The sequence below is a fragment of the Vitis riparia genome, chromosome 19 (genome assembly GCF_004353265.1).
Source record: "Vitis riparia cultivar Riparia Gloire de Montpellier isolate 1030 chromosome 19, EGFV_Vit.rip_1.0, whole genome shotgun sequence".
NCBI classification, from domain to species: domain Eukaryota; kingdom Viridiplantae; phylum Streptophyta; class Magnoliopsida; order Vitales; family Vitaceae; genus Vitis; species Vitis riparia.
The window spans coordinates 10,878,700-10,942,048 of NC_048449.1; the positions used below are offsets into that span (position 1 = coordinate 10,878,700).

The 63,349-nt window shown below is 31.2% G+C and overlaps 5 protein-coding genes and 1 non-coding gene across 14 annotated transcripts in view; 3 read left to right on the top strand and 3 right to left on the bottom strand.

Moving 5' to 3' along the window:
* The window catches only part of LOC117909646 (uridine kinase-like protein 3), a 17,291-nt gene extending 15,048 nt beyond the window's left edge, over nt 1–2,243 (bottom strand). Inside the window, exons 1-2 of the mRNA XM_034823738.1 lie at nt 2,193–2,243; nt 836–999 (exon numbers count right to left, since the gene is read on the bottom strand). Of these exons, the coding sequence (XP_034679629.1) occupies nt 836–989 (154 nt within the window). The 5' untranslated portion in view covers nt 990–999; nt 2,193–2,243. The remainder of the gene's footprint in view (nt 1–835; nt 1,000–2,192) is intronic.
* A 12,664-nt stretch (nt 2,244–14,907) lies between these two features.
* Nucleotides 14,908–16,972, top strand: LOC117909270 (pentatricopeptide repeat-containing protein At5g66520-like). Its single transcript, XM_034823228.1, has one exon. The coding sequence runs from the start codon at nt 14,962–14,964 to the stop codon at nt 16,555–16,557; it is 1,596 nt and encodes a 531-aa protein (XP_034679119.1). The 5' UTR covers nt 14,908–14,961; the 3' UTR covers nt 16,558–16,972.
* Nucleotides 16,779–25,919, bottom strand: LOC117909271 (actin-related protein 8). Its single transcript, XM_034823229.1, has 12 exons — nt 25,422–25,919; nt 24,819–24,904; nt 24,458–24,528; nt 24,232–24,299; nt 23,865–23,926; nt 23,340–23,437; nt 21,442–21,523; nt 20,688–20,830; nt 19,090–19,238; nt 18,157–18,290; nt 17,827–17,945; nt 16,779–17,155 (listed from the first exon to the last, which is right to left on the bottom strand). Exons 1-12 carry the CDS (start codon nt 25,739–25,741, stop codon nt 17,066–17,068), a joined length of 1,422 nt encoding a protein of 473 aa, XP_034679120.1. The 5' UTR covers nt 25,742–25,919; the 3' UTR covers nt 16,779–17,065.
* Nucleotides 25,920–37,174: 11,255 nt separating this feature from the next.
* Nucleotides 37,175–45,153, top strand: LOC117909153 (uncharacterized WD repeat-containing protein C2A9.03-like). 9 transcript variants are annotated; one of them, XM_034823050.1, is made up of 10 exons: nt 37,175–37,440; nt 38,352–38,494; nt 38,709–38,876; nt 38,969–39,055; nt 39,906–40,040; nt 40,206–40,316; nt 40,796–40,887; nt 40,972–41,077; nt 44,214–44,300; nt 44,413–45,153. In XM_034823050.1, exons 2-10 carry the CDS (start codon nt 38,366–38,368, stop codon nt 44,824–44,826), a joined length of 1,329 nt encoding a protein of 442 aa, XP_034678941.1. In that variant the 5' UTR covers nt 37,175–37,440; nt 38,352–38,365; the 3' UTR covers nt 44,827–45,153. The 9 variants fall into 9 exon arrangements, with proteins under 9 accessions (XP_034678941.1, XP_034678943.1, XP_034678948.1 ...); XM_034823052.1 differs by having other exon boundaries at nt 38,352–38,479; XM_034823054.1 differs by having other exon boundaries at nt 37,176–37,440; nt 38,714–38,876.
* LOC117908188 (photosystem I reaction center subunit V, chloroplastic) lies at nt 44,903–48,328 on the top strand. Its single transcript, XM_034821838.1, has 2 exons — nt 44,903–44,966; nt 47,504–48,328. Exons 1-2 carry the CDS (start codon nt 44,903–44,905, stop codon nt 48,160–48,162), a joined length of 723 nt encoding a protein of 240 aa, XP_034677729.1. The 3' UTR covers nt 48,163–48,328.
* On the bottom strand, nt 47,313–47,384 carry TRNAW-CCA. Its single transcript has one exon. It is a non-coding gene; the product is annotated as a tRNA-Trp (tRNA).
* Nucleotides 48,329–63,349: the final 15,021 nt, after the last annotated feature.

Here is a 63,349-nt window from a genome sequence, read left to right on the forward strand (position 1 = left end):
AATCAATGGAATTTGTGGTAAAAGAATTGAAAGTTCATAAACTAATGAAGCATATGAACATTATTCAAGTGGAACGATGGAATGGTTCAAACAGCCAACCACAAAAAGACCAATGACGCTGGTGATAAAATACCCCACAACAACACTGATCAAAAAAAATAAAATAAAATAAAATGCCCCATAACAAGCCATTGACATGCCCCTAGACTCAAAAGTCATCAAGTACAGTAAGCTTAATGAAGCACCACGATGAGTCCTATCTTTTCAACCTTGTTATGTTCCTTGACAGGTAAAGCTTCCCCAGATAAATAGTCAGACTCCATTCAGGCCAAATCATAAATTAGAAAGGAAGCCAAACCTTTATTTCCAAAATACTCTAATTAATAATTGTTATTTTAACCAAAAAAAAAAAAACACCCTTTTCTAGACACCAGTCATACATTCTCACATCACTAAATGTAATCATCATGCATCTTACTAGGAGCAAAAGGACTAAATAGCATTTCAAGAAAAATATGTCAAGAATGAATTAAATTTACATTTTAAAATCCATTTCAAATTATTGCAACATATTTCTGCAGCTAAGTTAAGATGCCTTAAACTTATTAGCTGCAACATATTATTGCAAATTATATTTTAAATTCTTGAATTAAAATTACATTTTAAAATCCATTTCAAATTATTGCAACATATTTCTGCAGCCAAGTTTAGATGCATTAAATAGGGAATGAAATAAATCCTATTCCCTTTTATTGTCATCACCACAACAAAGAAAAAAAAAATGTAACAACAACAAGAAGAAAAAAGGTAAATAAAATTTTGTGTCAGCACTTACCAATGACAAAGGGTTGTTTATGTACACTTTCAGCGGCTGAGGTTGATGGTTGCTCCACCTCTGTATTTCGTGGTTCCAAACCGTCTAGGTGAAATCCAGAATAATGAACTCCTGATGAAGCCTCTATTAAATCCACAACTGATTTAGAACCCATTGGTGGAGACCTGCAAAATAAAAATAAAGACTAAGGGCCAACCTGGTCATAGGGAGCAAACATGAACAATCTTACACACAAATGGTGTGCCACTTCCCAGAGAAATACAGTTCTAGCAGTTTATCTGCAAAATTAATACACAAATAGGAAAGCATAGATTTAACAAACAGATGGCAGGCAACATTAATCCTGAGAACAAAGTCCAATTTTTTCCTCCTTTTCCCAAATTGTTGAAGTAAAATGAGATTTCCACTTACAGTGAATGGGTACCAAACTCAAAAAGTATTGCTGAGTACTAAGTTTTTTAAGTTGTCAGAAGAATGAATTATTTTGGAAGCAATCCTTTAATAAGGAGCAATATTTTTTTTACTCTCATTAATGGTTCATAATCATTACACCATGTACTGTGATCAAACGTTACCATTTTCAAGTCTGATGCAATAAGATTGATTAAATTGATCGGGACGAACCAATTGATCACACTTACTCTGGAATTAAGTGAGTTCAAAAAATGGGAGCTGGTGTTAATTTTTCACAGATTAATTAAGTTAGTTTAAATGAGGGATGAGAAAAAAGTATACGTCTTTGCTCCTAAGCTCGTCCTCATTATAATTGGTTATAGCATGATTAATTTAGCTTCCATAATATCATGGCAAATTCCCTTGTAAAGCCAATTTTTCTGAAATAGATGATCCTATGCCAATAAGTAGCATATACAAACCAAGCCCCAATCACGCCACATGCCAAATGCGCCATACGGCGTGCAGTTTCCAACTCTGTACTCACAACAACTCCGTCTTCCAAACAACATCAAACCCAGCCTCACAAGATTAAATATTTGCTCAATACCACTATGCGAAATCCAAAGCAATTGTGCCATCATTTTAGCATTTACACGTCCACACAAACATTCACAATGCGAAATATTCCCAAAAAAAAAATGGCGCCTTCATCACACCTATCCACAATCAATCAAATCAAACACAAATTTTCCACAAATAAACATCTGATCAAAACAAAACGTATCAGATGCTCAGATCGAACGAAGGTTATGCAAAGGAAAATAGACATCAAATTTTCAAAAAAAAAAAAACACAATAAATAAATAAAAATGAGATTTCAGTTTCAGTTGAGGCAGATAAGGAATAAAGAAATGCGAGGAAGATTGAAGGGAGACGAAGAAATGCAGAACGTTGAATGTACCTGGCGGAGTCGAATCGAAGATTTGCAGAATTGTAGAGAGATAATCGGTTTATTACATGAATGGAAGTCTGATACGGGCCTATGTAGTCTTATATAGTAGCCGTGCATAGGAGAGAGAATCTAAATGTGTGGGTGCGTTTACGGGAATGCCCCCAAACTCTAGGTGAAATTACTGTGGAGCCCTTTTCTGATATGGACTCGCGCTCTCCTATTAGTGGTGAGGTGAAAGGCAAGCAACATGATGTGTTTACACGTTGGCACCGAATTGGATGTGGGCCCCAGTTTATGCACCGTGCCCAGGACGGGAAACATTGGGTACAATTTGGCCACACAGTGTTTCCCGTACACCTCAATTTCTTACCCTTTGGGTAAAATCTTTCCTTCAAATCAATATAAACTATTCCAAGGGATTGGCTGTTTTTATTTTGGTGCAATTTTAGAAACAGACAGCGTATCCCAACCTTATGCCACGTAGAAAAATAAATTTATTAAAATATTATTTATTCATATTTATGTCACATTTATTATGCTTTAATTAGATGGAAATCGGGTGCGAACCAATTAGACATTAAGACCTAGCATTTTCCAAATATGAAGTGGGGAAAAGAAGGAGAGGAGATGCAGTGAATGGAAGATCATGCACGTGAAGATTGCAGAGCGCGGTGAATTAAATTATTTGATAGGAGATTAGAGTGGACACGCCACTGCATGAATTGTATGTACTCGGAGAAGATATTTGTGGCGCGTATATTCTACGTATCCGGCTCACATGCTCGGAATTTGATTGATTTTGGGTTGGTGTCACAGGGTCCCATCATGATTTCCCATTGGTTGGAAGAAGCTGATTGGGCACTGAACACTCTTTTGGAGCATTCATTCTTAAAGCGACACCTCATTTCATATCTAGAATCTCCAAAATTAGGTACAAAAGGTGTGGGAAGAAAAATTACTGGAAATCAACCTACGAACATGATGGCCTCCAATTCCTTACCATTTAATCTTATTACCTTTTTTTCCTAAAAAAAAAATATGCGTTGATTGAGATTTTTAATGAAATTAAGAGGGAAGGTTTAATTTCGGATATGCTATTACATCTTTGGGTTTAATTGATAATTAGGTTAAACTTTTATGAAAACTGATTATTCAAAATAGAATTATAACTTGATTTGGTGGGAGGTTACGGTTCAACCCCCTCTCTGTGATTCAACGAAAAAAGTAAATTATAGAAAATTAGGAAAATTCGTTATTTAACGAGTTAAAAATAATATTTAGTTTTTAATTATATATATATTGATTGAGTTTAAATCCAACATGCTTAAAGTTTTATAAAAATTGGTTGTTTAAAATGGTATCAAAATTTGATTTGATGAAAGGTTTCGGTTCTGGCTCCCTTTTTCGTAATTCATTCGAAGAAGTGAATATTAGATGAAAAATTGATTGTTCAACGAATTAGAAATAGTTTTTAGTTTTTAATGCTTTAAATATAAGGATCAAAATAAAAGCCTTATTTATATACTATTCTCATGCTTAGTAATTCTTAATTCCAAATGTTAAAATGACAACTTATTAAAATTCAAACTTTTAGTTAATAATTTTTATTTGTTTAAACACAAACACTATAATAAGGAAAAATATAAGTGAGTTTTCAAATTTAATTAAAAAAAAAACTTCACATTACCCTTCTCCTGATGACTAGGCTTTTGCATAAATGATATGGTTTGAAAAAAAATTATTTTCTTTAAAATATCTCTAAAATTATCACAATTGGTAATAACTCTTTTAAAAAGATAAATTCATTGTAAGAATAATTCATCATGGTGACACTAAAATGCCTTTTGGAAAGATAAATTTCATATTAAAAAAATCAATTTACTTTTTATATTCAACTATTTTTATATAAATTTATTATTTTTACGTTAAATTTCCTTTTTAAGATATCTTTTGAAATACTACAATCTTTTTTTTAAAAAATAATAATAATTTAAGGATTAATTTTATTCACCTTACTAAGGTTTTTGCTAAATACTTAACCCTTATTAATTTCAAATTTTATTGAGTATCGTAAGAGTAAGCTAACCTCACTTTTCTCTCTTCTCGTGGTCAAGTTGACATTAGCTTTCCTCAATAGCCAATAGCCTTGAAAACAAGAAATGCCGATGATAAACGATGTTTTAAAAAAGATGAATTTCATATGAAATAATAAGCTTATTTTTTGAAAAGACGAATTCATTTTTTTTTAATTGAACTTGTTTTTAAAAATTAAATTTATTACCTTTACATTGAATTTGTCTTTTGAAAACAAGAATTTAAGGTTTGTTCGAGAATTATTTTTTAAAGTGATTTTATGCTCTTTTGAATAAAAAATACAAAAAAAAAATATCATTAATAATCAAAAATTGTTTTTTATAACATTTTTTTAGTCATTATTTTCACTTATTTTTAGAGCTATTTTAAGAAATAATTAAAAATAAAAACTAGATATAAAAATTATTTTTAAAAATAGGTTAAAAACATTTTAGATTTTCAAACAGATATTTATTTTACAAAAATAAAAAGTTTTCAAAAGCAATTTTGAAAATTTATTTTTAAAAATAACAGTTACCAAACAAGTACTTAGTATCGTTTAAACTCGTTTTTTCAAAATATAAATTCAATACTCCTATTATCAAGTCATTGGTCTCTAGTTTCCCCCGAAAGGTAGTTTCGTTATTTGAAGAATCTCACAAGGGTATGAGAGTAGAATAGATTTTTTCTTTTTCGTGAAAGACACCTAATATTGTAGAAAGAAAGGGATCGCAATGAGTGGGGCATGAGATGTTGAGGCTTGTGGTAATTACTGTGCCCCCAAAATTCCACGTGTTTTTGCATGATAAAAAATAGTGGCTTCCTCCCCATCCGCCATCGTCCGCATCGTCCGCCATCACCCGCCCAATGGAGAGCCATAACCATTTTGTCCAGGAATCAAATCTCTGTCATCTTCTATTAGCGATAACGCTAGCGACTTCATGATCTACTCATAAAAACCAAAAAGTCATGTCAAATTTGAAAAAAACCACAAGCCAAATATACTGTACAGTTTTTTATGGCTTCCAGTTTGATGTGTATTTTTGTGAGTGACGTGTCACTTGAGGCAGATATTCTACCAAAATGATATTTTATCAAATGTAGGGCCCTTGGATGGATTTGCCGCTCGAATCAAGTAGGTGAACGGAGGGGATGGACGAGAGGAAATTTAAACGTCCCTGAGGTGGTGGGGTGGGTACTGGGCAGTTGTAGGGTCTACTTTTGTCTTCCCGGTTGTGCTCGTACGTTATGTTTCTTGTGTTCACATTCGCGTCCAGATCAGGCTGTCTGAGCTTATCTCTCATCCGATATGATTTCTTCTGCTAATTAGTCAATGCATAAATAGTAGATTTTGACTTTTTAGGTTAGCCCACTCATCCAGGGGACTCTAATCTCAATTCAATCAAAATGTGAGGGAAATTTGGAAAATAGCATATTGGTAATACCTACGCAAATTTACATATCCATGTTTAATATACATGATCAAACATGGGACAAATGAACCAAATATCTTACAAAGGCATGAGACTTGAAGATATATATTTTAGACCATTCAATTCAGGTCGAGAAAATGTATTTTGATGGTAATGGAAATAAGTGTCCGGATTACCTTTTGAAATACCTAAAATCTAAATTGATTGTTTCATTTATGAATTTTCTATCCCATATCGTGAATGAAATTACAAAATTTGGTTTTAACTTTCGTTTTTCACGCAGAAAAATAGATGAAATTCAAGAAAGAAAACTTTCATATATAAGCAAGTTCTTTTTGAGATAGAGAACGAGAGAAAGTCTTTTTTTTTTTTTTAATGATTATATAGTGACAGTTTCAAAATAATTTTAACTCTTAAAAATTGTTATTCCATTTTCCATTTTGTTGGATCGAGTCGGGTTGGCCCACTTAGGCATCCAAACTCAACTCCAACATATTATAATGAACCTAAATTTAAACTAAAAGAATGAATAGGATTGATCACTAAAGAATGAAAAAATGCTAAGATGGAAATTTGATCTTAATTATCAGATAAGTTCTTTCGAATCAAAATATAAACATATAAATAAATAAGATTGGGATATGACTCCATTAAATCAGAATACAAACATACAAATAAATAAGACACATGTGCAAAGTCATGAAACTTGAAAATACATATTTTGCACCTTTTGTATAAACTTTAAGTTAGGATGAATGAAAAGAGGGTTTGTTGTCTTCAAAATTCCTACAAATAATTGATTTTAAAATATTTTTAGCAACTTTTATTTGGATAAAATGCTTACTAATTATTTTATACAAGATAAACCTTATAAGCTTCAATCCATTGGATGCTTGTGATATTTGGATGAAGATGATGTCTCCGTCAAAGGTGTGCTCCTTAATCTAGCGGCATCAAAGTGACGTTTCCATTGATGATAAGTAGGATAATTTTTAAAAATCTTATCTCTATGTTAGCTTCTCGGAGAATGTTAGGAAAAGAAAATAAAGAAACAAAAATGAAAAAAAAATAATTTTAGCGGGGATTTCATACAATAAAATAGAGAAGCTTCTTATGCCGAGGGTGCAAAAATTCTCTTGAAGAATAATGATAAGACCATAGAAAATTCACATTAGAGATATTCTTCAAATCCTTAAAATATGATTGCATATACAAAGTCTTGAGAAAGGATTAAAGGAATTGGTGTTTCTCAACTCAAGTCAAGAGGAGGGGATCATGATGTGATTTGTGAATCTTGTGGATAAATCATAAATGTAGGTAGGAAGGATAAGAGTCATCTTTGAAACGTGTCCCCCCTTAACTTTAGTAATGTAGTTCTCGCTACAAAACAGTTCAAGGCATAGGGTCTCTACTTATCTTATGGACATGTAGGATAAGTTAAGAGTCGTCTTTGTAACTACCCCTAATATGGTGAACTTTAGTACCCAAATGTAGTCGTCTTTGTACCAAATGTGCATATTTAAAGGATGAAAGAAAAAAAAAAGTTGAATAATAATAAATTATTCATTTAGTTTATACATTTTTTATTTTTTATTTATATTTGATTATATTTTTATATTTTGGTTTCATATTAGATCACAAATTTCATATTTTAGTACTATTATCACTTTTTTTTTTGTATTTTATATCTTGATCATATTTTTTTTATTCCTAAGTCACATTTTTCATACTTAAATTGATTATATTTTTTGTCTGGTAGTATCTTGATCATATTTTTTTATACTTTAATACTTTGGTCATATTTTTTGTATATCAGTTATATTTTTTTGTATTTAAATTATATTTTTCATATTTTATATCTTAATTATATTTTTTGTATCCCAATTACATTCTTCATATTTAGAGCATATTTTTTTATTCCCTAATACCTTGATAACATTTTTCATATTTTGCTCATATTTTTCATACCCAGATTATTCTTTTCATATTTAAGTATCTAAGTCATTTTTATTTTTATTCTTTGATAACATTTTTTTTTTTATCTTATTCATATTTTTTATATCAAAGTTATTTTTTTATACCTTAGTATCTAAATCTAGGTCATATTAGTCGGACCTTAGTACTCAAATTACCTTTTTTAAATACCTTAATAATTAGGTCATATATTTTGTATCGAGATCATTTTGTTTATACCTAGGTCACATAATTTGTACTTTAGTACTGAGGACACCTTTTTTTGAACCTAATTCATATTCTACATACCTATGTTACATTATTCATATTTTCATATCTAGGTCGGTTTTTTTTATATTTAGGTCATCTTTTTGGATATATTACGACCTAGGTCACATTCTTTGTATTTGGATCATTTTTTTTTTGTATCTTAATATTAGCCTACATTCTTTATTAACATATTTTCATTATTTGTGTTTAGCTTATATTTTTGGTGTATATATATATATATATATATATATATATATATATATATATATATATATATATTTAAATCTTTACTTTTATAACCTTTTTAAATTAATCACTTCCTTTTTATAACTTTTTTTAAAATAAGTGACTTAAAACGAAATTAAGTGGTTTCCGTTTTTGAGACAAATTTTATAGCATCCAATGCTATATTAAAATTTTGCATTAATGATTTGGGTTGAGGTAACGTTCTTCTATGATGATTTTTGAAATTAAGTGGTTTCATTAAAAGTCAACCCGTGAGTTTTAGGAATTTTGTTCTTAATGTTAATATGCATATAAATTCTTCAAATAATCTAAAATTAAGAAAATCTTGAAAATAAAGTCATACGATATTTTTGTTAGTAGATTCTTCTTTCAAACATAGCCAATCGATGATGAAAGACAATTAAATGACAAAGATTATTTAACAAATAGAGGTATCGAACAAATCAAGATATTACAAAAATTCTCCTTTAATATAATGCAAAATTTAAGAGTTTATTTGATCATGCGATTTAAAAACAGTTTTATACTTTTCAAAATAGAAAACTGTTTTTAAAAAATTTTCTAACACTATTTGACCATTGTTCTTTAGAAACAATTTTTAAAAACAAAATAAATTAGAAAATAATTTTTAGAGAATAAGTAGGAGTTGTTTTCACATGTTTTTAAAAATAAAAGGAAATTATGGGCCCGTTTGACTATGTTTTATGAAACTTGTTTTTAAAAACTGTTTTTAAGTTAAAGAATAAAAAATAGTTTTTAAAAACAAGTTTTAGAAAATATGACCAAATATACCCTAATATTTTATGATAAATAAAACTCCATCATTAAAGGATTACAAGTCGCTTACCAATGATGTTTTATTGTAGGTTATGTTTGGTGATAAATAAAAAAGATAAAAAAAATTGAAAGAAGAATGAAAGAAAATAAAGAGAAAAAGAAGAAAAAAAAAATAGATTTAAAGTTGATAAATTACTTTAATTTATTTTTGTTTATTTTAACTCATTTATATAAGATTAAATAATTTAAAAATGCATAAATGTTTAACTAATTTTAATTATATACATATATTGTATTTTTTTATGGTAAAGTCAAATAGAAGAAAATAAATTTTTTTAATTTCTTTTTTCTTTAATACTTTCTTAGATCCAAACAAGGAACTAAAAACCTAAAGGGCCCATAAATGAATTATATATAAATGATTGAAATAAGATAATAAGAACCATCAACATAAAAGAAAGTGTTAGTGATTGTTAGTGAAAACCATTCCAAATAGATAATAGCAACTATAGCACTTTAATCATTGGCCAAAGGAACCTAGAACTTCAAATTAAGAAACTCCAAATGCATCCTAATCTTATAATATAATTTAGAGGGATGTTTGATAAAACTTAATTCGTATTACTTAATAACTTAAATTAACTTTAAGTTAAATTACACTTAAGGTATTGACTTAAAAATCATTACTTAATTCTTACTTACTTTAAGTATTAAGATTATTTAATAAAATTAATTTAAAATTTATTCTAAATTATCAAATTAACATATTTATCCTCACAAATTATAATTAGGGTAAAAAAAAGAGGTCAAATAACAATGGATGTTATTGAGTAACAAAAAAAATCCTAAAAGTAATTAGGACAAATAGGAATAGAAATGTAAACTTAAAAATAATTTAATTGTTTTTATTTATTATTTAAAGTTGTTTTTTATTTTAAATTATACCATTAAATTATTTTACGAAACATACTTTATTTATTTAATGACTTAAATTAAGTTGTTAAATCACTTTAAATTATTAAATTGGTTTACCAAACACCCACTTAATTTAAAACTTTTTAAAATTATATTTTTGAGTTTCCATTTGGATACACTTCTTTCTTTTATGATTAATTTAAATTTTTCATATTAAAATTTCTATTTAAAAAAAAAATAAAAATGTATCTTGATAAAGTCTAAATTTTCTATTTATATTTTTAGATTCCTATATTTCAAGTTGCAACTTTGTATGTATAAATGCACACTTGTTCAATGAAATAAACATAATATTCTATAATAATATTTCAACCGTCTTATGGTACTAGAGCACTAAAAGCTCCATGAGCTAGTTGCCATTGCCCACTTAAGCTACTACTTCCTCATCAAACACTTTTCAAAAAATAAAAAACCAAAAACTTGTTTTGATAAGTTGTTTTTAAATTTTTTTTTTTTTTTTTGATCTTTTAAAAACATTGTAAATTTCGATTTATATAATATAAACTAAATGTAATTCAAGTCTTATTAAATTTAAGTAATTTGTAATTATAAAAAATTTAAAAATAAATATTTTTTTAATAAAATATGAGTGCTATTATTATAATAAAATCATAAATTATATTTTTTTTTATAAATATTGTAAAAATTCGGATATTAACATCCTCATAAAAGTATAATTGAATTTAAAAATTATTAAATTTATTAATAAATTTAACAAAAAGTCTCGCTTGGTTTGAAATTCATTTCTATAGTGAAAAAAAAAATGGTTGTATGCAAAAGAAAAATGATATATAGTTATTTTAAATCAATCTTTGTCCATTAATTTGTAGTATTTATTAGGTCATTATTTGAGTTTTAAATTAATTATAAAAATTGTTAGACTCTTTGATGAATTCAATGCATTAGATTTTGTTTAATTTAAATTTTATTTACTCGTGGAAAAAATTTACAAAATCACGATTATGCAAAAAAAAAAAATCACACACACACACAAAATCATCCTAAATGAATTTGGGTATATGATTTTTAATATTAATTTTACTGATTTTGAGTTCCATGACTTTTTAATGCTAATTGAATTTATTTTTGAGTTTCAAATCATTTTGAAAAAAATAATAAATCTTTTTTTGGTAAATGTTGCTTGATCTAAAATTTATTTGCTTTATCAAAAAAATCTTAAGAAGTTAAAAGAAATTCATAAAAATACATATAATTCAAAGGAACATCATATTTAAAGATTTTTGTACTGGTATTAGGTGATGAAGAGCAAATGAAAGAAGAATGATATCATGTTCTATTTTTATATTTTTTCTTATTTTCCTATATTTTCCTTTTGATTTTAAAAATCAATCAAAACAATTTCCACTTATTCTCTAAAAATTATTATTTATTTTACTTTGTTTTTAAAAATCATTTTTAAAGAATAACAACCAAACAATGCGATAAAGTTTTTATAAAGAAAAAAGTTTCTAAAATCAGAACATTATTTTTAAATCACATGGCCAAATAAGTTTTTATTATTTATAAAAAAATGTCAAAAGGATGTTTTTAAAATGAAAATAATAAATTATTTTAAACTATATGTAATCTAAGAGTAGTTTTATTAATGAAAATAGAAAAAAATATATTTTAAACTATGTGTACATATATTATTGTCAATTTATTTCTTTTTCCATTCTCATTTCCATTACAATGACATTAAAGTAATAACAAATAATCATTCAAATCTTATATTCCAAGATACATCAAAATATAAGAATTGGAATAACGAAATTCATTCATATTTAAGAAAAAATAGGAATGAAAACAAAATTTTCATTTTCATTCTCATTCCCATGTACCATTCGTGGCTTAAATGTTGTTACCGAACTCCCTCTCAACTATTTGTCTTGGCGAGCCTAGTTCAACTCACCATTTTTCGGGCTCAATCCTCTTGGCTATCTTGAGGGTTCCTTCATCATTTGTTGTCACATATGGTGTTTTTTCTATGAACCCCGCTTACACTCTAGATTTGACAAAATCAACTCATCCTCCATGCTATTCTTGTTTCTATATCAGAATGATTTCCTCAACAAAGTCCAATCAAGAGGCATGGAGCATAGGCCAAAATGCATGTATGCTAAGAAATCACACTCTCATGATGTGATTTATTTGAAGGAACAACCATCCTTAGTCATCTGCAACATTAAATCAGTTGCTAAGTTTCCCGTCTCCATCAAAATGATTGCAAATGAGCTTACGGTCCTTGGTTCCTCGTCCCGTGATCTTGATTTACTAAAATGTGATATATGTGATATTGATTTGACATATAAAAGAATCATTGTTGCCCTGCATGATATGGGTGATTGGAGATAGTTTAGCTTTGACAGAAATCACATGAGAATGTGATTTTATGTTTATATTGAGTCATAAAAATTTTTATGCACTTAAAGTTTTAAAAAATTCATCTCTTATTGAACTTAAATTAGACTATCGATCGTTTCTTAAAATAAGATGATTTTATGTTTTTAATAAAACTCTTACCTTAATTCTTTCTAAACTTGTTTTAAAAGATTATTTGAAATTAAACATGTGCTATCAGAATTTCTCGACCTTGATTTGGAGTTACAATACAACCAATCGAGGTTGGGGGGAGGGGAGGAACTGATTAGGTTATTTGAGTTGAACATGTATTACAAGAGGTGCTAACATACATTCTCATGTTATTACCTAATTACTATCCATTATCAATTGTCTCTACCCAATACTTCTAAAAGACCAATACTCAACCGATACCACACAACCCATTTCGAGGTCACTCACTCCAGGAACAATATATCAAACCTAAACAATTTCACTTTACAATAATAAAACATCCTCTTACACGCTTTTTTTAAACATTCTCGTGTCACCTAAGTCATTAAGTGTCCTCACTAGCACCAAGTCATAAAGTGACAAGTTAAATGTACTTCTTCGAAGTAGGAAATGGGGTCTTATGTCTTATCTCCTATTAAAAAAACACTATTAGTTGCAAATGACTTTTTATAATTAAATATAATCTTGATGGGTTTTCACCATGCCCTAGTCTCAACTATCATGACATGTTTAGTCCTAACATTAAGCCCATAATGGTACATCTAGTTTTATCTCTTACTCTCACCTTTGATTTGATGATTAGATAACTTGAAACTAACAATGACTTCCTATAGACACCCTTTTGAAGTAAAATAAAAAAAAATAAAAATATATATTTAATCTAAACACAATCCATTTAATAATTATATTTGAATGACTCAGCACAAAGACAATCCATTTATCACATAGTTGATAAGACACCACTTGTAACTTATTTAATAAATGGGTTGAATTGGATTTTGTATGGATTGACACTTATCTCATTAAACATGATTCTAAACATGTCTTATATGGATTGACATGAATCATCCACTAAACAAAATTTATTCATGTGTTTAACAAGAGTATAATCCATATGACCTCTTCAAGATTTTCAATTTATCATATTTAAAATACTTTTTATTTGTTTTAATTTTTGAGATATTGATTAATTTAATTATCTAAGTTTTTATTATGATATTATTTATAAGATAGTAAAATACAAATTAATATTTTACTGCTTATTTGGATACACTTCCTAGCTTTTATTTTTAAAAATAGAAAATAGTGGTAAGTTGTATATAAACTAAAACTCTTATATAAAAAATATATATTAATATTATATCTTTAAAAAATATTTTAAAAATATTTAATTGGAGTTAGGTTTGGATGTCTAAGTGGGTTGACTCAACCCGATCCAACAAAATGATAAATGGAAGGATAATTTCTAAGAGTTAAAACTGCTTATAATATATTTATGATAAAAGATGAAAGAACACGCTTCTACAATAAAGTTTTCTCTCTTGAATTCTATTTATTTTTTTCAATGAAAAAGAAGGTTAAGACATTTGTATTGTGAAAATAGAGTGGTTATCAAAATTTTGTAGTTCATTCACGACTTTGGGCAATGAATTTATCAGTGAAACAATCAGTCTAGATTTTGGACATTTTAGAAGGTAATTCGAAACCTTATTTTCATCATATTTATAATTGGATATAATTAAAATTTTTAATATCTTAATTTTTTTAAACATTTCTAAAAGTCCTTTTTTCTCTAATGTAAGTTCCAAAAAGTCATTGCAATTTATATGAAAGTTACTTGTATAAAAGTTATTATCGTTTTCTGTTTTTAAAAATATAAAATAAGAAATATCTTTAAATAATATTTTTATTTGATATTTTAATTGTAAATTATTTTTAGTATTGATAATTTTTTAAATATAAAATGTTATTTTAATTAGTCTATTTGTTTTAATTTTTAAGTATATGATATTTATGATTTAAAATTTGCATATATAAAAGAACTAAATTCATGTTAAAAATGTTATAAATGGATTAGATGATAAATAAATCATTTTAACACTATTAAAAAAATTACGGTTAATGGGGCGAGTGGTGAAATATAAATAGAACATATACAACCCTTAAGCTATGTTCTCAAAAAGTTTGAAGAAAAATGTGAAGGAAAGAAAATAGAGAGGAAAAGTAGAAAAAAAAAAGGAAAATTAAAAATGGACTTAAAGTTAATAAATTATGTTTATACGTTACTTTGATTTGTTTTTATTTTTTTACTTATTTAACTCTTCAATATAAAGATTAAATAATTTAAAAATATACTAATTTCTTAATAATTTTAATTACATTTGACTTATTTTTGCATTTTCCATGGTAAAACTAAACATAAAAAATTCATTTTCTTTAAAATTTTTTTTTTTTTTTTTTTTTTTGTCTAATGTTTTTTGGAAACCAAACATAACCTAAAGTGATTAACGAGTCGAGTAGTTAAACCTCTATATAATGTTACACTTGATTAAATAAGTTATATGATTTGATTCCATTATCAAACAAGTATGGGCCAACCATCATCTTGTATACCATGTTCTGGTTGGATTTTGTTTGTGTGGCTGTGAGGGAAAGATGAAACACTAGATCAATCAGCCAAATGTGAAGCTTGTTTCATGGCTGCTTCTTTCAGCCCTTCATCATCCCCCCTCAACTCACAGCTCTTGTTAAAGAGAACACCTGCTCGTATGCCGGCCACTGTCATCTTGCTTCAGATGTGCCACAACTTCCAAGAAGTCAGACAAATACATGCCCAATTCATCGTCTCAGGTCTCCTTGCCCGCCCTCCTAATGCCGGGAGGCTCCTGGACTCCTACGTTTCAATGTCCCAAATCTACCATGCCTTGCTGGTATTCAACAGGATCCCTTCCCCTGATGTTTTTGCCTACAATGCCATGATCAGAGGCCTAACGTTGGGTAACTGCCCCTATGATTCCCTCCTGCTGTATAATAAGTTGTTGTTAGGCGGCCTAATCCCAGACAACTACACTTACACCTTTGTCCTCAAAGCCTGCTCTCATTTGAAAGCCATCTTTGAGGGTAAACAAGTGCATTGCCAGGTAATTAAGGCTGGGGTAGTTCCGGATACTCACATTCATACCTCATTAATACATATGTATGCGAAGTCCGATAGTCTGGCTTGTGCAGAAGGCGTTCTCGCAGAATGCTCTCAAGAGAATGTGCTTGCAATTAACTCAATGATTTCAGGGTACATGAGTCAAGGTCATGTAGAAAAAGCTAGAGCAATGTTTGATAAGATGGGGGCGAAAGATGCTGCAACTTGGAGTGGGATGATCACAGGGTACACAAAGAACGGTATGCATGAAGAGGCATTGGTTATGTTTCGAGAAATGATGATGGTTTCGAATTCTGGAGTTCAACCAAATGAATCAGCACTTGTGAGCTCACTCTCTGCAACTGCCTGTTTAGGCGCATTGGATCAGGGAAGATGGATACATGCATATATTCGTAGAATTGGGGCTAAGATCAGCATCACTCTGGGTACAGGTCTTGTTGACATGTATGCCAAGTGTGGCAGCATCCATTGTAGCTACAAACTCTTCAGAGAAATGCAGCAAAGAGACGTGGTTACATGGGGTGTGATGATGTCTGGTTTTGCCATGCATGGGCAAGCCAGAAAATGTTTCCAACTGTTTGATGAGATGGTCGCAGGTGGAACTCGTCCCAATGAGGTCATTTTTGTGGCCATTTTATCTGCTTGCTCCCATGCTGGATACCTTGAATTGGGACATCATTATTTCAATCAAATGGTAACTGATTTTGGGATTAGACCATCGGTTGAGCATTACGGATGCATGGTGGACCTCCTTAGCCGTGCCGGTTGGCTGGCAGAGGCAGAGCAGCTCATCATATCCATGCCAGAAGAGCCCACAGCAGTCATATGGGGTGCATTACTTAGTGCTTGCAGGATCCATAAGGACTTGAGGAGAGGCAGACGTGCATTCAGGCACCTAATGCAGCTAGAGCCATTGCGTGGCGACCGGTATAAGCTTGCAGGGCAAATGTTTTCTAGTGCAGGAGAAAAAGAAGAGGCAGATAACATAACAAGATTCATCAAGGAAAATGAATTGGAGACGACTCGTGGGTCAAGCTTCATTGAAATAAATGGTGTGGTTCATGAATTTGTGGTAGGGGATACTGATCATCATAAGGCTAGAGAGATGTATAGAATGTGGCGGGGAATCAATTAAATATACCACTGATGAAGTCAGATTAGAGATATTAAGGCGACATGTTGGGGAAAACAAAACACAAAGGGTATTGGAGAAACAGACGTAGGCAATATCCAAAGAACAACACATCCATCTTGAGTTGAGAACAGGTCTGATGTTACATGGACAAGGATCTGGTCAAGAAAAAGTAAGAGAAGCATGCTTTAAAGTTAAAGAGAACAAAATTGAAACCGAGAAAATTAACAATTAACTCTATATCTATATATGATTAAGTCTCAGTAAGGTACAGAACTTGTGCTTGTCATAATACAATCAATTTCTTGACAGCTAACAGCATGTATGCTTATGGTGCTGATAATAAATGAAATTACAGGAAATGCTGCAAGAGAATTTTATTCAAGGATGATTACACTTGAATGATCAAGAATAAATAGATAGCAAACAACTTGCACAAAATCAAACTATGGTTTTGCCTCCACATGAAACCTTTGCTGCTCCCATAAAGATAAGAATCAGACTATGACGACTAGTTAAATATCGTCACCATGAGGTTGCGTCTCACCTTTGGTCGGAACTGCTTCTTTGTCATACACCAACTCCCAGGGAAGGTGCTCAACTATATTGTAATGCAAAAGTAAACTTATAATCACCAAGAGATGAAAATGCATTGAAAATAAAAAAACTACCATCTATCGTCCATCCAGCAGCCTAAAACTTAGGACCATAATCAATAAGGACTGAGTCCGCCAATGCAGTATCAGATCATATGCTTAAGAATCAACTTTGAGGTTCAGCAAAGATATTGAAATTCATCTCTTCTTTTTAAAGATCTTAGAAGTTAGAAGTAAAGTACATGTTTGGATATGCTTCTTATTTTCTGTTTTTAAAATTAGAAAACAGTAATAACTTTTATTAATAATGCAAGAACTCTTAAAAGAGTTTTATTACAAAAGCAAGGATTTTAAAATCTGTTTTAAAAAATTGAGGTATTAAAAAATTTTAACTACCAAAAATTTTAAAATTTCTAAAAGTTATTTTTAAAGATATAATGCAATCAATACTTTTTGTATAAAATGTTCTACTTTTATATAGAAGTTTCTAATTTTAAAAACAAAAAATAGGAAATGCATCCAAATGGACATGAAGTTACCACCATAACTCGACCCAAGTTCAAACTAAGAGAGGCCAGTGAGGAGTGTTTCTTGGAACAATATTTTCAAATTTTGTTGATGATTAATCATGAAATAATGTCGAAACATGTTCATTAATGTAGTGCAGTAAGCTTACATTGCTGATAATCTTTGCCCCAAACCATGCAGATTTTTGACCATAAGGAGGAGGGAGGACTCTAATGCCATTGGCTACAGATGGGGAAACAAGTCCATGCAGTTCCTTTTCTAACCTTTCTGAAACACATCATTGCAAAATTATATTCAGGAGCATATACTTAACACATCATTGCAAACTTGTATTCAGGAGCATATACTTAACAGTCAAATACATCGCATTTTAGTTTATTAATTATGTAATTCTGGAAAACAAAATCAACATGTTGCTTTTCATCTATGCCTATAACACAAAAATGGAAAATTTTCATCTGAAAAAATTGACTTCTACCTGCTAGTCCTGGTAAACATGCACTTCCTCCTGCTAAGACTACAGTCTTGAACCAAGATTCATCAGCTGTTATCGCAGCAGATTGGCAATGGTCCATGCAATGTGCTACTGCCTGGTGCAAACCCATCATTGTGCTGTATCACAGGGAGAACAGAATTTCAATCCATCACTCAGGGAACTCATAAATCTAAATCCAATAGAATAACATACTAACAGTCCTGCTTGGTGGACCATAAAGAAAAATTAGCAAGGCAAGCACACAGCTCACAGAAGGAGTCAGACCATCATCATATGAATCACATGAACCTACACTAAGATTAAATGCTTGAAATCACTTGATTCTAAATGTCAGTTCATAGTGTATTTTTTTTCTTTTGTTTTTTTCCTTCTTTTTATTTGTTTTTTTCTTCCAAAGATTTCCCTGTCCACCTTTGATCTGACCATACTGAAATATGCATTACTAGCATTATGTTTAAAATATTTAAGAAATTTTAGCACCTTTCACATGCCAATAAGTTGCATTTGAAAATAAATCAGCATCCACATCCAGAATTTTTTATTGAAGGAAAAAACCAACCATATTTTGGCTTTCAAATTCCAATAACCTTTTGCATTAAAGAACTTTTTCCAGGTAACTAGTTTATAGCACTTGTCTATTGTTAATAATAGATTGTTCATTTTCTAATCAGTGTCTTGGAAGCATTGTTCAACACAGATTTATTTACTGTGATCCCCACTCCCAGGCTTAGGATCAAACAGAGTTAGATGTTTGCCTAGGTCATTTTGGGAGCCAAACTTGCTTTAGAATACTCAAGAGACAGCTTCTGCAGCAGCAATTTTTCTTAGGTTTCATACAATATCCAAAAACATTATTTTTAAGCCAATACAGCACCACATCTTAAATAGAGAAAGACTGCAGGGACAAGGACTTACACTCCTGCCATTCTTGGCTGGAATAGTATCTCTCCTGTTTGAAAGCGCTCTTTCGAAAGAGTAAACCAACCTTCTGATGCAACTTGAAATGATGCCCGTGTATCTTTAGATAGCTCAGCTTCGTAGTCAGCAGCAACATAACACAGATTCTGTAAATCCATTCAGCAAAGAAAATTTCAGACAACTTGTAAAAAATATGCCTTGACAAAAGCCTAGCTTGGAAAGGCATTACAAAAGACAAATTTGAAGTCTCAGGAAGGGAAGGGAAGGAATATAACAATTAATCAGCTGGCTTATTATACAACTGAAAACAACAGAGAAGAAAGGAAAATTCTCTGCACTGTTTTTCCCTCCCAAAAAAGCCATCTGATTCAATGTCCTTTACGATATTTGATCAAGGATTGTGAGAGTTCGTGCCAGTGAATCCAGGCTTCATGCCTGATTGAGTAACAGATATAGAACTCCAGTTGGTGCGCCTGCTTTTAGGCGCTTTTAATATATCTACTCATTTGCCTAGCAAAAAAGAGATAGAACTCCGAATAAATATTGTAAGTCAGTGCCTGTACAAGAAGGTCTTCATGCCTAAATCTTAAAAAAGACCATATGGTCAATTTCTAGAAGGTATGCTAATGAAGCATACGATTTGTGTTCCCTTAATGACATGAGAAAATCCAAATTTATAGATAATTCATCAGTATTGATTCCTTTCGATAAAAAATCCAGAATTGATAACATTCGAGATTATGCACGAAATATCCTTTTTTGGCCCTCTCTTTAGCCCCATGTCTCCAAGTCACTTCTTTTTTTGTCCAAGTTGCTTCTCTTTTTGTCTAACTCACTTCCTTCTTTCTTTGTGAGTTTGGCGATATGTTGTATGGTTGTTTTAACTTTTAGTAACAAAGGTCCTATCATCTAAGAAGCATATGTGTTTTAACTTTTCCATGCCTGCCTATTGTGATAAGCTCACTTACTCTGTTATTTATTCTTTTCCCCTTTATGCTTTGATATGACTACAAGAGGAACATAATTTCCTTGCTGCGATGAGGAAAACCAACCTGCATTCTCAGCAAGATTCTTATTCTTCTGAAGATGGTTCGAAGATCCACTGAATTCACTCCACATGCAAACCTACAAGTGATATTTTATTTGTTGGATATTGGGACCTAATACTTGTGCTTGTGGAAATTAGATCAGACAAAAGATAAGGTGCAAGAAGGTTCACATTGAGCTAGTTCATAGACTGTTATAGCTTGTTCGTTAGGGGTCAATCCCAACTTCCAACATAAATCCAACATCCTAAAGCACTTCAAGATACACCATCGACAAAAAGAAAAAATAAGACTCTTAAAGCTAATACAATGTAGCAGGCCCAGATAAGCTGAACATAACACCCACTATATTGAATCTTATGTTTCTTAGGCACTCATAATTTTTCTTTAACTTTGAAGAAGCATGCCTATTGTGAAAATAATCGAAAATTGGCTCCCTATATTTGCAGGATGTAAAATGACATCTTATGCCACTACCTGAGTTTCCTATCAAAGAGAAGCAAAAGAAAGAACAGTAACAATATACACTCAAAGGGACAGTATGAATACCTCTTTCAGTGAGCGAACAGTGTAAAGTGACTCAAAGTTCATATTTTGCTGCTGCATCCGCTCCCTGAGAAATCCAGTGAGTTTCAATCCTCCCATTCCCACAACTTCCACACCCACCTTGCGCATCACTTTTCCATGTAAAACTATAATACAAAACAGGAAACATATTGAGATGAATTCCCAAGTGACTTCGTATGATTACAAGCATATGGAGAGCACACAAAGACAAAAGGGTGATGTACTATAGTGAATCAGTCAAGAATAATTGGCTGAGCAAATACTACATGCATAGCCCAGGCAAACAGATCGTGAGAGAAAAGAATTCCCAAGGGACTTTGCATAATTACAAGGAATTGGAAAGCACAGAAGAAGAAAGGGTGATGTACTGATAGTGAATCAATTAAGAATAATTTGCCAAGCAAATACTACATGCATAGCCCATGCAACAGGGGGTGAGAGAATAATTAGATGACATCAACAAAAACAAATCAGGAGGTGTAAAAAAATATCACATAATTGATGACAAAGGGAGCTATCCAAAGAGGAGGAGAGGTCTGAGGTTCAGTTCCCAGTATTAACCAGGAGACCACAGTGGAAGGGCCCCATCAAGCATTAAGTATGAATTTGAGAAATTGACAGACTCGAAACAAATTTGTTGGAGCTTGAGGCCCACTATTCCAGCATGCTGCAACAAGGTTTTTCATATCAATTTTACAATTATGATAAGTATAGGACAAAGACCAGAATATCTTACTTGGAACAATAGATGTGCAGTGGAAACCAATATTAACAACAATTCCTGAAGTTTGCTTTGCTGCATACAAAGCTAAGGTTGCCTGCACTTATGTCATAAGGAGAATGCATTAGGTGATTGGCATGTAACAAAAACAAGAGAAGATGGGCACCCCAAACCAACCCACAAACAAATAAAGAAAGAATTAAAAAAATTAGAAAACAGGGCAAAGAAAGAAAGATGAAACCATATCCATGTGAAAGCACCCAAACCTTGATATGCTGTTCAGATGAACTTTATGAAACCTCTAGTGTATTGTGTAACAAATGAATATGATCATACTAGGTTCAACAATAAAAATCACCTTCATCAGAATCATATTCATGCCCTAATGGAGGTAAATATCAGCTTTTAGAATAAATCAAAAGATCAATTTACAAAAGGACCCCCTATCTTGGCAAAATGACCCATAATATTACATCCCAACTTAAGACAGATAACATGAGAAAGCAATTGTACTCTTCCATTTATCAGGTCTGATATCCAGAAAATCCCCAATGTGAGCTCCCGTTGTTATTAGAAAGCACAGTTTTATGTCATTGGTGACTGGTGTTCTAAACAAGCCCAAGTAAACTAGGAGAGCAAAATCCTCCAAGTAATAAACAAGATATTTAGTGACCATTAGGATACACTACTGGTTTTCTTCTTTTAAAATCAGAAAATAGTAGTAATTTTTATAAAAAATACAAGAACTCTAAGAGGCTTACACTGAAAAAGAAATGACTTTAAAAATTGTTTAAAACAATTGAGGTTCAAAAAATTTTTACAATATCAAATTTTAAAATTTTTGAAAGTGACTTTTAAAGACATAAGGTAAATCTATACTTTTTGGACAAGATGTTCTAGTTTTGTATAATAAGTTTCTGATTTTAAAAACAAAAAACAGAAAGTACATCCTAATGGACACTTGGATTATTGTTGTAGTCATATAGAAAGCTGATGGATGGGAAGAGCCACCAAATACTTGTACTAGTTCTATACTAACCTTCCAGGAAAAAGGCGACAGGGCAGAGAAGTCATTAACAGTGTAAATGAGTATGCACATTAAATTAAGAGTAGGCATATTGAAGGTTAGATTCATGGACTGATGCTCTTGGGTTTAGTAGTGGATATGCTTTGCTTGGGCTAGGTTTAGTTTATGATAGGAGGAGGTTTCTTACCTCCCCCTTGCCATCAGTTGAGAATCCTTTTTGGTTTGGCTAAGGGTATAATCTTTTTGGTTAGGCCACAGCTATGATTTTGCTTTGGCTGGTTTAATTTAGGTTATGTTTGGGTTCCTTCCTTTCCTTGCCTTCCCTGTAAAGTGATAACTTCATATGGTCATATGAGATAATTTCTTAATGGATTTATTTTCCATAGTTCAACAGCTTGATATGGATGAAGATGATCAATTATGGAGTAGGGAACATCAATGCTTATGTACCAACTATCTCCCAAAAAAGGAAAAAGGAAATACCAACTTGTCTAATTATGAAGCAGGCATATAGTAGATATGAAAAGAAAAAATACATACAAATGGGCAATATTGAATTTTATGATTTGGAACTTCTTTCATCTAAATGATCCAAGACAACTTGTTAGAGAAGAAGTTTATCGGTAGTTCAAATTTATGATATATATTGTACATGAATAATGATAAGAAAAAGTGAACCACCAAATATACTTACAAGCTATATGAATGACTAACAAAAAATACAATATTGCTAAACTTGATGGGAAAGGGAGCAAGTTTCATCACCAACAACAAAAATGGAATATGGATCTTGAAAATCATCAAACCATAAAACCCTTCATTTGTTTTCTTTTGCTTTTTCTCCTTGAGAAGTGGAATTATTCAAATAATCAAGAAAAAAATCCACCTGGTTGATGGCACAAACAGCAGGAACGTTCATATCAAACAAGACTGAATGAATGGTTTCCTTTAGCTGCCTTCGAGATGCTTTAGCAGATTCATTATCTAGAATAGTAAAGAAAGAAAACCAGTTAGATGGATGAGAATTAAACATATTGGAAAAACCCTGTATGTCAAACCCCAAACTTTAATCACTGTTTGTGTAACAGTTAGTCAGTCTGATATCACCAGATCTCAAAGCATTACTGGGAGTAAAATAATATTTTACTTAGGAAGTGAATACTATTGGCTACCTCAGTATTAAATATCATTTGTTATTTTCTCAGCATAAAATGAATAATTGAATGCACAGTTAATTTTAGAGTGTCCAGAGACACTTAAAATTTGAAGTCAAGAAAGTGAATAACCAATCAAGCATATCCTCTCTACTGTGACTGGGTTATGACAGTAGTTGAAAGAAGTCAAGACACGAACACAGATGAATAAAAATACATGATATTGCCTTGGTGTAAATTAGTTAAATAGCAGTTACCGTCATAATGGCAGATTGGAACAGATAAGACAATTGGTTGTGCAGATGGCTTCACGTGCATTCTGTAAAGAGATATGATCAATATCATAAAAGGGCAAAATTTTGAACATCAAGACCAAGATGTGCTAATAGATTGACGGTCATGACAAGTGTTACATTATAACTGTAACAGGTACATTCAGTATGCTATAGAAGCAAGTTTCTCATCTACCTGTTAAGTGCCGTTGGTGAATCTTAGAGTGTGTACGATATGTAATCATACAACATGAAATATTTTTTAACAATGAAACTAATAATTAAATTGCCCAGATCAACAAATAACAAATCATGGGAGGCAGCATTACAAACAAGAAATAAAAATACTGACCTGCTATAAATCGTTGCCAAAAAATGTCTAAGCCTGGAGTATATTGGCGTTTCAATGTTTCCAAATTCCTGTACAGCAAGCAAAGACAGAGTAAGAACACAATTTTTTCAAACTACAAGTATATAAGATCAGGAAAAACAACTAAAATTCCAATGGATCTCCCAAATTTGAGAAAACTGTTTCTGAGAACTTCTAAACTGTGAGTTATAACTGGAAGGAAACTCACTAAAAATGTTGCCGACATCCCAGTGGTAGTATCATATTTGCTCCATCCATACTTGCAATAGCCAGACCCACCTTTTCATAAGTGTCAAAACAGAAAAATCAAGACTATTTCACAATAATACCTTTTGAACCAAGAACCCAAGAAATTTTGTCAAAGAACTGAGAAGATTGAAAACAGAAAAATCAGTTATTTATGTGTTATAGAGTTGCTTATGATTCAATGTTCTCTGCTTCTAATCCAAAACAATAACTGACCAAAATCCTACTGAATGGCATGGTAAGAATTCTTTTTGCAATTGGCATTCACATAAACATACCAGAGCTATGATAAAGTGAGAGTATCTAAGGTTACAGAAAAACACCATCAATAATAATAGCGCCCGGGGCTTTTGCTCGTTGGCCAAAAATATGCATGAAAGGTAACTCGGGCATCTGATCATTGAATGTCCTGCAAGACAGTCGGTATTAAGAATTAAAAACATATATATAAAGCTCAATGAACATAATGCACTTCCCCAATACAAGCATTCACAACCAGGACAAATCAAAATTAAAATTAAAAAAAAAAAAACAAAAATCCTTATTAAACCCAGTTCATCTTGCAATTCAACAACTTATGAGCACTTGGGCTTCTGAATTCCAGTCCAAACACTTTCTCTGACTGTGGAGTCGGTTTTTTTTCAGGGTTGAAGTTAATGAAATTCAGATTCTCTTAAGAACCAATTGCAGGCTCAGGGACCGAATAGGCCATATTTTCTCCAGCAACCGACCATAGGGAAACAAGAAGTTCAAAAAAAAAAAAAAAACTCCATTTGGTTTTCACAAAATTGAAATTCAGGGAATTTAGATTCTCCCCTAAAAAAATAATCAAACCAAACAGAAATCGATTCAAATTAAATCATCTCATTCCCTTTCCAAAAATTTCTGAGCCACCAAACAGAAAGCGACCAAAATTGGGGACTCACAGAAGAGGGTAGCCCATCTGCAAATGGGTCTCGGCGAAAACAAGTGAATCCCAAGAACCGGGTTGGTTCTGTTCCTTCTGGAGCAAGTAAAGCCAGAGTTGATTATCGGAAACGAGAAATTTCCAATACTTGCAAACAAGGCTCAACTTCGCAACTTCCCTGGGCTCGAGAAACTGGAGAATATGCATGAAGACATCGGAAGGTATGTGAGTGAATGCGCCGGTCGACGACTGAACCACCACGCGCCGATCAGACGATTCAGAGGTCGCCTTTGAACTTCTCGAAACCGATTCCCAAACCTTTCTCAGCAGCGCAGCCATGGATAGTCAAGCTGATTAGCACAGTCCCGCGTCGGCGTTGAAAACAAACGTTTTCTTATTTCTAATTTTTATTTTTGGAACAATTCGAAGATGTGTCGTACATGATGATTTTTTCAAGGCAAAACCAGTAATTTTTGGAAGCTTAGAATGCGGAGTGAGAGAATGGAGGAGAAGGTGAGGTGGCGCCATGTACAGTGTACACGTCGCAAAATCAGAGAACCAGTGGCAAACGTGTAAATGGAGGGTGGAATGGCGTATGATGTTTGTCTGATTTTGACCTTTTACTTTTACATCGTTACCGTACGCAGGATTAAAATGTGGGCCTCGAAACTCCCATCATATATCGGAGGTCAACATGGTCAAAGCTAAAAAATATGAGCGATTTTTCTTCTGCTGTTGTGAGCGATTTGCTGTTGCCCATTGATAGAAACTGTGCACCAAATTTATAAAATTAAACATTATCATATAAACAAAATATTAAAATAATATTTTAAGGAACAAATTAATTATAATTATTTTATAATTAAATGAAAACATTTCATTTAATTTATTAGTAAAAATATAAAAATTGTCATGATATTTTTTTTTCATAATGTTTTTAATATCATTAATATATTAATTAAATATTAAAAAATTATACATTTATCATATTTTTTATATTATTTAATATAATTAAATTAAATATATTTTAGAATTATACATATTATAATCAAATATCATAATATTATTATTGAATCATATTTGATATAATTTAATAATTAATATACACTTATTAAATTTATTTTTTTTTTTATTTACGTATACAATACACATATTAATATAGACTTTTAGTTATATCTTTTTAATTTTAAAATTTTCTAATTTAATTTAATTTTTATATTTTATAATTGAATAAGTTGAATTTTAGGTAAAAATAAATATTTTCTATAATTTAAATTTATTTTTATATTAAAAATAATATGATATTTTAGTAACGTTGTTGAAAGTAATTAATAAATCTTTCATTAAAATTTAATTGTGAGTGTTTAATTAAGTTAGCAATTCCGGACAAAATTCCTAAGTGTCCCCTAACTCGGCTTTCCAATTCCGATTCGGATTACTTGACTTTGAAAACTATTACTTTGCTAAGAGGCCAAGGTATGTAGTCGAGTGTGTGGTGATTGAATGTGAATCAACCCGGTTTTTAATCTTTAAATGTGTTAGAAAGTTGGGAGAAATGGTTTCTGGTGCAAGACTTTCATTCCCCTATTTTTGGATCGATCCAGGTACAGGGGTGGATCGATCCAACTAATTCTTTTTTTATCAAATCTCAACCATTAAATTAAGGGTTTCTTTTTACACTTTAAAAAGCAATTTTATCTCATTTTGTTTTGTGTGACTGCAGAAAACGTGGAGAGAGCAGCCACACTCCTTGTGTTCTTCATTTTCTCATTTTGTTTTCCTAATTTAGGGTTTTTGATTGCAAAGAAAATCCACTTCTCTTAATGTTTTCCAAATTAATTTTTGATGGATTTTCTTAAGTAATAAATGGGTTGATTCATTCCTTCATTCACATCTCAATCTCTCATTCTATTTGGGTTTGGGTACATACCCATTTTCTTCTTGTGTGGATTCAAGAAGAGGCTAGGACTGAGCTTGGTGCAGACTCCAAGTGTGCTCTGAAATAAGAAGGTGAGAAGCTGAAAATGAAGGTACTAGTCAAGTAGTCCGGGAAAGATTGGTTGGCTTGAGATAGGTAAAACCTTGTACTCAGTTTTTATTCTTCATAGTGGAGTTTTTCAATCGGTGATAGGCCGTGGTTTTTTATCTCTTCGGAGGTTTTCCACGTTAAAAATCCGGTGTTCATTGTCTCTTTTTCTCACTCTACACTTTGATTTATTTTCTGTTTTTGATATCATTGATTACTTGGGCATACTTGTTGAATGGAAGAAATATAAGTGATTTAAGTGTGATAATCCATTGAATGTCTTTAATAATTCTTCTATTCACTTTGTTTAATGATATCATGAAGTCAATTGTTATGAGTTGAGGAGATGATTGTTCTTTAGATTTATTTTTTAGGAGTGTTGAAGCATTTGCATGTGTTTTGCATTGAAAATTTGTTGGAAGAAAAGTTTCTTGACATTGAGATAGTCTAAAGTTAGGTAATCTTTGTTGGAAGAATTGTTTTACAACACCTATTCAACCCCCCCCCCCCCCCCCCCCCTCTAAGTGTAATCCATTATTGAGATTCATATTTTCATTAATATTAACCACAACATTTTTAAAATGTAATTTTCATATATTTCAAAGAGAATAATAATTGATTTTTTTGCACATATTTTAGAATTTTCATATAATATATATTGTTATTATATGAAATAAAAAAATCATGTTGAAATCATTTAACAAAATAATTTTAATATTTTCATTTTAAATCGTATTTTAAAAAAATAATTTAAAATTATATATTGAAATAAACTTTTCAAATCAAGATTTTACTTTGTATGTGGGTTTAATTTATTTATTTTTATCATTTTAAAAGATAAATCACTGAGACATAAAAGCCTAAATGAAAAAATAAAAAAGTAGGGTGTATTGTAGTTGATACAATATAGTTGTGGGCCTCTCATTGTGGTTATGTCCCCCATCCATTGTCGTATGCATTGATGACTCAACCGTATGGGAAGGAGCCATAAATTGAGAATTAAAAAATAAAATAAAAACAAAAATATTTCAAAATGTTTTTTTAATTTAAAAAAAAATCAAATCTTTTTAAAATTTTATGAGTTTCCTTGATTGTTTTTTTTTTCCTCTTCTTTTTAATAAAATATTATGTCTAGATTGAGTCCAAACCCTTTTTTCTTTTTAATAAAATATTATGTCTAGATGGAGTCCAAACCCTAATATACATGTGCCTTTTGGAATAGTTATTTTTAGAACTCACCTTTTAAGCCTTAAGTCATTATTGCCTCTATATAATCCAAAACTTTTGGGCCATGTTTGCTTAGTCCGATATATTATGGGATAAGATAAAAAAGAAGATATCATATCTTATTTAATGTTTGGTTTATATATATATAATGTTTTCATATTTGTATTTATAAATTTAATAATACTATATTTTTAAGGAACAACTCAAGAAGATATAAAGGAATCCACAATATATCTTCGTAAGTTAGAACAATTGAAATTATGTAACATTTCATATATAAAAGAATATGAACAAAAATTTAGGAAATGCAATTCTTGCTAAAGTAGATAAAACCCTTGAACATTTAAATAATATATATTAAAAATACAAGGACATGTAGGACTTAGATTATGAAATGAATTTTCAACCTCCAAATATAAAAACTCTCTTATATAAGTGTTAGAATAGAATTTGTAAAAAATTGGTTAGAAAAAGAATGTGTAAGTACAAGAGAAAGAAGCCAAATAAAGAAATAAGATATAAATCAACAACTTTGTAAAAAATTACATATAGGAGAAAATCTAGACATAGGATGTAGAGAATATAAGTTCAGAAAACCAAAGATCTGTAATAAATTTTTAAGAAGAAAGTCAAAAACATTTTCTAAAAAACAACCTAATCAAATAAGATATAAAAAATTTGGAAAGTTTTGGATTAAAAAAAAAAACTAAAAAAAGAAAAAGACAGTGTAAATGTTATTTGTGTGATTAGAAATGTCATATAAGACCTGAATGTCTTGAACTTAAAAAACCATTAAATGAACGAAGTAGAAAAACCCAAGCAAAAAATTAACCTAATAAATGAGTATCGGGTCGATAGTGAAGAACTCATTAGCAAATTAGATTTTGAAAGATAAAATTTAAGTGTATATAGTATAGTGAAACCGAAAGAGAAGAAATTTGTATGATCATTGAAAAAAAGGAAAATCAACCTAAGAAAACTTCTTTAAATTTAGAAAAACTTGCACAACCTTTAGAAAGTAAAATAAAACTTCATAATCTGGGGAAAGATTTACAAATAATAATTAAATGAAAGATCTCGGAAGAAGAGGAAGACAATTCAAACTCTAAAGAAATAAAAGAACTAGTAAGTCCTATAAAAAAAACTATACAAATAATAGAACACGTAAATACTGCAAATAAAGTTAAATCCATCATTTTCCCAATAATAATTAAATTAAAAATCATTGAAATAAAAGTAGATGCAATGTTAGATATTGGAGCCAATAAAGACCTTTTATTCGAAACTTTATTACCTTAGGAAGACTAGCAAAAACTAGTTCAACCAGTAGAATTAGACTAATATGATCAACAAAAACTACTATTAACTTAGTATATTTTAAATATATCAATCATAATTAACAACATAACCTTAGTGTTATCTCAAACTTATCTTGTACTTACTATAAGTTTATATCATTTTATTTTAGGTTTAAATTTTGTACATTCTTTACAAGGAGAGATAACAATACAAAATAACCAAGTTAGCTTTCATCCTAAGACCACAACAATTGTTTTTACAAAAACGCATCAAATAAAAATCAGAATGTAACATTTCATCATATTAATAAAGTAGAAGCACAAAAGGATATTATAATTAATGATTATTCAGAATAACTAAGGAATGAAAATAAGTAAAAAAAAAAAAAAAAACCTTATATTAGAAGCAGAAAAATTAGGAATTATAGGAGAAAACCCACAAAAATATTGAAATAGAAATAAAACAACTTGTAAAATACCAATTAAAAACCCAGATTTAACAATAAAAACGACAAATATAGCATGTAACCTTATAGATATAAAGGAATTCAAAATTTAAATAGAAGAACTATTACAGAATAACCTCATTAGACCAAGCTTTAGTTCCCATAGATTTTCAGCCTTTTTAGTAAGACCCCATAATGAAGAAAAAAAAGAGGAAAAACTAGGATGATTATTAATTATAAAATATTAAATGATAATACATATGATGATGCCTATAAAATTCCAAATAAAGATTCGTTAATCAATTCTTCTATTCAAGGATGTAAATACTTTTCTTAGGTAGATTGTAAAAGTGGATTTTGGAAAATTAGATTAGAAGAAGATAGCAAACCATGAACAACATTTTCATGTCCCTGTGGATTATATGAATAGAATGTAATGTCATTTGGACTAAAAAAAATGCTCATCGGATATTTCAACGAATGATAGATAATATTTTTTTGGTAAATATTCTTTTGTTCTTGTATATGTTGATAATATTCTTGTTTTTTCGTATACTTTTCAAGAACATATGAAGCATTTAGAATTCATTTTTGAAAAACTAATTAATCATAGATTAATAGTAAGTAAAAAGAAAGTTAAATTATTTAAAACCCAAATAGAATTTTTAGGATTAGAATTGGAGGATAAACAAATAAAATTGCAAGATCACATAGTAAAAAAAAAAAAAAAAAAAATCCAGATAAAGTCAAAGACTTAAAAACCCTTCAATGTTTTTTAGGATTATTAAACTATGCTAGACCATATATTAAAAACTTTAGTGGATTAGCTAGACCCCTTTATAGTAAAACAAAAAACACAAGACATAAATATTTTAACCAAGAAGATATTAAACTTGTACAAAAAATAAAGGAACTTGTAAAGCATCTCCCAACTTTACATTTACCCTTAGAAAGTGAATAAAAAATAATTTACATTGATACTAACCAAACAAGATGGGGGATATTCTTTTAGTAGTCGCTAACATTGGAGAAGAAAAACTTTGTAGATGCTGTAGTGGAACTTTTAATGATTATCAAAAGAATCTTAGTTCTACAGACTTAGAAATTGAAGCAATAATCTTAATCTTAGAAAAATTTCAATTAGTTTTAAACCAAGAATAATTTACTTTAAGAACCAATTGTGAGAATATTAAAAAATTATTTGAAAATAAAAATTCTTCAAAATTGTCCACAAAAATATGGATAAAGTTTCAAAACTCTTTAATTGGTTTCAAACCTAAATTTGAACATATTAAAGGAAAAGATAATATATTAGTAGATTAGTTAAGTAGACAAATAATTAATAATGTTAATAATTCTAATGATTGATTTTATTATACAGGAACATGGCTAAAAGAAATCCCACTAAAGCTAGAACCTTTCAATTTGAAACCATATGTTTGAACAAAGTGTTAAATCCAAATTTGAGGTTTAACTCTTTATATTCTCTAAACATTTTTGAAGAGCATAAGGTTATTGTAGATAATCTTTGGTCTCTAAAACCACATAATTTTCCAAACCAAAATTTATAATATGCTTATGAAAAAACGGTGTCAACTTTAGCCCAACATTTACAAAACCAACTGATTGCTTTAGAAACCTAAAAATTTCAAAATCTCAAAATCCAAGAAAATTAAAAAAGACTGATAAAAGATTTAAAAACCAATACAATTTCAACTAGTCAAACCAATTGTTTAAATATTCAACTTGAAATGCTTAGTTTAATTAGGAAATCATCTTTTCTATCTAAACAATATGAAAATTTTCTTATTAAAAACCTAATTAGAGTTGATAACTACTCTTTAGTCAAAACTTTTTTTTTGCAAACCCAATATAACAAAGTGTTTAACAATCAAGAACTTTTGTACAAGCATTTTAGAACAAAAAAATGTCGAGATAAAAACAAGGTATATGGCATATCATGAGCCTGAATTTTTCTTTGTTATATATTTAGCTTATGTGAATATGTCTATTGTAAATAAAGAAATTTTTTATCTAGTACCATAGTTTATGGATCAGGGAATTTTAAAAAATGTTTTCATGAACCATGTATTTCAAATCCCTGAAAATTTTTCAAAAAAAATAAAAGATATTTTAACCTATATTTTCAAAACCAAAAAACAAATCGACATTTCTTTTGAAACCATTCCACCTTTATTTCAAACCAATGGATCAATAGTGTCAGCCTATCACCATGTTTATATAAAACATAATAAAGAACCACTCATTCCTCAATAAGAACCAGAATGGGAAATGACCCATTCACATTAATTTTCAAAAAATTTTACTCGCTTTAGAGCCTTTCAAATTTATGATCTTAGACCAACCCGAAATAAACTATTTCATCTCATTGGAGAAACAAAAACCATGTCTATATGGAGAAACTAACCTTTAGAACACATTATTGTTCTAAAACCTTTCATTACTCCTGAAGAACAAGATTTTATAACCGAATTTAGTGTAAAGTTACCGGAACCATCTTCTTACCTTAGTGATGACACATCATTTTGGGAAAACCTTGATGACGAAAGTTATTATAATATGCAAAATGCAATAAAATGTTGATTTCAGCAATGACGACATTGAAGCAGTAAATGCGTTTCCAACTACAAGAATTTAATGCAGTAATAGAAGTCCAAAATCAATAAAGCCATGTATACTGCATGTGATAAAAAAGAACAAAGAGACGAGGAAAAAGCCACTAGACGGATGGTAAAGAAGAAAGAAAAATCAAATATAGTAAATCTTACCATCTTTACATTTATTGTTAACCAAACCTTTGAAGACTTTGTAAATATTTTTGTCTGCCATCTACCAATTGCCAACAACCCCAATTAAATTTAGTTTGTTGTAGTGTAAAATTTTTGCCTATAAATGAGTTGTAAACTGAGAGAGAAAACAAGCTAACAATCAAAGACCAATCAGTAGAGAGATCAAGAGAAATACAGTCAATTGTATCTTCAACTTGTAAATTTCAATATTCAGCAATAAAAAGTAAGAAATTTATGTTAAATTTTTGTTCTCATTTTATTTGCAATTTAATTTATTTGTGTCTTTTTTCTCACCCTTATGGGGTAAAAGGGGTAAATAGATAAAGTAGTGAAATGAGAATTATTTGAATCATAGTTCTCTTTTTACTAGTTAATATCTACAATATATATAGAGTATATATATAATGTTTTAGTCAATTTTTTTTTTTTCTTTTAAATGGGTGATTGAAAAAGTTTTTGGTGTAAAATCAAACTTTGTTTGGTCAGAAATGGGTATTACCTTGACACAAAGTAATGTTTTAAAATCTTGAGTTTATTATTTGAATTTTTTAGATATCCAATTTTCAAAAAGTGTATTAATATGTAATAAATGCTTTCACATTGTAAATTGAAAAGTTTTACTTTAAATATAATATAATACAATGTAATAAATTCTTTCACATTGTATATTGAAAGTTTTATTTTAATATAATTGTATAATAAATACGTTCACACTAGTTTTGGTTTTAAATTTTGATTCTCATCGTTTACACCCTAATTATGAACGAGAAATTTCAAAGTTTCTACCATTTGCTTTGACTATAAATAGTTGATGGGAAAAGTTGGTATCAAAGTAAAAAATTCTGAAAATTCATTTAAACGGGTCATTTCTCATTCTAGTTCTTGTTGAGGAATGAGTGATTTTTTGTTGTGTTTTATATAAACATGGTGATAAGTTAACACTATTGATCCATTGGTTTGAAATAAAGGTGGAATAGTTTAAAAAGAAATATATATATAATTAAAAATCAATAATATTTATTTTTTTATCTTTTATATTATCAAATTAAATAATGTATAAGTATAAATATACTAATATTTTAAATATTAGTAAATACAATAATTAAATATAAATATATTGAAATTGAAGTAAAATTAAATTGTTTAGTTTTAACTAATTTTATAATTTAAAAAAATATTATATTATTTTGTTTAATATTATAAAATTTTCAATTTGTCATACTCAACATGAAAGTGCATGCAGCCTGGTGGTTCTTTGTGGCCTTACTTGAGATTCATGTCTTGGGTTTGAGTCCTATGGGTGGATTTTATTTTATTGATTCCTTGAAATCAATCTCACATCGGGTTGGAATAAGAATGAGGAGGCCTTTATATACATAACTCCTCTATCTTAGCACATGGATTCAAGAACGGCCTGCAAATGACATAAAGGAATGGGCTTTTGAATTGAGCCCTTTAAAAGAGGGGGTAAAAGGCCTGAATCAGGGTTTAGTGGGCGGATTGGGCTTTTGAATTGGGCCCTTTAAAAGAGGGGGGTAAAAGGCTTGAATGGGTTTGGTGGGCTTGTGAGTGAAAAAATATAAGGGTAATTTGACCATATGGTTTGCCTTCGACCGCCATTTGTCAAATGGTCTACTGTTTTTAAAATCATATATATATATATATCTTATAATATACATATCCTATAAAAAAAAAGCTAATAAATAAATAAATAAGGCTTAAAAAAATTAAATTAGGGTGAGAATGAATTTAGGACAAATTTTGGGATCTACAGGCCTTTATTCAATAAGAAACACTTTCTGTAAGTTCCCACTTAAGATGTGGCATATAGATGTTATTGTATCTACCCAAATCAAGAGTAAAGCTTGGAGGGTGCTATACAGACTTGATACACCTTCTCTTCCTTCAATCAAGTTCCATAGAGGTATCGAAGGATTTTGATTTTGTAAATGGAATTAAGGGCCGTTGTGGTGAGATAAGCATTGTGTAAACACTAAACCCACTTCAATTGAATGGGGAGGAGGGAGCATGTTGTCACTATTATTGGTACAGTTTATGAAGGCCTCCTATTAGTTGGGTTTCATCAATTAGTGAGGTTCAACAAAAGGCCTCTAGGTAAAGGGCTTAAGTCTATATAGGAAGAATGAGAAGAATTACTAAGATTAGTTTATCCTTGGCCTCTCTAAAGTTCTTGTGTGTATCTCCTAAAGTCTCCTCCTCAGGGTCAAAAGTTCGTTTATTCATGATGAAGAAGTTGGATTATTTTAGATTTTGGGCCCTTTATCTATTTTTTTCTTAGTTCCTCTATCTTACTTTGGGAACATTTTGGCTCATTCCCTCAGTCAAAGTTGGTATAATAGTAATAATAATAAGATAGAATAAGTGAGAAGATAAGTTATCTTTCATTTTTTTTTTATATCTTTTATATATGACGTTTAATAAAATTCCTTGAGAGAGATAAAATATGTATATCTCGTCTATTATAATCATTATTTTCATTTTTTCAATCTATTTTTCATGTTACTCAATTTATAGAATAAAAATACTCTATTATTTATTTTGATAAAAAATGTAATATTTTTTATTTATAAAATTGTAAATATTTAATCATTAATATTATTAATTAAGAAATAAAAAATTATTTATTAAAAATAAATCATGGAGAGATCCGTACATAATATTAAACAAAAAAGAGATGTTTTCTTTTGGGAAAAATGAGTTTTGACTTACTAATTTGAAAAAATATAGAAAAAATAACTTAAACTTTTATAAATCATATTTATCTTATTATATTTACAAAATTTTAAAATATACGCACTTTTTCATAATTTAAATAATTATTTCCTAAAATAACATTTTTACATGTTAATAACACCTATTAATAATTTTTTTACCATGAGAATTGAAATTAATAAAATAAGATTAAAAATGATAAAAACAAATAAAACTAAAATTATAAAAATTAAATATTAACTTTCACTTAATTAAAACACTCTAATATAAAATATAAATTTTGAAAAAGAGCTAGAAATACAATCAGAGTAAATATTTTATTTTTAAATTTTTAAGTATTTTTTTGTTTTTAATTGTACTTCATTTTTATGTATTTTAGTTTTAATTATATTTTTAATTTTTAAAATTTTTTATTTTATTGTTGATGTTAACTAGTAAGATTTTTATTCAATTTTATTAAATAAAACGAGAAGATGAGAAGATTTACATAATATACGATATAAAATTATTATTAATAAAGGGATTAAAAAAATTTTATTTATGACTTGAGAATCATGGAAAAATTTTTCACAATAATTTGTATCTTATATTATATAATAAAAAATTTGTAATATATTATTTTTAAAACACTTTTATCAAACTAAAATGATAAATTAATTTTAGATAATTTTATTTAATATTATCAAGTAAAAAGGATTTCAGGAAATAAATATTTGAATTATGAAAAAGTGTATGTATATTTTAAAATATTTTTAAATGGGTATATGATTTATAAAAGTTGAGGTTTTTTTTTTATATTTTTTTAAATTAGAGAATCAAAACTTACTTTTCCCTTTTTTTCTTTTTTACTATCTAATACTAAAAAATAATGCATTTTCATTCAATAAATTAAACATTATTATAATATAATATATGGTATTGGAGATACTATTTAAATAAAAAAATTATATCCATATATTTTATTTATTTATTTTATGTCATGATTCATGAATCCCCACTATTTGTGCAATGATTTTTTGTGGTGACAGTGATTGTTTCTGTGTTTGCTTTAAGAACTATTTTTTAACGCAAAAGTATTACGTAAAGATAGGATGATGTGTAATTGAATCAATCAACCATCTTAGTCGAATGGAGGCGGCTAGAAGCATAGAAGGTTCCATCACGATAGTCAAGATAGGATGGAGATTTTGAAATACCATATAACAAAACTTGAGGCACAACGCCCACGGCTGGGCCAAGGAGAACCAATTTGATGGTTTCTCATGAATAATAAAGGAAAGGCTGTCCCCATCCGTCACATTTCTTAACAAAATCAGTGGATAAACATCACCTTTCTTCCCAAAAGCTCAACCCCTGCCATTTTTTTTTTTCTTTTTTTCTCCCTTTTTCTTCTGCCCCATTTTTTTTTTTTCTAATTTTATTTCTAGATAGATTATTAAGATGAAAATTGGTTTGAGATGTTAAGAATTGCAGACCCAAGAAGCTCTTTATCAAACAGGTAGTTCAGTTCCTGCAATTTCATGTTCATCTCTATGTATTGTGTGTTTATGGCTGATTTTCTTCTTTATTGGGTTAACCCATTTGAATTTATACGCCAATATTGTATGGATCCCTATCTGCTGCAGTTTCTTGTGGCCCGGTATGACCTTCCCCTTCTTTGATTTATTATTGTAAGTCTTAGGTTTTTGTTTGTTTTGGTGTGTTTCTATGAAGTTAGGCCTTGGGTTTGTTCAATTTTTGTGCATCTTTCGTTCCTTGAAAATTAATGAAGGGAACCGATGGAATTATTACATGCAACACTGTCCTGGGCTGGTTTGGTGCATGCCTAGGTAGCCCCTTTTTCATGTCATGCTGGCTTCTATGAGTAGAGCTTGAACCCGGCCTCATTTTGTGCTTATACCAAAGGACAGTAGCATGTTTGGGTTGACAATGTTGCCTCAGAAATTTGGAGCTACATGTTATGTTGCAGTTTAAACTCCTGCAAGGGTGGCATATAGATATGGAAATTGGCTTTTGAAGAAGTCCTGGTTTTGTAAGGTGTAAGCTTAGTGTCAGTATCTGGGATTTAGGGATGGGAGGAATTGGTTCTGATGCGTATATCGTAAAGATGCCTGGTGTTTCAACTTTGAAGAATTAAATTATTATTATTTCCTCTAGCTACCTGTTTCAGGCAAATTGGTTTGGCTATATTGGTGGCTCTTGCAAAGCTTGCCAGCGTCAATATTATGAATTATGGTTTTTTTATCAATGCAACTATGTCTGAGAATGATACCAAAACCCGTACTAAGTATATATAATAGTAATTGAATTGTCTTCCTGGCATTTCAGAGGTTGGGTTGCCTGGCAATCTTATTCCTTCAGTTAATATTCAAGTTATATATTTGGATTAATATTAGCTAAGGCTTGCAGTTCTCTGGCAGAACATGTCCCATCACCAAGGAGATTACATGGCAGATGAATACAAAATGGAAGATGTAGATGATTTGGATGAAGAGTTCCATGATAGAGAGATGGGCGGCCCAGAGTCTGAGGTTGATGTATATGACTACCTGGTTTGCGCTTTAACATAAGAGACTTGCACATGCAAATTTCAACAGTTCTTATGGTTTCTTTTTTTTTATAATTTTGACTAATACAACACTTGGCCTTTATTTGTTTAATTCCTTTAGTTCTTTATGTGGCCATTGCAGGTTTTCGAGCAAACTTCAAACTTATTTTTATCTGGACTTACGTATATCTGAGAATGATTATTTGGATTTGATGCAGAATAGTAAAACGGCAGATACATCCTCTGCTCAAGCCAGGAGAGGAAAAGACATACAAGGAATTCCTTGGGATAGGCTTACCATCACTAGAGAGAAGTACAGGCAAACTAGGGTAGAACAATACAAAAACTATGAAAACATTCCTCGATCTGGAGATGGTTCAGCAAAGGTAAAGTCTCTTCATCTTTCTTTTTGATTTCCCCTTTTCCCATGCTGGTATTATCAAAACCTTAATCTCACCCATTTTTCAATGGTAAATAGGAATGCAAAGTTACCAAGAAAGGGGGATTGTTTTATGAGTTCAAACACAATGCAAGATCTGTGAAATCAACAATTCTTCATTTCCAGGTTAATCTCCAAGTTTGCATCGTTTTACCTGTTTGCTAACTTTTTCTTTTCTATTTTTTTTAAAACATTTTTTCTTCCTTTTGCTCTTTGAATTCACCGATAAACTTCCTTTCTTGCTCCCATGAAACTGTTGTGCTGCTCCTTATTGTTTCTCTAATTTACTATTGAGCATATGCAAGTATAATTGGATACTCTTGTAAATATTGGCATATATCTTATGTTTAACCTTAAATGTTTCAATATCAAATTTTAAACCTACACTTATTTTGACTTTGGAGTTGATTTCCAAGAAGTCAATTGACGTGGTTGATCGTCCTTAAAATTGATATAGTTGGACCAGTCCTTGAAGTGGTCAATTACCTTTTCTTTGTGCAATTTTCTTTTCCTTCTGCCATAGATTTCTGTTTGTTTCTCTTGATATGACAAATTTGGACCATACTCTCACTGTCTCATATGTTTTCAAATTTAATTTAATGAAACCACCAAGGTTTATAGGCTGTTTGGAACAAATCAGGGGTTTAATTTATAGACTATGTAAAAGGATATTCAGAATCAACTTCTTGTTCCCTTTGGTTACCTTTGAAACCAATTAATCTCTACGGATCCAGACATAGATCACATCATACAGAAAAACAATTAAATGACTTACAAAATTGGCCAAGAACTTCTAATTTTGGGGGGTAGAGTGGAAGTTGTTTGGTTGCTGGCGGCAGGGGTAGTTATTGAATGAGTATTCCAAATCATAACTAGAATTGATACTAAATGCAGTTTATTGTTAATTTTTTTCAATCTGACTATTTGGATAATTTGTTTTTTAGCTGATATAGACATACGTTGTTTGTTGAGGCAGTTGAGGAACTTGGTCTGGGCTACATCAAAACATGATGTATATCTTATGTCGCATTTCTCTGTCATTCATTGGTCTTCATTGACTTGCAACATGTCTGAAGTTCTCAATGTTTCAGGGCATGTGGCACCATGTGAGGTAAACGTCTCTCACCATATGTTTGGGTATGACAGACTATCTTCAATTTTTTTTTTTGTCTGTAGTGCAATTTCTTTTTTATTTTCAGTTTGAACTATGTTCTTCTATGAAATGAACCATTTTATTTTTTCTATAAAAAGTAATCTTTCTACTTTTCATATATAGAAACACCCTGGGAGTCTGTTGGAAGGATTTACGCAGACCCAAGTTAGTACGCTTGCAGTAAAAGATAAGTTGCTAGTTGCTGGAGGGTTTCAGGGAGAACTTATTTGCAAGGTAATTTAAACAACTTTGACTGGAAGTGATCGTAAAAGAAAAACGAGAGATCTGGGGATGATTAAACTTTGGCACAGCAGTTGCATGCCCACTAACATGTTGGCCTTAGTTACATGGTGTTGTGATGTAAACCTGAAATATAGGTCAAAAAGAGTCTAAGCTAGCTGTTCAACATAAGACTGGGAAATTGTCCTGTTGAGGTCTTCTGATTTATGAATTTTATAATCTGTTATCTTGGTCATCTTTATGTTCACTTAGTTAACCACAATTGATTCACATTCTCGGTTTCTTTTTTCATTCCTTGGAGTTTCCACCAGTTTAAGGAACTATGGAAGAACAAAATTATCTAGTTTTGCAGAGTTTTCTAGCTAGGCTCTCAGTCACTTCTGTCATTTTTCATAACCTTGTAGTTATTAAATCAGGTCCTGAAAATTAATTACACTGAGACTGAGGCATTCATCCCTTTTATTGGAATGCAGTATCTAGATCGACCTGGAGTTAGTTTCTGTTCCAGGATAACTTATGACGATAATGCAATCACCAATGCTATTGAGATTTATGCCAGTTCCAGGTACTTGGTGTTTGCTTATACTAGCAATGGAACTAGTCAATTCTGCATATGAACCTAACTCCCATTGCATTTTTTAATTTTCAGTGGTGCAGTTCACTTCATTGCCTCAAGTAATGACTGTGGAGTTAGAGACTTTGATATGGAAAATTTTCAACTTTCTAAGCACTTTCATTTTCCTTGGCCAGTGAATGTAAGTTGCATATATCAGAATTTTCATTTGTTTAGATCTAATTAGAGACTTGCTACTTTTCAGATTTAGACCTAAAAATTCTTTGCTATAAGTTTAGTGGTAAGACTTAAAGATGCATGCTTCATAAGCGCAAACAAATTGCATGCATCATGGTAGTTTTACGATGAAGCCTTCCATTTGAAATAATGTGCACACAACATATGCAAGCAATGTACAAAAGATGGACTTACATCACACCTACACTAACCAATCCCCATACTACCTACAAAATTCATTGAGGACAAAACAGCCCCAAACCCTCAAAAGCATTTTTAGAACGAACAGCCAGTCGCTTGCATAGATGAATTTTCTTTTCTAGAAGACTGTCTTACAAAAAATCTGTCTGAGATTTTTTTCAGCCTTCTGCAAGTGTTGATAAGAAATAAATCAAAAGCTAGATGGATTGCTTTTTGAGAATGTTAGCCTTCTCCCTTGGAGGGTAGTGGCATTTCCAAGAAGCCAATCTTCTCTTGATCTTTCCTCAATTGATTCTTATTGTTGATGACATAAAATTGGCTTCCAGCAGCAAACTCAATTACTTAATGGGAAGGCTACCCTCCTACATCCCAACTCATTGGCTAACCCCTCCAAGTCCTCCACCCTTCCAATGGGAAGTAACTTTATTTCCAAATTGGGTTTCAATCTGGAAACAACCCCAAAACATAAAAGAACCTACTTAATGTAAGATAGTTGCTCTTTATCTGCCTCACTAAAAAGCAAAGTATCATTGACAAACAGAAGGTGTGAAATTTCAACTCCTTCCCTCAATGCTACCTTAAAACCCTTAATGATACCTTTTGTCACACTTTGCAGGAAACAACTTAAGACTTTCATCACCAAGATAAATAATTACGGAGAGAGAGGATCTTCTTACCCTAAGCCTCTTGAGCTTTGGAAAAAATCTATGGGTGTACTGTTGACTAGCATAAAGAACAGAATTGTGGAAATGCAGAATCTAATCCAACTCATCCATTTCTGACCAACACCCATCAACTCTAATGCTGAAAATAGAATCATAGGTCTTCTTAATGTCCAACATACAAATCACACCCTGACCTTAGACTTTTAACTCTTAAATCAATGGCCTCATTAGCAAGGAGGGTAAAAATCTGTCTAACCTTAACAAAAGCATTCAGGAACTTGAAAATCACCTTGCCTATAACTTTTTGAAGTTTATTTACCAAAATTTTCACCTACAGCTTGTATAAACTGTCAATGGAACTGATGGGTCTAAAATCTTTAATATTCTCAAAGCCACCTTTCTTAGGGATGAGCATTGGAAACATGGTGTTCAAACTCCTTTTGGAGGTATTGTAAGGGTAGAACTCATGCCAAAAAATCTAGGAAATTTGACAGAACCACATTCCCACAATTTTGTCACAAATCCAGGGAAAATCCATCTAGACCTATAGTTTTGCTCCCACCCAATTCATCAAGTGCCTCATGAACTTCTGCTCACTGGAAGGCCTTTCCAATCCTTTGCTGCCTCTTCCCCTTTCTACTTGAGAATGTCATTGTCAATGCCAATCCTCCTCCAAAGCTCAGAAAAAGGTGCTTAAACTAGTCCCCTCTTCAACTCAGCCTCATTAGAACATCAAGAGCCCTTAATCCTCATTCTGCCTGGTAAGTTGAATTCCACCCTATTAAAAAAACAAAATTGTTGTTTTTGCCCCCTTCAGCCAAAGGTTGTGAGATTTTTGTCTTGATGACGATTCTTCCATCACAGCCAGCTTGCTGCATTTTTTGAATAGCTGAATATCTTGTGTCCTGCTCATGAGGAGATAAGCCACCCTTTTTTTTACATCCCATCTTCTTATTGAGTCCAAAGCACAAGCTTTGCAGGTAGCAATATTGTCAAACACCTCCCTGTTCCATTGCTTCATATCCTCTTTAAGAGCTTTCAGTTTACATGCAAGCTTGGGACTAGCTGGCCCCCCATGCTCATAGCTACACCCCCTACCAGAAACTAATTCCCTGAAACTTTCCTCCTTAAGCTGCATTTTCTTGAATCTGAAAGAACATTTCCTTTGCTTATACCTTTCCTATTGAGAAGGATAGGGTAACGGTTAGAAGCTGGCCTAAGTAAAATACTTTGAGTCACATTAGAGAAATGATCTTCCCAATCTAAAGAAATAAAGAAACGATCAAGTCAAGACAGAAGTTTGCCATCTTGCCACCACTCCAGGTGAAACTGTCACCAGCCATCAACAGATAAATCAGATTGCAATCCTCAATGAAGCCCTTGAAACTTATTATTGCCGAAGACAAGGCACTGCCATTATTCCCTTCATGAGGAGAACATACCTTAGTAAAAAAATTCCTCTCCAAGTCTCATTCCGCCGCCCTATAATAGCTCCCAACTCTACCAGGAAAACCCTTCTTTCAGAAGCCAAGACAGGGCATAAACACCTGAAGACCCCCAGCAAAAACCATTTAACTGTTTCTGAACCAGCATTGCAGCCAATGATTTAGGAAAGGAAAGAACATATATGAGAGAAATTTTACCAATAAAAAAAAAAAAAAGGGTATCTTGGATGGGTTGGAAATCATTGTGATTGGTCAAGTTTTGTCATTTTCTATGTGAACCACCACCTTCTATAGTGTAGTCAAACTGTCACCAAGGTGCTGCCTTGCTGGGCCTGATCATTGACAGATTTCTCTAGCCCATACTAGCCGCCCCTGCCAGAGTTACTGTTCTTTCCTTTTGGCTTTTCCTATAGATGGGGAAGGATGGGAGGTTTTTCCGTTTCTTTTTCTTCAGTGGGGGAGGATGGGGGCATACCAAGAGAAGCCACATGACAAGATGATAGGCATTGCATCTAGAAGGTTTAACTTAGAGGATTGCATGCATAAGATTCTCCTAGATTTTCAATAATTCCTGTTTGCATACATCTATAGTTTCTGAATATGTAACGGTTTATGCTCAGAAATAAAAATGTGTTTTGTTGCCTTGGCATTCTTTGGCTGTATTTTGCCTCAGATGACCATAATGTGTGGGCCGCTTCAACTACAATGCCAACCACGGTTAGTTGCATAACCTCCAAAAGGATGATTTCCTGAATTATAATTACATGTTTTTTCTCTGCTATTTTTGCAGCATACTTCCCTGAGCCCTGATGGTAAGCTTCTTATAATTGTTGGGGACAATCCGAATGGAATGTTAGTGGACTCCAAAACTGGAAAGGTATTCATCTGCTCTGTTTCTGTGGCAATGACCTACTATTATCAAATTTATGCATCTCTCTGAAGGCTGAAAGTGGAAGCATGTGCTGATTTTGAATCTCTGATCCTTGCAGACAGTCATGCCATTGTGTGGGCACTTGGATTATTCATTTGCATCGGCATGGAACCCTGATGGTGTAACTTTTGCCACTGGGAACCAGGACAAAACCTGCCGAATTTGGGATGCCCGATATCTATCCAAGTCGGTTGCTGTTCTGAAGGGCAACCTTGGAGCCATACGCTCAATCCGCTACACCTCAGATGGTCGGTTCATGGCAATGGCAGAGCCTGCAGACTTTGTGCATGTGTATGATGTGAAAAATGGATATGAGAAGCAGCAGGATATCGATTTCTTTGGTGAGGTTTCAGGCATATGTTTCAGCCCAGATACAGAATCGCTTTTCATTGGAGTGTGGGATCGTACATATGGTAGCCTAATGGAGTACAACAGATGTAGGAATTACGCGTACCTTGATTCCCTGATTTGAGTCAAATGTAGAGTGTACAAGTGAATGAGTGTGGTTGAGAGCTCTAGGATGCAAAGAAATGCAGCAACAATCGAACATGGAGGATGAGGGGCAAGAGGGGGAAGAGGGTCCAGGTGTAAATGTGACTGTGATGTGTAGTTGTAGGTTATATTGGTGGTTTTCTCAGTGTGTGTAGGGGTGGATGTATGCAAGGGTGGGAAGGATTTCTCATGGGAACAGAACTAGAAGTTGTCAGGTTGCTGCCAGATTTTAGATCTCAGGTGGTTTGACTGTATATATATGGTAAACTTTTGAATATGGAATGATTTTTTCTTCTTTTGGTTGCAACCTGGGCAGGTTGGTCGGGTTGATCACTAACCCAATCTTAATCTGAATTAAAAAACAATCAACCCAACCCGACCTCTAATCTGAGTTACTCAACCTAAGCCCAATCCAATCTCATTTTTCTAAGTTTGGGTTAGACTTCGGTTGTTTGGATTAAGTTTAGGTTAGTGGAGTATTGTATAATTCAAAATCTATCTATAATATATTTTTAAAAGCTTTTTTCTATCTATTTATATGAAAATTTAAATTGTAAATAGGAAAAAATTTTAAGATAGTAAGAAAAAATAAAATTATATAATTTTCTTAAAAAAATAAAATATATATAATATAATATAATTTGAAAATTAAATATTATATTTTTTTATTTTAGTTTTAAAAATTATAATTTAGAGAAAAATGGTAACTTAATACATTTCTAAATATTCCAAAATAATAATTAGTTATGAAATTGCTAGTATGATAACAATTAGGGCTTTTAATTATATTTGGTTAATAAGAAAATATTAGAATTTTTTAAAGATTATCTTGCTTTTATGTAGTATATATTCAGATTTTATGTACTTTGTAATTGAAATTTATGTTTATTGTCAAATTTTTTGAAGTTAAAAGAGTATTTGTGATTGAAATATATTGTTGAAATTTTTTATCTTTGAATTTAAGGATTTGTAATCGAAATATTTAATTATTATTAAAATTAATTCTTTAGTTTTCAAAATTTTAATTTGGGACATAATATCAAACTCACTTTTATTTTTCAAAATTAATTGGAATAGTTGATTATAGTGGATATTTAAATAAGCATAAATTATGTTTTAGAATTATAATTAAATAAATTTAATAGTAATGAATGATAATTAGTTTATTTTGATTTTATTGTTCGATAAAAATATTGAATTTTCAAAAAATTGTAATAGATTTATTTATAATCCAAATTTTAGGTTTTAATGTTATTATTTTCAATTTTAATCGAGGAATTTACAAAATTTATAGAATTTGATTTTGTTCAAAATTTCAGTTTTGTTTTTGAAAATTTGTATATTTATTTTAAATCAATTTCTTATCCAAATTTTAAGTGATTTTATATTGTTAGTTTCATTTTTTTTATTAACAATTAATGAAAAATAAATAAATCTAAATTTAGGAAAAGTGGGTTTTGACTTATTAATATGAAAATACATAGAAAAAAAATCCCAAATTTTTAAAATGGACAACTAGAATTTAAATGTTTTCCCTCTTATTATTATTATTATTATTATATTATTATTTTTTTCTCTAAAAACAAACAACCCTAACTTTTTTTTTCTTCTCTCCAACAACAAACATTTAATACGTAATCTAAACTCATCTACCTTTTAAAAATAACAATACGTAACCTTTATCCCTATGCCTTGAATTAAAGTTAAAAACCAAAAGAAAATGCTCCAAATAACCTGAATCCTTGAAATTAATGAAAAAAAAAAAATCTTAAAAGAGATTATAGGAAAAGCTATAAATCTTATTTTCATTCAAACGTAAACTCATCTACAGTCTATCAAGGTTTCACCACTTCTAACGTCTATACTATTCAAATTACTTCATTTTTGCTATGAAATGCTTATTTATTGAGAGAAAAAATCTCTTACCTTTTCCTATGGGGTGTTTGTTTTTAAAGAAAGAAAATCTCTCAACTTTTTTTTATAGGGTGTTTGTTTATGGAAAAAAAAAATCCTAAATAATAATAATAATAATAATAATAAATATATGTAAAAAGTAGGAAACATTATCAAATATGGTTGATGATAGGACAAGTAAAAGAGACATTTTAGGAAAATAATTACATGTTAAAAAGTACATCTATTTTAAATTATTTTTAAATAAATGAAGATAATACTAATTTTTAAAAAAATTGAGATTTTTTTTTTCATATTAGTGAGTAAAACCCACTTTTCTTTCTAAATTTTCTTTTGAGATAAAAAAATGGACAAAAATAAAATCCATTTAAATTATATCCTGATTTTTCTTGATAACATTGAGTTAGTTGAATTTGTTTTTTAAGTTAAAGTTATTCAAATTCCTCTAAAATAAATTATATTTTATTTTATTTGAGGAATTGAATTTGAGTACATACTACAATAAAGAAATGAGAAAGAAGAAAAAATAAAAAAGATCCGATGCAAGGGGATTGAACCCGACGTGAATCGAACACGCAACCTTCTGATCTGGAGTCAGACGCGCTACCATTGCGCCACGGATCCTTAGTGAGAATTCTTCTCTTCTATCTCTATATTATATATACCCACTCCCGTCTTACACTTTTAAAAATGCAGTGTCTGGTGTAGGAATCTATGATCCAAAAGAGGACCAATAAAATAAGGCCAACTCACCTCCCAAAATCTTTCTTCCGCCATTCCCCTCCTCACAATATCTGAATCTAACCTCCTCCTCATTATCTTTATTCATATCTTATGTATATCCTCATCCCTCCCCCTCTTTCTCCCTGTAATTCAATCTGATCATTTCCTTCTCTCCCACCTACATACCCTCGCAATGGCATCCTCCGCCCTCTTCTCGGCACCGACCTTCTCATCCGCCGCCACCACCCTCCAGAAGCACCTTCCCCACCAATCCTTCCAAGGTCTCAGACCCCTAAGCAAGCCCACTGACCTCTCCCTCACCATCCCCAGAATGTCCACCAGACCCATCCCCAAGAGGAGCGCCGGCGTGGTGAGAGCCGAGCTGAACACCTCTCTGGTGATCAGCTTGAGCACTGGGTTATCCCTCTTCCTTGGGAGGTTCGTCTTCTTCAACTTCCAGAGGGAGAACGTGGCCAAGCAAGTCCCTCAGCAGAACGGCTTGACCCACTTCGAGGCTGGCGACTCAAGGGCCAAGGAGTACGTAAGCCTCCTCAAATCCAACGACCCTGTTGGTTTCAACATCGTTGATGTCCTGGCTTGGGGCTCCATCGGCCACATCGTGGCTTACTACATCCTTGCCACCTCCAGCAACGGCTATGACCCCAAGTTCTTCGGCTGATTTCAGTCCCCCCTGTTGCTCTGTAAACTGTGTATACATGATTGATTAGTTGTTGGGAAATGGAGCTCCTTCTTCTTCTTCCGTTTCTTTTTTTTGTTGGTTGCTCTTGTCCTCGGGGAAATTCATGTGTTTTAATATCAGCATCTTCTATGTGCTTGCCTTCCAAGAATTTCACAGCTCCATATATACAAGGGGCATCCAGAACATATACATATAGCAACTTAATTTGCCTACATATATAACTTAAGCTCAGAAATTAACCATACAAAAGGAGGAAGAGGGAGGAATTCTCTGAAATGGGTTGTTTAACTCCATCTAAACTTAGTTGCGCAGAGCTTCTTAAATAAGCAAATGGTTTCTATTGTCATAGGAGTGTTGCTGGCCTTTGCATATTTCTTTTTGGCTCGATATACTTGGCTTGCGACAAGGGAAGTCCTTCACTCGTTTGAATCACTTGTATGCCAATGAAATAGTTAACCTCCTCTAAATCTTTTAGAGGAAATTCTCTGTTTAGACTGGCAGCTAGCACAGTTGCAGGATTCTTGTTTGTGACTACTATGTCATCAACGTCTACTAGAATAAAAGTAGAGTGACTTGATATGATTCTAACGAAACAATGATTGATATGACATAGCTAAAAGCCTAAAACAGATCCAAGATAAATCAGGGTGGTATGAAGTTTCTCAAGCCTAGCACATTGTGCTTGCTTTGAATCATACATGCTTTATGCAATCAACTCGGTTTCCACCATAAAAACCTCCTCTTGGATAATCCCATAAAGGAATGCGTTATTCACATCCAGCTATATGATCCCTTATCCTTTTGTGACTGCCATTGTGAGTACAACTCTTAAATCTTGAGGGCTTCTCTAGTAGACTAGAAGTCTGATTGAAATCAAAGCCCACCATTTGATGGAACCCTTTGGTCACTAAATGGGCCTTGTATTTGTAAACGGTCCTATGAGGATCACCCTTCACCTTGAACGCCCATTTGCAGCCTATGGCCTTCCCACTAGCAAGGAGTGACACTAAGGCTGATTGCCATTTCTTATGATTGCAAAAAGCTCATCTGTCATGACTGCTTCTGTTGGAAGGCCTTTGTCACTGTAGTAGGCTCTTGAAATGCAAGGATAATTTCATTCATCTCCCATGAGATTTTGACTAAATACATCTCACCCTTATTGGTTTGAAATTTTTTCAAATATCTTTCTTATTTTGAGTTAGAGGGAAGGTGAGTGAAAATAAAAAATGAAAAAATATTAAGGGACATATTTAATGAAATTTTGAACCAACACGCTACTAGACAAAAATTAAAAGTTGTTTTATTGATATTAGGAATTTTACATTTTGCAAGAATCTATTTTATAATAGATGACCCAATTGGCTATGCCACAAATCATATAAAGAAGAAGATTTAGAAGAGAAATCTGCAATAGCTAGTGTACACAAATGAATCTTTTCGAGTAAATTCAATAGGCTAAGTAGCATGAGTAGAGGGCAATAAGACAGGCTTGAATCTGTTGGAATCAAAGGCTCAGATACCATTTAACCTATTGAATCTACCATGATTATGCTAAAAGATTAAAAATTCCCTTTGTTTTGATCAGAGATACTAGGATTTTTATTACAATGAAATTGACCATTGAAGCCACCATGGTTGCTTTTTTATTTCCTTGTTTAGATTAAGTTGAAAGATTAAAACTAAGTGTTGGAAAATCTAAAGATTTGTTGTTGTTTTCTATTCTAGCTTCCTGATGAGCTAGTAACAAGGCTTCAATGTCTTTAAGAGAATAGGACTCAAAATCTTGAACTTACAAAAATAACAAAAGCATCATATTCAAAAGTCAATCCATTAAAGATCACTTCTATGTGATCATCAATGGAGACAAAGTGTCTAAGAGATGTTAGAATATCAATACTATGCTTGTTTTTCAAAAGACTCACTGATAAAAAGATCACCTTCTTTGTACCTTGGAGTTGTGTTATGGCATGTGAGATCTTTGCTCTTGTTTAAGAAGCAAAATAATACTTAAGCTTGGTCTAGATATGATAAGAAGTTTTACAACCATCCATTCATGTCAACATACTTTTAAGCATGGATGAAATGAGTCATGAGACCGGTAGTTGATCTTGTCTTTTCTAATCAAGAAAAGCCTTGTTGATGTTGCTCAATGTTACATCTTGAGAAGAAAGAAACTTTTCAAGTACACAACTCAAACCATCGATGAAATGCCAAAATTTGTAACCATGAACGAGTGTTGAAACTCATTGTTGCCAAAAAAGATAATTGTCATTGTCAATGTTGATTGAAAGAGAATGGTTAAATGAGAATGGAGTAAACTTCGTAAAGGGAGAAGAAACTTTAAGATCGATGACAAGGATATCTCTATTCAAGCTTTGATATCATAATATAAGAAAAGAAGGCAGGAGAAGAGGGAATAATTCTCTAGAAAAAAGGTTTTTATTCAAGTTAAAATTGACTTTTGTAAAGCTTCTTGAATACATGAGTGATTATTCTAACTTGTCACATATTACTCACCTAAACATCTCTAACAAGAAGTGACCTTGAGTTATCAACAAGACATTTTTTTGGCTAATTTTAAAAGGTGGATCAAATCGGATCAACCAATCAAGCTGCCGACTAGTGGCCTCTTTGGTCCGATTGGCTTGTTTGAGCTATTCCAATCAATGGTTAAACCATCAAATTGGATGGACCAACCCCTTTTCTAAGAATGAATCAACTCTAATTTGACTCAAAAAATATAATGGGTTGTCCATCCTCTGGCCCAATATAAATTACAACCTATTGATTTACCAACCTACAACTCGCAACTTATTTATATAGGCCAAGAGGACTAAAGCCAAGGATCTCCAACTTATAAAAGGTATATGTGGACCTCTTGACTATTAGACAATTTATTATATATTGATGTAAAATAGTTTATATCCAATATTGATGTTATCAAATTTTCTGTATTTAAAACTATTAAATAAACATAAATATTTACCTCCACATTTATTTTAATAATGATTGTATGATGATAATTATGAAAATAATATTATAATTTTCAAAATTATGAAATAATAAGATATATGTAGATATATATAAATATTATGACTTTCCTTTAATCTTATATATATCTTCACATTTAAATATTATATATTTTTATTTAATTAAATTAAAAATATTAATATATTTATATTTATTTTTATCATTTAATTTGAGAATATCACATATAAATAATAAAATAATAATAAAATTTTAATTCTATATTCTTAATTTTTTATAATTATTTTTAACTTTATATAATATATGCAAATTACATACTTATGAAGTCATTAATTTGACCATTATTCAATCACCGATCTAATTATTAAATCATAAATCATTAATTTTTTTTTTTAATTTAATGGCTGATTCAAGTTTGAAAACATTGATTTTAAGTTAAATTTAGTGAATTCACTCAAAGGTTTAAGACTTGATTGGATGGAATGTTAATATATCGTGTGAAAGAAAAAAAATTCAAATATAATTGAAGAAAACAAAATGAAACAAAAATTTCTTGCTTTTTCTGCCTACTAATAATTTTTGTCAAAATGAGATCCAAATGATATTAGAGTTTTTGGATGATAGGTTAATGGTGAATATAAAGTTAATTTGAGTTAAAATCCTAACACCTCATAGCTCAATAGAAGAGAAGCCATTGATACAATGTTAAATGATCATCAGCTATCAATTTGACTCATTGAAAGTAGTAATAGGGATGTCTCCATCTCCTAATTCTCTTAATTTTATGATTGCCACAAGCGTGCCTACTACAAAATCATGTTGACTATTGTAATGATTGTGGTTTGCCTTTAATTAAGGGACTACAAGACATGGTTTGTTAAATTAGTTTTTTATTGACATGGGCTAAATGTTCTTAAATTCTTTTCCAACCAAATTCCTTTCAACTTGGAAACATGCAATTAGAATTCCTTGTGCCTAGCAAACATTTGGTATGTTTCATGAGCATTTTTTTTTAAATACAATAAATTAATAAATATTATTTTAAAAATGGAACTTTCCATGATATTTCTAGATTTATGTCACTTTTTACCAATAAGGCATCTTACTAGTTTTTGTTTAAGTTGTGTTGTGAAGATACAATTTTAGTATTGAGACATGATTTTAGTGCATTGGTTGAAATCGAGACTTGAAGATATGACTTTAATGTGCTTTTTTGAAGTCATATCTTCGAGTAAGGTTTAAAACATCTGGATATCTCATCATCTATGGATCTTGATACAAAATTTGAGAAGATATATCATCAATTGATATTTTTTAATATTTTACCATATTTTACCAATTTTTTCGATATTTTTTACGTTTCAATCTATACTTCACCAAAATATGGGGATTTGCTTAATTTTTCAACCGATATTTCACCAAAATATCAAGATTTTTCCGATTTTCAAGTGGATTCTGTAGCAACCATTGGAGCAAGTTGCTCCTTGATAAAAATAAATAAATAAATAAAATAAACCATGCATCAAAACATGTATAAAAGAATATTAAAGATTGTTTTATTAAATAAATTAACTCTAATTATTTTATTTTTACATGTGATTTAATTTATAGCCAAAATATAAAAACATAATTTTCTTGATATTTCTTTATATATATATATATATATATATAATCTATATATTTATTAAATATAAATATTAAAAAAATTGTACATATATTATTATTTATTCAATATCATTAAATACATTTAAATTAAAATGAATCATAATTTTAATATTAAATATATTTTAAAATTAAACATGTTATCATAATATTATTGTAAAATAATATATAATGCAACTTAATAATAAATATACACTTATAAAATTTTTATTTTTTATAGACATAGAGGATATTATTATCACATATAATTTTTTTGTTTTAAAAAAATAACTTTAAAATGTCCATTCACTTCTTATATAATTTTAACATTTTTAAAATTTTCATTAATTTTTATATCATCAATTTTTTATGTGAAAATATTCCCTAATATATCTTTGATATATCCGTAAAATCAAAGTACCGATATATTTGTGATTACATCGAATATTTTCATTCTTATCTTCAAGACACGAATTCAATAAAATACATTAAAATAAATGATGATGATGATGATAATACACCTTTAGTAAAATATATGACTTTTAGTAAATAATAATAATAAGTTAACTACTAAAATTATTTTTAAAAAAATAGTTGGAACATCGAAATAGTTGATAGTTTTTTCATAGAAGTCATTGTGATCATTTTCCCTTCACAATTAATAGTAGTATGATATCTCTCTATCCTTAACATAAAACAAGTTAAGGGTAACTTTTAACTTGAAAATAAAATAAAGTAATAAATATAATTTAACATGACATACTAACTTTAAATTTTCTCTTGGAAGTAATTAATTTGAAATTCTTTTATATCAATACCACAATATATTAAGCCGATAGATGATAAGACAATAATAACAATTAAACTCGTAATATAGATTGACAATTTCGATCTTTAGTGGCACAACCTCTCCATCTCATTACTCTTTCCCTGATTACATAATAATACGTGTAGACATCCTAATATATTTCCTAATCAACAAGAAAACTCATTTCTATATATATATATATATATATATTAAAAAAACATGACACTAAATAAATGAAATTTAATTTTTTTTCATTTTTTTTTCAAATCTTTATTCAAATTCTCCAATTTTTTTTTTTTAAATTATAAATGGATCAAGACAATGACTTTATGTAAATAAATAAGTTTATTTATTTTCAAATTTTAAATTATTTTTATATTTACCTATTTTCAATTGTCTTTTATTTTTTATTTTGTTTGTCACATTCTCCCAAAATAAGCAACATTCATAATATTTTTTATACTTTAGATAATAATAATAATAATAATAATAATTAGTTTACATGAAAATTAGTTTACATAGAAGAGATAGAAAAAATTAAAAATAGAAAAACATGAAAAAGAAATAAAAATAACTTACTTTACATAAAAATTATATTAGGGAAAAAAGTAAATAAAAGAAAATTAAAATAATTGAAATTTTGTCTTGAATACATAAATTTTATGACAATATATTTGTTCTAAAATCATGTCTATTAGTTGAAGCTTACATGAGACAAAGTGTCATATTTTTCTCAATAGTTTTAAAAATACCTCTTTGTATTAGTACTTTAAAAAAAATTAAGGTAAATTTATCAACAAAAGAAAAAAAGAAAAAGAAAAAAAAGCATGTTTCATGAGCATCCCATGTGCCTCGGTGCCAAGGTTCATGAGCTAAAAAATACTTGGAGATGGTGATGCGCTATTGTCATTCACTCAAAGCTTACTCTCAAGTCTCACCAACCATCTTTATTCTCATTAGTCGAGAGTTGCCTAACCCACCTTTGAGATTCCCCCATTGGCTCCAATCCTACATTAAGCCTTTTTCATTGGCTTCATATATATATATATATATATATATTAGGGAGAATTATGTAAATATGCAACACTGAGGAATAATCAAAGAAATCAAAACCCAAAAAGGTATTTTTCAGGTAAAGTCCCCCATGCATTGTAATAGTGCACTCCCCTTAATGTTCGAAAATGCCCTTTGGTGGACTGTTTGGCTTCCACTCGCAACAACCATTGCTCTGATGTGGAAACCATGTCACCATTTCCATAAGCACAAAGTTAAGTGTTGAATGAAACTTAATGATATGAGATTACAAAACCTAAACATCCTTCTTGAAAAAACCCAACCCACATAAACACATTGTTTCTTTAAAACATGATAAATTAAAAGAAGTAAATATTCCTTGAAACCCGAAGCAACCAGATGAATCTAGTGGAGCCCTAAGGCAAGGGGAAGTTGTCAATGGTGGAGGCCCAGTAGTGACATGGAGATAGCGGCGATAAACCTCTCATTCTTCAAATTTGTGCAGTTTCTTATGCGAGAAGTCGTTGTCGTACACCACACCTTTATAGAAGGTATCATCCTTTTGTCCTTGTGCTCCCTGTTTGTATCTTTATTCGATATTGAATTAGTGGTGTTGGACGCTTTGTTGGTTAGGATGAGGGAGAAATTGTTTTGACATTTTTCCATCATTTGTACGTAGCCATGGTTAAGTGGTGGGATGATTGAACTTCTCTATTGTACCAAAATACTTAGCATTTTTACATAGCAACTCTGGTAAAGAAAAACTAGAGAAAGAGTCAATACAACTTTTGTAGTACTCTGGGTATTGTCCTCAAGGACCGGCTTATGGAAATTGTCAATGTTAGAATAAATGAATTGCTTTTGTTTAAATCCTAAAGTGAAAAACAATATGTGAATAATGTGAAACTAAGTAAAAGAAATTAAATTAATAACAAAATGAATATTGATTTTAAATTCAACTGATTCAAGTTTGGGGCTTTCCACAATCCAACCTAGGGTATAGAAATTAGAGAAAACAAAGGTCTTTTAAGTAATATGACCTTAGGGTTTTAGGATCCTTGGCCGCTTGCGATCTAGTTGAGTTTTACAACTCAAAATTGCATTCGAAACCTAATTTTTCCTTTTTAAAATAGATTCCTAAAACCATCAAATGAATGATATTAATTACCAGTTTAAGATTTGACTTTTTAACCCTTCCTACTCCTTATAGCTTTGTTTTGGGGCAAATAACAATAGTGAAATGAGGATAATTAATGATAAAGAATTACCAAAAATCACTAGTATTGGGTAATAACCTATTGTATCATTCCCTAAACCAACTCACAAGGATAAGATAAAAAAAAATGATAAATTGTCATCCAACCAATAATTAATCTCATTATTATAATAATTTACCCATTGTCTTTATAGGTTTCCTAGCCCTTAGGTTTTCATGCTTCAAGGCCCAAGTTGGGTTCTTAGCCTCTCATGGGGGTGATGTCACATTCACAATCCATAATAGGGTAAAAATCCATAATTTGAATAAAAAGAAACTAAAAATAATATATTTAATAAAAAAATAAAAGAAAACAATCCAAAGTTCTCGTCTTCTTCCACCTCCAATGTCAAACTCTTTAGAAAAAAATCCAAGATCTTTCAAACCTAGAACTAAGAGAGTTTATATAACATCATCAATTACCTAACATGTGGCACACTATCATTGGCCACTTAGTACAAAAATAATGATTAAAAAATAATCAAATGGTGATTTCTAGTCATGTGGGGTCCACTTAGGGTGGATAAAGTGATCTAGATGCAATTCCCAAGGTAGAAGAGGTGAAACATCAAAGTGGCAGTGGGTGAATTCAAAATTGGGGTCATTTCGAATTGGATTTCGAAATCATTTTGAAATGGTCCTTCAACTTTGCATAGTTGTATTCAAATGACCATAACTTATTTATTTCAGTTTTGATTTGTACACCATTTAAAGTGTTGGACTCCTAAATTCCCGAAGTTCAAAGTGAAGTATGCCTAAAATGGACTTCAGGAAGTACTCCAAATTTGTCCTCAAAGCCAAAGTACATATTGCCACCAGATTTTGAGTTCCAAATTTCAATGTAGTTGAATCTTGCTTCATGCCTCATTTCCCATGTTTTCTTACCTTCTTTCTTACTCCGGGGTACATGACTATCGACATAATGGGGGCACTTACATTAGGGGTTGCTTGTTGTTCCTACAAGTTTGTTCTTCAAAAAAAAAAAAAAAAAACCACATCTTATACCAACTTTACTTGTCATTTTCATGTCACCATACAATTTGCTAGTACTTTGTTTCATTAATAGTTGTTCTACGTTTGTTTCTCCAACTTCCCACCAATGCATATTGGCAGTGCAGCGCCTCATTGTGCCCACTAGAATGAAAATTTGATCAAGAAACCATTGAATATGGAAGTGGTGATGTTGGGACAGTTGGGCCGCGTATAGGTGGTACCCATACTCTATAAGTGTCCTCATTGCATATTATTTACATTATTGTTGATCAACTAATTGTCAATTCAACCAACTGACTAATTTTTTTTGTACTACCCTATAGTTCATGGTTGCACCAATTGAAGAACTGGCACCTCAGAATAATAGTACCCCTCTACCTTAACAATGCTTTTACCATCCTACAGGTACCTATGAGAGATCGAGATTATGTTACTAAATGTATTCCACTTTCCATTAACGTGGTTATGTTATATTACAAAAAATAAAATAAAATATGTAAGGTAGTATAATTTTTCCTTATTGCAATAATTGATTGCTCGCATGGAGGCGAGGCAACAAGAAATAAAAGATGCACAATTGTACATGAAGTCACTAATCTTCCTCCATCTTGATGACATCAAATCTCTAACAAGGTTCCAAGCAAGCCCTTCCACTGTAAACCATGATTTGCCTAACCCTAGTGATGCTTTGGAGGTAGTAAATAGCGTTGGTGCAACGTTCAATCTGGAACCATGCATTCCTTAAGTTCCAATTCTTGATCTAACCCCTAAATGATTGATTGGCAGCCATCCGAATGTAATCACAACTAGCTCTTCAACTACAAATGACATAGATCCGTTAAGTTAAATTATAGTCTATTATATACCCAATTTCATTTATTTTAAATCACATAATTAGTTCATTTAAGTTAATTAAATTAATGGTTTAATGCTTCAAATTGAAGAGAATGACTAGTAGAAGTGGAAGTGGAACTGAAAATGGGAGTAGCGCAATGGGACGAGATCCAACTTGGAAAAATTGTACACCAGTGGAAGGAAACAAAAATGACATAATTTGTAACTATTGTGGCCTGTTGATTAAGAGTGAATGCATCACTCGATTCAAGTTTCATTTATCGCATATAGACCCGCACTCAAACACCAAAAAGTGTTCTAGAGTGCCTCCTGATATAAAAGAAGAAATACGAGAGATTTTGCATAAAAAAACCAAAGCAAAAGCAAAGAAAACTGTAGATATCGAAGAGATTCGTGCTGAATTATGTGGCACAATGGGAGACAACCAAAGATATGTCATAGACAAAGATGATGATGATGACAATGATGTGTACATGTACCCGACAGATATGCACCCTGATGAGCAAGATGCTTATAAAGCTGCAGTTCGAGCCCCTAAAGCTATAGAATAGGATCAACAACAACATGAAACATTAGTGGGAAGCAAGCGTAAAACAGGTGAGTCGTCATGTCCTAGTGATGCACCAAGGTCGATGCAGAAATCACAAAGCGTTCGATATCCAGAACCATCATCGCCTATTGTCCCTTCATTGTACAAGTCTTTTGCAGCAAGCCAAAGAAATATCAAAGATTTATTCAAATGTGGTTCCATTAAAGAAACAATGAGACTCTTAATAAGCAAATTCTTTATTTATGAGAGTGTTGTGCCCCATAAATAAAACTCTCACCATTTTAAGAATATGATCATCAGTGCACAACAAGCAGACAATTATCAATTGCTCTATTTTTAGATTGTTTGAGTAAGTGTAGTATTTTATGACATGTTTTAAATATTTCGTTCACATGAATTTCAAGAACGGGAATCGAACCTCCATCTCCATATGAATTAAAGAACAAGTACTTGGAAATGGAATATGCTGAAATGGAAGCTTATGTGAACCAACAAAGAGAAAAATGGATGACATATGGGTGCCCAATAATGTCTGATGGATGGACAGGGCCTATGAAATTAAGTATAATTAATTTCATGGCCTATTCAAAAGGGACCACAATGTTCCTTAAGTCAGTCGATGCATCTAACAATATTAAAGACCACAAATATATATACAAGCTATTGAAGAGTGTTATCAAAGATGTTAGGAAAGAAAATGTGGTCCAAATTATCACAGATAATGGGTCGGTGTTCGTGAAAGTAGGCAAACTATTGATGACAGAGTTTAACTTATATTGGACTTTGTGTGTGGCACATTGCATCGGCTTAATGTTTGAAGACATTGGCAAAAGACCAAGTGTTGCATAAGTGATAACCAATGCCTGAAAGATAACCAACTTCATTTACAACCATGGTTGGTTACTTACAAAAATGAGAAAGTTCTATGGTGGAGACATTGTTTGACCTGGAGCTACGAGGTTTGCTACCAACTATATTGCTCTTGATAGCCTTCTTAAAAAAAGGGTTGATTTGAAGAAATTGTTATGAGTGATCAATGGGCATAATAGAAGCTCAGTCGAAAAAAAATGGGTCAAGAAGTGGAGAAATTAATGTTTGGTCATCCGTATTGGGACAAAATGACAAAAGTAGTTTCATTATAAGAGCCATTATACATGGTGCTTCATCTCGTAGATTTAGAAGTTGTTCCCACAATGCCCTTTATGTGCGAGTTTATGCAAGTAATGAAAGAAAACCTCATTCGTCAACAAACTAGAAAATGGATGTTTGAAATAATAAAAGATCGTTAGGAGAAAACACTAAGACATCCACTTCATGCAGCAGGTAATTAACCACTATCCATCTTCATAAGTTCTTAGTCTTGATGTTATATAATTTTTTCTCCTATAAAATACTAACTTTACTTAATTTTATTATAGCATATTTCTTGAATCCAAGGCTTCTATACAGACGTGGAGTTGATAGCGATCCTGAACTGCTCCAAGCAATCAATGACGTTTTTGCAAAATTAGACTCAACTGCTGAATCGCTTAGTCAATTTGGAAATGAGGTAAACTAAAAATATTTTATTTATCAATTTATTTGAGCATTTACTAAAAATATTATATTCACATATTGAATATTGAATACATAGCTTGTACTTTTTCGAGACGTGAAAAAAGGATTTAGTGATCGAGCGGGGGTTGCCACAAGGTCAACCATGGTTCCTTGTGTGTATTATTTCTTAATAAAAAACTAAATTTATTATCATTATTGTAAATTCACAACATAATTATTTATATAATTATGAATTTGGTTGTAGCTGAATGGTGATTCATGTATGGAAACCATACATCGACATTAAGGAAGTTGACCATCAAAGTTCTTTCACAAACTGCATCATCTTCTACATGTGAAAGAAATTGGAGCACATTCATTCTCATTCACACGAAGCAACAAAATCGTCTGGCTTACCCTCGATTGCAACAATTAGTTTTTTGTTGTTACAATATGAAGCTAAAGCCGCGTGATATGGAGGCAGAAAATATAGAGTGGCTAAGAAATATTACCTTGATCTTCTTGACATTTTAGCCGAGGTGGGTGAAGAAGAGGATAATCAATTGTTCCAATGGGTTAGGTCTCTACACTTTGATGATGAAATCGGAAATCCTGATCCACAAATTGCCGCTCATGCTTGAGAATTTGGTGTTGATGTTGATCGAGTGTTGTCTGAAGAAGTTCATAGTGAGAGTTTTAGCAAAGACATTGATGATTCATTTGAGGCAACATTGAATTCACATCATTCGGTTGACTCCACAAGTGTCGGGCAAAGTAGTAGACTTAGTGTTGTTGGTACTTCTGCTTCTAGTTACGATGGTTCAAGAGATGGAATTGATGATGGAGGTGATAATGTGGGAGGAGATGTTGGGTAACAACAACAAAGTCAATATCCAATAAGCCCATTCACATGTGAAGATGATTTAACACGCTGTACCCAAGATGAAGACCATGGCTCTAGAAGAGGTGGTTTAGGCATAGGAGCTATTGTAAAGCCGTATAGAAGAAGAGAACGAATGATGTCACCACAATTTAATGAGCAGTTATTTTCAGCTAGTTTTGAGTCTATGAGTATAGGGACTCAATTTAATGACTCATCCAATGAGACTAACGTTTATCATCCTTATGTGATGGGTTATGGTCAATTTTTCAAGTTCAACGGATGAAGAGTACGGTATGCCTAGTCATTCTCCTTCTGCAAAAATGTCATACAACTCATATCACATTCCATGTCAAATGCAAGGAGGATTTGAAACAAGCACATGGGTAAACCCGGAGTATCCCATCCATGTGGAGGCAATGGGTAGGACTCAAGAAATCTATGCATGACATCTTCGGATTTTTAATTAATACTATTGAGGCTCATTGACTTGGTACTAATATTGTCTCCAACAACAAGATGAGATTCCTTCATTTATTAATTCCATTGAACCACATCGGTCATCATTTTGGTACTAAAGGTTCATTATAATGTAATATGTATAAATTATTGATATTTAATGAAATCAAATCTTTCATCTAGCTTCATAATGAGTGTACACTTACAAAATTTACATTTTTTATCGATTGACGCAAAATAATTAAATTTAATATCGAAAATCATATATACATATATCAATTTCTTTAACAAAACAACTTTAAAATGTTTATTATACTTCTAAATATATATCTATGAGTTTTTTTTTTTTTTTTTTTTTACATTTCCATGACTTTTGATCACTTTTTGGTCTACCGATATTTTGTGTCAAAATATCTATCGATATATCTGATATAGCCGTAAAATCGAAGTATCAATATATCCATCATTACTAATATTTTTATCCTTGACTACAGGCTGACCAAATGATGCATCTTCTATAGAGTGGTTATGTATGTTCCTAAAGGTATGAACTTGGATCACTCATGTAGCACCTACAACGTGAGCTGTAATTTTCCAAGGACAGGTTTCAACACTGCATATCACCATCGTATGTTGTGGAGAATTCCTCTTAAACTTGTAATGAAAATGCCTAACCAACGACATTAAATAAAACATCGTGGAACTCTTCAACAGTACCAAAGACCTAACCACTACCAATGATTGCTTTCTTGAAACAGACAATTTGTAATAAGGCCACTGGCGATTGATCACATCGTTGAGAAAGTCCATAAGATTGCATTGTTAAATCTTCATCCGTCGGCAAACATGGGACTACAGAATTTGAGCCAACAATGGCATCATTACACTTACATTGGACATTAAGTGTGAACAACCAAATATGGATTGAACATCAATAAAGTAATAACACACAAGGAATTGAATGTTAACAACAAATTAATTCCATTTTTCCACCTTAGACTTAAAGGGGGAGTGCAGGGATAACAACTTCAACAACATCATTTGTACGTGAGGTAGACATATATACATGCGCAAACCGATCAATTGTTAGGAAGTGTCCCAAATTCCTAATTAGTATAGATTCCTTTTTTGTAAAGAATATTATATAGAATATTTATAGGTTGATATATTATTATAATATTAGACTTCCTTATAGAATAAGGAAGGTTGTTGTAAATATCTCTATAAATATTCTAAGTCATGAGGGGAAAAAGTTATGAGATAGAGATGGGCCTATAGAGACTATACAAGGTGGATAGAGATGTGAGGAAGAACGGGAGGTACCCAGTGGAGGGAGATGGCTCGTAGTAAGGTATGGATACAAGGAGTGGAGAAACATGGGATGTTTCGGGAACCCAATAGTTGTATATGGTTTTGTCCTCTGTAATATTCTCTATTGTATAGTGGAATCATTATCTCTCATCCGTGGACGTAGGCATGGTTGGCTGAACCACGTTAAAACCTCGTGTACCGTATGTGTGAGTGTTTTATCTTTGTATTCTTGAACTAACATTGTTGGCATCAAAGCTTTCGTTGACACTACATCAATAAAGTCAACCATGTTTGTAAAGTCCTTTTGTGTGCGCATTGGTTGAAGGGCGAATAGGTCAAATTCGAGCATGTGTGCAAAAGTAAAAAAGTCCTATTCAATGTTCATTTTTTCATACGCCTGTGCAACATATTTCCCTCCCTGACAACGACTAATGAATTGATGAGGATGGGGGTTCCACCTTTATTACACCGACCACGATGTGTGCAGGGATCGAACCTTACTATGATATAAGATAATGGGCTAGCGACCGTCTACAATAGTTGAAGGTTACGACTCCACTAGGGATATGATGTGTGGGTTAGGGCAACGTCTTAATAAATGACCCTTGTGGTAGGTTTCCCACTAAAGGAATTGTTCTTTATTTTTAAAGAAAATGTATTTTTATGGTTAGACTATGTCATGAGAGAAAATATGTTTAATGTGTTGTTGGTTAATAGTATCATCTACCAATTATGTCGCGGTTGCTGAATTAACGCTATATGGACTGCACCCTTGTATGTGTACATATAATAGTATGTTATGTTAAATTGCCTGAAATGGTAACCAATGTCTAAAACGACTCGATTTTTACATGAGAGCCATGTTGTAATCATTTC

Coding starts and splice junctions, on each gene's coding strand:
- LOC117909270 (XM_034823228.1), top strand. CDS start 14,962: ATGGCTGCTTCTTTCAGCCCTTCATCATCCCCCCTCAACTCACAGCTC.
- LOC117909271 (XM_034823229.1), bottom strand. CDS start 25,741: ATGGCTGCGCTGCTGAGAAAGGTTTGGGAATCGGTTTCGAGAAGTTCA. Junction 21,524..23,339: donor CTGTTTGTGCCATCAACCAG/GTGGATTTTTTT, acceptor ACATAAGTGCAG/GCAACCTTAGCTTTGTATGC. Junction 19,239..20,687: donor CTGTTCGCTCACTGAAAGAG/GTATTCATACTG, acceptor ATGGATTTACAG/AATCTGTGTTATGTTGCTGC.
- LOC117909153 (XM_034823050.1), top strand. CDS start 38,366: ATGTCCCATCACCAAGGAGATTACATGGCAGATGAATACAAAATGGAA. Junction 41,078..44,213: donor ATTTTCCTTGGCCAGTGAAT/GTAAGTTGCATA, acceptor CTATTTTTGCAG/CATACTTCCCTGAGCCCTGA. Junction 44,301..44,412: donor TGGACTCCAAAACTGGAAAG/GTATTCATCTGC, acceptor TGATCCTTGCAG/ACAGTCATGCCATTGTGTGG.
- LOC117908188 (XM_034821838.1), top strand. CDS start 44,903: ATGGAGGATGAGGGGCAAGAGGGGGAAGAGGGTCCAGGTGTAAATGTG. Junction 44,967..47,503: donor TGTGACTGTGATGTGTAGTT/GTAGGTTATATT, acceptor CAATAAAATAAG/GCCAACTCACCTCCCAAAAT.